The sequence below is a fragment of the Falco punctatus genome (assembly GCF_963210335.1).
Source record: "Falco punctatus genome assembly, contig: scaffold_111, whole genome shotgun sequence".
Classification (NCBI taxonomy): domain Eukaryota; kingdom Metazoa; phylum Chordata; class Aves; order Falconiformes; family Falconidae; genus Falco; species Falco punctatus.
In genome coordinates, this window is record NW_027660182.1 from 748 (window position 1) to 72,836 (window position 72,089).

General features: G+C 46.8%; 1 protein-coding gene across 1 annotated transcript; it reads right to left on the reverse strand.

The window, feature by feature from the left end:
* Window positions 1–1,273: 1,273 nt before the first annotated feature.
* LOC308057684 (hydrocephalus-inducing protein homolog) lies at window positions 1,274–35,683 on the reverse strand. Its single transcript, XM_080411741.1, has 7 exons — window positions 34,935–35,683; window positions 33,783–33,935; window positions 15,138–15,269; window positions 13,857–13,982; window positions 12,104–12,223; window positions 8,562–8,696; window positions 1,274–1,916 (listed from the first exon to the last, which is right to left on the reverse strand). The coding sequence occupies exons 3-7, from the start codon at window positions 15,255–15,257 to the stop codon at window positions 1,713–1,715; spliced, it is 705 nt and encodes a 234-aa protein (XP_080267867.1). The 5' UTR covers window positions 15,258–15,269; window positions 33,783–33,935; window positions 34,935–35,683; the 3' UTR covers window positions 1,274–1,712.
* Window positions 35,684–72,089: the final 36,406 nt, after the last annotated feature.

Sequence of the window (72,089 nt, forward strand, 5' to 3'; positions counted from 1 at the left end):
AAACACTGCTTATACTCAAAGATTTAAATCATCAGTTTGAAATTTCAAACTGGCTTTCAAAAATTTGTAATGAAATGGAAGAGATGACTGATGCCTTCAGCTGACATGGGAAATCTTACCAGCTTTTGATCTCTGCAGACACACACAATCCAGTTATTCAGAATTCTACTTTTTTGTGTGTCATATGAAACTTTTGTAACGCTTCCCATCTCTCTGTTGCAAATCAGGACTGAAAAATTTAATTGTTGAAGTTCAGCATAAAATCCCTATCAAGCAGGATTCAACACACGCTGGATCACTCAACGAACAGTTGGCAAGGACGTTGCCAAGAGATGCCAGACACGACTGGGTATCTGTTTTGGTGGTGACGACTAGATCTGGAAATCCCAGAGGGAAGCTGTACAGGGATTTACAAGGTCCTGACTACGTATTTCCACAGTGACAAGCAGCAGCCTGCTTGAATAGCATCCTGGAAGCCTGTTTCAACAACCTTGCCAGGCTTTGGTAGGAGCCTCTTGGACCCTCACGCTTCCCAGGAGAAAGAGCAAAGAGCTCTTGACCCCTGTTTTCCTGGGGAAGAAACTGAAGCAACTCAGGTGCACTAAGGCAGACGGCACGTCTTTGCTGCATTCTGGACCTCAGCTCCTGCACCAAGACCTCTGAGACCAAGCAACTCGGAGCTAACTACCAGCCAGCTGAACTGGTTTCCTTGCAGGTGCAGTGTCAAAAAGGCACTACCCTCTTCAGTTCAGCAAACTGGAAAACCAGTGACTGTCTTCTGAGACCAACAGGAACAGTACAGGCTGTCCACAATGCCGCACATGTCAGGCACCTGACCAGGAGACTGCCCAAATACCACGTGCTTGTGGCCTCCCAAGGAACGTGTATATTTGGCCAACAGGGCCACATACCCATTTCAGAAGGCACTGAAGATCAAGGAGCTTGCCGGTAGCTACTGCAAAGTGCTAGAGCACTTTCCAGGAGATCTGAGAGAGACAAAGCTCTACAAGAGGCTCCCAACCCACACACCAGGTATTTGCTGCACCTTTGGCCTGTGCCCCCGCTGTAAGGCATTCCTCTTTGGGGCTGTAGTGCAGCTTTGAAGCCACTGCCAGCTCATCTCCGCTTAAGAGCTCATTCTAATGAAGAATATTGGATCCCAGGGACCGGATCAAACCTACTGGAAAACCAGGTTCTGGACCCCACAGGGTTTTTGTCAGGGTCTCAATACCAATTGCTTTGATCTATCATCTCTGATTGCACTCGCTACTCTAGACAAACTGCTGATAAAGCTGCTGATAAATTCTTAAATGTCTCTTCCACCAGCTCAGAGCTTGCCCATTTCTTAACACTGCCCTTGGTCTGCAGGAACTGAGCTCCTAGAGCTGTCGTCTGCCCCGCAGGATCTTCCACAGCCCAAGGGCAGTCCAGCTGCCTTCTTACAATTGCTCTTTCAGTCTAACAGAATCAGCCTTGCACGACTGTGCACTGAAGACACCGTTGCACTATAAAACTCCACTCTGCAGCTTGCAGAGTTTAAGCAGAGGTTGCGCCATGCTTCAAACACTATAATCAACAGCAAACCCCACGTGCCCTGCCCATCTCCAGCCACGGCAGCAGCACAGCAGCTCACATGCTCTGGTTCCTTTTTGTCGCTGTTTCCCAACTATATTATCACACCACAGTGTTTTGCACAAAAAGAGATGAGCTCCCTACCTCTGCGTGCTGATGCAGTAGCGGGCCACCCGGTTACCAATGTTGCAAACCAGCAGCGTTTTCTGGGTGCTGTACTTGACGGGACAGGCTGAGAAGTTCACCTGGTCAGGGAAGTCCAGGATAGCTCGGGCACCTATAGCTCGGATAGGCACAACAAACTTCTCCCTTTCTGTGATGCAGATGAGCTCGTGGAAATAATCCTGCAGGGAAAGAAACAATCTCAGCACAATGCTTTTAGCACCATTCCCACGGCAGAAGGAAAACTGCTGTTTTCTAGGACTGTAGCAGTATCATTCAGTAACGCAACAGTAGCTTTTACCTTCATGACCTTTCATTCCAGTAGCATGACTTGCACAGGGTTGTTAACTTGCAAAGAAGAAACAAGCCCACTGATTCACCCGCTTTCGCAGCAAGCTGGCAGCACCACAATTACCTGATGCTTTGATTCCGAGGCACCAAAACAGAGTCGCTTCACGCAAGGGATCACAGCACTAATGGAACCTGCTTCGATCGCCACCGCAGACTACTGGAAGCACCACTGAGAACCCAGCTGTGCCACAGCACTAACTCCAGTGCCAGCAACGCGGCGACCTCGTTGAAGCTCGGCAGGCGATGCTCAGGTACACTTTCAAAAGGACTTCACCACATACGTGAGCAACAGTCAGTCGCTGGGGAAATGCTTCACAAGCTGGACACGGTAATTGCTGCGATGCCAGGCGAGTGTAGGGTACAGCTGTATTTCTCACCCCCTCCCACAGCCTTACAGGGCCAAGGCTGGGGACACGCACCCTTCAAAAGCCATCTGACCCATCTCCCCACACCAGAACCGGCTCAGCTCTGCACCCAAAGTGTCCCTCCAGATGTTTCACAGGTACTTCAAAGCACTAACAACTCCACCCCTGCCCCCAGCAGCCTACACCAGCTCTGCACTGCAATTCAAGAGAGTTCTTCTCTGCCTAATCTCAGTTTCCCTTTACATCTCACCCCAGCCCCAGGGGACACAGAGACAGCTCTGGCTGATGCCTTAATCACACCCCTCTGTAAGGTCTGTTCTAGAGGAGTAAGTGACGGGGTGCCTGGTTAGCACACCCACCCCAGGCAGGCGGCATCGGGAGCTGCACACGGGGGACACTCAGACACCCCGCCAGAGCAAAGCCGGCTGTGCAGTCCCAGCCACTGCCTTCTGCAGAACAGAGCCAGGCAATCCCCCCCCACCCCGGCTGCCTGGCGTTTAGCAGCAGGAAGGCAAATCAAATTACCAAAAGCATTTTACTGTAGGGATGAGCAGATCAGACCCCAGATGGATGGCAGGCACCGCTGGCTGCGCTGCAAGTACCACCTTGCCCCCATTGAAATCAGTGAGGAAACTGTTGCCCCAGGGCCAGGAGCCATTGCCCCCAGCAGGCTCTTATCGATGAGCTGATCAAAGCTCTGCTTCTCATCAGTCACTGGCTGCCCTGATTTTTGCCCCGGTGCTTTTAACTCATTTGATATTCTTGTAATTGTTGAAGCAGGAAGCGCTTTGATTTAGGAACCGCACACAGCGGCAAACTCCCTTCAGCAGAACTGATCCGGATTCCTCCACGGCTGGGATTTCCTGCTCCCATCCCCTCCTGGAAGGGCCCTAAGGCAGCCAGCCCAGGCACAGACACGTACCCAGTGCTCCAACACAACAGCTGACACCCAGCGCCTCACCCACCACCCAGCGCCTCGCCCACCGCTAAGGTTGCCAAAACAGATGCTGCCCCATCCAAGGCACAAAGAATAAAGAAGGATCTCTTTTTCTAGACATCTCAAACAGTCACCCTACAAACTGCACAAGGGCTTTTGCTTCTCCTATTTGGAAGGTAAAATACTAGCAAGGGAACTGCAGCAAGCAACCTGCAGGATTTAACATCATATTGCAGGCAAGGGTTTCATCTTCAGCAAGTCTTTGTGAATTAGCAAATTTGTACTCAATCTTGCAGCCCAAGCCCTCTAAAATAAAAGCTATGGGCAGCCCATATGACTTTAAAGCACCCATTATCTCCCGGGTACTTCACCTCCCAGACTGCTCAGATGCTCAGAAACTGCATTAGCAAATGGAGAGTGCCATTTGCTTTTGCTGTTGTTGTTATTTCGGCCACACTACTGTAACAAAGGCAAGTCCAATTGAAAGCTACCTGCCTTAGTCAGTCTTGGCATGCCATATTTACTTACCTCTCTCTTCCAGATGCCAGGTAGACAGAAGAGGATGCAAGTACAGATCAGCAGGGAGATAAAAAAAAAAAAAGGAACTTCAACAATTGGAGGTATTTGAGGGAAGTAAAAGGAAGTAATTGTCAAGTCCTTGTCATTGCTAAGGAGCAAATGGATCAACAGCAATGCAATTAAGAGCCCAAGAAATAAATACCCCCCAAAAGCAAGCACTGGCAGCCTTCCCAGCTCCCTTGCTGGTGAGGGGCACTGGGACCACCTGCACAGCAACGCACAAGGAAAGGGAATTCTTTCTCCAGGGACCTGAGGGCAAGGCTAAAGCAGCAAGGGTTTGGTTTCACAGAGACAACCACGAGCTTGGGAGAGAAAGCTGCCTCTCGCCATTCCTGCAGATGCACATTATGCTCCAAGCCCCCTCTCCAGGGACACCGTGGGACATGGCATCCCGTGCAAGGCTTGACTCAGCACTTCAGAGCGGGCTGACCCTTCAGCCACGCTCTACCACCCCACCAAAGTGGGACCTTGCACCAGGCTGAATGCAGCGTCAGCCCAAACAGGGGGAAAGCCAAGGCAGAGGGGTGCTAGGCAGAAGCTGGCTGCTTGTGTCGCTGTGGACCCATGGTCCCTTAAGCTTTTGAAAGCTGAATTGCCCCCCTGGGGGGGGAACGGGTTGCAGTCTCCCCTGCAGCACTGCCTCGTGCTACCGGGACACTACCTCTGCTACACGCTTGCTTACAGCCTGGGCAACTGTTGAGACCAGTTCAAAATCTCGTTCTGCTTCGCAACTGCAAACCCTTAGCAGACTGTTTAAGACCAGGTTTCTAAATAGACATGCCTGGATGACAGAGGGGCTGCAACCCATCTATGCTCTAAAGTCTGTTGTGTTTAGACACAGCTTCAGGCTACAGATTTTCATGAAAACATGACTTCATCCTTCATACAACTCCCCTCTCCATTGCAAGGATGACAGACAGTTGTATGATGGTTCCCCTTCTCTCACACCCCTGTGACAAGCAGGAAGTTACAAGCTCTGGCCTTCCAGGTATCACCACTGGCATCTGAACTGGCACCCGCTGGAACTGAAGCAGCTGCTCATCTCTGATGTTGTTTCAGGCTCTCTGCAAACTCAGGGGCTAACGGTAATACTGCCACAGCGATATCAACCTTAGCTGCCCACAACACCACACTCGGATGTCAGATTTCCTGCATAACCCATCCTAAATCCTGCACTGAATTCCTTGCAGCAGACGACTTGCACAGAAAAGATCCTTGTAGCATGAGGTCACACGGCAAGCCAAGCAGGGAAAGCTCCCGCTGAAACCCTGATATCAAAGGCTGGAAAATAAGGGCCATGACAAGAGAGGAGGGACTGGAGGATGAAGATCCAGTCGCAGGAGAAGGGGGTGCCCCTGCGCCTGCCCCCCTCAGCTGCCGGTTCGCAGCACTCTGAAATGAGTCGCTTAGCTCCAGGTTCGTTTGGCACCGGGCCATTTGCCTTGGTCTTCTGCCCCTTTCCTCCCCACACGAGCCATCTGGAAAGTATACTTGGAATAGCTTCTGGGCGCTACAAAGCATCTAACAGGGCTGCGCTGAATTGTAAAGGACTTCATTTCACCAATGCAGTAACTCGCTGTCCTGTCGTATTTCATATTAATCAATGTGCATTAATTCAGTCTCCACCGAGCACCAGTAATGAATTTCACAAACCTCACAGACTGAGCTGGCATTGCCGGAAAATAATGTATGGCTACAGTGAAAAGAGCAAGAGGGCAAAACAGAATAAGCTGTGCTGGTTTTATATGCTTCTTCCTTCCTTCTTCCTTTACAATAAACTATTAATAAGCCTGAAGGACACACAAATGGAAGTGTTTCTCTCTGTTGTTAATCTGCCAGTCAGTGCCACAATGGTTCCCAGTTCAGCAGAGACTGTCAGACCATAATGCAAGGACACGCAGGAATGTGGGCTGGCACGAGAACACCCACGCTGTACAACTGGAGCCACAAAACAGAAACGTGCAAATCAGAAGCAGCAAGAGTAACTAAGTGGAAACGCTGCCCAGCAGAAAAATTAGCAGTTCATTTATAACACAAGTGCCAATAAACCAACAGACACGTCAGCTGTTTATTTATTTTCTGACAGTCCGAGCACGTGGCACATTCCCAAATGACTGCGAGACAGTAGGAAACTGCTCATTTTCCAAGAAAGGGCTACGTGGCATTTCAGCCACTAACAACTCACATGGCCCGATTACTTAGGGCTTAGCCACAATTTTACTCCTTTCAATCAGGAGTGACTTCACTGAAGTCAGACTTACTCCAGGGAAGAACAGTTTCAAAGCAAGAGAATTATATAAACCAACTCCCAATCAGGAAGACCCGCATCCCAGTTCACTGGGTTACCCACAGTCCCTGTGGATCGTGCAGCATCAGGGATGTAGGGGTTGTTCAAAGGCAGCACTCCTGAGCCTTCCACAACTAGCACAGATACTCTGCAGGCAAGCAACTGCAAGCCCAGCGCAGGTGGCTTTACAGAACCATTTCCCAAAGCCTGCCTCTTGGCCAAGGGCTTTGCAAGGTGCTCTGCACATCCTGACCACGCTGTGGATGCATTTCTAGCTCAGCTACAGCACTCTGGCACTTTGCTGATTCACACTCCATCACGTATGAGCCAAAACATTCCGTTTGTACAAAATTCTGGTTCTGCTGTACAATCCCCATGTGCTCCTCACTGAGCAGCACGCATCCCTCTCCCAATGCCCTGCAAGGAGCACAAAACCCAGTTCGGCAGAAACCGCCGTGGTGTTGCTGAAGCTGTGCAGAGGACCTTGCTGGCACAGCTCCCTAATGCCACACACTCACCAGTTCAAGGGCAAGACAAGGGACAAAGTACTGGACATGAGTGCTCCTGGGGGTTCTCTCACCCTACTTCTATTTGGGGTGATGTTCATCTGTTGCTCTGCTGCTTCTCTCTAGTTGAAGAGCAGCAATTTGCCCTTCATGGGAACCAATTTACTTCCACACCCAAAATGAATGCTAATTCATACTAATAAATCGCATTTTAAAGGAAACAGCGTCCTCTGCAAAGCCTACCTCGGTGAGATTAAGGTCTTGTGTCACTTGGGCAGTGTGGAGAACTGCCCTAGGCCAACATCATTTTTACCTTCCATACGAATGACGTAAAACCATTTCTCAGTCCCTCCCCAAAGCAACAGATCATTTCACAAGCTCAGGGAGCCAGGGACCGCAGGGCATTTCCTCTTTAGTTTGCTACAGCCACGCTGTTTGAGGATAGGACAGGGCATTAAACTAAATCTAAGCAGCGAACGCAAGATGAGAGAACAGCTGTGCCCAAAGGGATCCTGCGCCTCTGGCCTGGTGCGGAAACGCCAGCTGGCTCAGAGCGACCCCCTAACCTCGCCTCGCCCACACAGTCACACAAAGAACCCTGCCAAGAGGCAGCAGAGTGCTGGTGCAAAGAATCAGCCTGTCTGTGTTCCCCTGCGATGCTTCCTCCCTTCCATGCCATGTGCTAAACCCTTCTGCATTAACAAGCCTCCAGACCACACTGTCACCCCTTCACATCACGGCACAGTGCAAGGCTTGCCAGAGCCACAGCACCGATGCTCCAACCTGCAAGCAAAAGCATGGCACATGGGGCAGGGAATAGGTGCCAGCTGACACAGCAGCCACAGCCACATGCACGCAGGCACAGCCACACCAGCGTGACTGCCCAAAGGCTCCGGGGTAAGTGTCTGCCTGCAGATTCTACCTGCCCCTTCAATGCCTGGGTGTGCTCCAGATGTCTCTGTCATCTGCAGCACACCGACCCCCTGCTGATTAAAGACATCTAGAGCTCAGTGCGGCTGTGCCAGGCTGGCTCCCCGCCACGAGCACAGCGCATCTTCTCCCCTAGAATCACAGCTGGAGCACAGGCAGGCAAGTATCCTCAGGGGCAGCACAGCGGCAAGGCTGGAACACAGAGGCTATGAAAAAGCATCACCTTCGCTCCAGCCCAGGATGAGGAAGGGAACTGGTTGCCAGATGGGAAAGAGGAAAGCTCTCTGCATCTATTCACTCCTCTAGTCTTTTCCGTCATAATTAAGCCCCTAACACTGAGTAGAGAGGTGGGATGGCTAAACATCAACACTCCTCCTGGCCATTTTCCTACTGTCACACGTGCACCTTCCCCTGCAAATGCCCAGGAAAGCACAGGGAGGGAACGCACAGCCCGTCAGTCCCTGCTGCGGTGGCATCGCATGGTGCTGCCAGCCAGGCTGCCTGACCACAGCCTAGAGCAAACCTTGCAGCACGGCACGGGTTATAACCAGTGCGCAAGGGAAGTGCCGGCTTCAGACAGAACGTTCCGCTGTCTCACTGCTGTGTCCAACGTGATACACATTCCAGTGACTCCAGTTTTCAAAGGTGGTGGTCCTCACTCTGATCAGGCTCAACTTCGTGTCCTCCAAACAACAGGTCAATTTTAAATAGGCTTTTGTTATTTATAATTATCAGAACAAACCCATAACCATACAGCAACGGACAGATATTAGCAGTGCCGCAAAACCCACAGCAGACGCCCCGTTCTGAACCCAGCCCCGCAGCTTCGCCTCCCGCTGAAGGCACCTGTCTCTTGGGACCTCCAGTCTCACCTTGTTCTCATTGGGGGTGAAAACGATGTGGAAAGTCACAAGCATGCCAGGCGGTACTTTGCGGCACACGGCATGGTGGCTGATCAACTTGAAATAAGGTGACCTCTCCAAGGTGACCTTCAGCAGCTGAGGAACCTGCAGAAAAGGTAAGAAAGTATGATTTTGCAGCTCGTGGAAACAGGAGGAGAAGAGACCTGCCGACAGCCTTCCTTAACCACCTTTCCAAAGCACTTTTAGCTCTGGAGGTACGTGCACATAATACACAAGAGTCAACATTAATCCCTTCTGCCTGGGCAAAACAGCTCACGGCCAGAGGCAGCAGGGCAATGAAGGAAGGGCCAAGCAGGGAAGACACCAGCAGCACCGAGATATAATATCTGAATCAAGCCACCCGTGTATTCAACAAGCCCAAAGAACCTGCCGGCTTCTGCCCGTACACATCCAGGCAGTCATGCCCCTAGAAGGGGACTGTGTTATCTGAAGGCCAAACAGTACGTGTTAATCCTGGGGGAAGGAAGAAATGCACTTTAACATGCTGCGTTTGAGCGGGGCACTCAAGCTGCGGTGCTACAGTCATGCGGGCAGACCAGCAAGAGGAGGAGACCACACATACTGTGGCCTCACTGGGAATAAAAGCAGGCCTGAAGAGCAAAAGGAGGACCATGGGAAGACAAAGAGACAACCCCACAAACTGAGGATGGCTAGGAAAATTCACAGGGAGCTGTAAAGAAGCAAGGGAGAAGCACAATACGCTACAAGGAAAGGCTGATGCAGAGGATGAGAGCCAGCAACTTGACAAAGTGATGGAAAGCCAGGCGACCCCCCCCCCAGGCTGTGCCTATCAACTATGGGCTCCAAAGGCATCTTCTGCCTCGAGATACATGACCGGCACTGACTGGCGCTGGAGTCTCGGTTTTAAAAGCCAACCTCTGCTCTCTGGAGGCTCCTGCTGCCTGTGACCGTAGCCAGGCAGCTGCCAGCGCAGGCAAGCCAGATCCCTGGGGACCCCTGCCCACCCCCAGCAGTCCCTGCAGGCACCCTGCTGCACGGTTCTGCCCTCTGGGACACCACCAGCACACAGACAGCACACAGGCATTTCTCAAGCACATTGAGAGCGACGCCTGAGCACCAAATCTCAAAGTCTAAAGCAGGTGATTTGGACTGACGGGCAGCTTCACTGACAAACAACAAACCCACAGGAGGCTTGGAAAAAATGGAGGCTCGTTCTGCACCACCCACCCGAGCCTGGTAACCCGTGGCCAAGGCAGTCCTGAACTCTCCAAACGCCCTTGGAACCCAGCAGGGTCCTGGGGCAGCGGGTTCCAGGAGCCAGTTTCACAGTGCACACAAGCAGTTTGGTCACCAAGTCCCTTAGGAGAGGAGCACGTGTGGCTAAGACCTTCAGCAAAAGCCACCCGGAACACCTGAGGGTGCTGAGGAACAGCCTGAAGACAGAAAAGCAATTGTACAACACAGGTAAGAGCAGTAAGTATATAGCGAAGCACTTCTGTAGTTGCACGATTACAGAGCCTCTATTTGGAATATATTTTGCTGTCAGCTGGATTTTTAGGGGGCAAACAACTTCAGGCTGCCGTGCAGTATAAGATTCAGAAGAATCTGGGAAACCAGCGCGAAAACTCTGAGACAGAGCACAACACTGCTCTGCTCTTCTCCAGGACATCGCCAAAAGCCAACAAAATTAGAATAGAACACTCTCTCAGGATTATCATCTCTACCTTTCTGTATTTAGAACATACCAAGGATTTTCCTTAGAGCTGATCTTACTTTTACACCCACGCTCTCCAATGGTTGAGGTCTTACCGGCTTCAAAACTAGTTCGGTTTGGAAAAGAACCCACATTCACACATTGCCTCCCCCTTTACAGGGCACGTAAATCCCAAGGCGCAGCTGGACAAGTTTATTATTCCTTACTGGGAAGGGCAGAAATGTTATGCAGATGTTCTTTTCCACCCGAGGAAGCATGAACAGAGCAAATCAACTGTTTGCCTGTTGGCTGGTACTTGGCAAAGATAACCATTTTGAAGTGCTGCATGGATAATGGAGCAGCTGAAGCCAAAAGACTCAGTGGGAACGAAGCAGAGAGTAGGAAGAGAGAAACTGAGGCACATTTTAATTGGGGAAGAAGATACCTACAGCAAGGGGTGCCCAAAACCCAGTGCAGACCACACCAGTGGCATTCCCTGGGTGCAGGCACCCATGCCACATCTTATCCACGTTCCCAAGTTAAATGCCAGACCAGGAATGGTGCAGTATTCTCCAGGAATAACTGAGGGACCACACACGCATCCTTCCTAGCCAAAGGGTCTTCCCTTTTCGCCCACATCCCTGTCAAAACCTGTTCTCTCAGGAGATTCTTGGACTTCTCCCGCTGTCCTTCCACCCGCAATACACCTTGGCAGCTTTTTTTTGTTGTCCACCTGTTTGTCCCCCCCAGCAGGTAAATCTGGAAATCTGGGGGGAATTCACCGGCTCTTGCGCACACTTCCATCTTCCCATCCCACCCTCCCCTCACGCATACCTCTTATTCTTCATTACAGAAGAGTACCCTTAATTACACCTCTCTTCCTGACCTTTCTCTGCTGCCAGTGCACTTACTGCTACAGATCAAGAGAAACCCTTGCGTGTAGGAAAGCGCGCAGGGAGAGAACACCGAGCTCAGCTCCTTTCCTCCCTCCTGCCTTTTCCCACCAGCTTGCTCTTGGCACATGCCTCATTCCAGCAAATATTTCCCCAACTGAAATTCAAAAGGTCTCAGCTTCCCTCTTTACAGTGGAACAAAACTGCTGACATTTTCCAACTTTTCCATTTGCAGCTTTCTTGGGAAATCTCAAAATGATCAGGTTTTTCAAGCAAAGGTGGAGACCTCCGAGGGCACTTGACTCTGAACGTGCTGTGGCTCTCCAAAGGGAAAACAGAGCATCACGTTGCCTCAGAAAAACCTGAGCAGAACCCAATTAAGCTTAGCAGGAGCCTGAAGCGGCACCTAAAGGCCTCCCACTGCTTCTGCTACATCAGTCTGTTTCCACTGCTGTTTCAAAACGCCTTTCCTGAAGCGCTGTTACCACTAATTATAACTTACTCCAGCATAAAGTGGAGAAGACCCCACCCCGAGCTCTGACAGCCCGTTCAGCTCTCTGTGCAGCTCACCCAGAGGCAGAGGTGCCCTGTGGAAACCAAGATTAACCACGGAGCCACCAGGACGCAGTGCACACTCGAGGGAAAGCACGAGGGCAGGGAAGAACTGTACAGCCCCCAACATTCCCAGCCGTGCAGGGCTTCCACGGGGAAAGGTGCTGACTAGAAAACCTCCTTTCAGCGAGGTACTACCAACACACAGCCAAAACCAGGGCAAGAAACCTCAGCATGGCAAGATTTCCACCATCTCGCAAAATAAAGGTGGCGAGACCTTTTACTCCGGATGCGCTGTGCTGCAGCAGGCGACTGGCTGTGCTGTGCACCGCGCGGACAACACTGCTCTCCAGTTCCAGCACAGGGTTAAACTTCCACATCCCAGCACCTACCTTGTCCTCGTTCCTCAGAATCAGTGGCACTTCATAGACCTCGTAGGGGACGTAGCTCTGGAATACCACCTCTGACGGGAAAGGCTGGAACGAGTGCTGTTTCGGGGAAGGTGCCGAGAACTGCAGATGCAAAACAGAGTTTCAGCCGCTGGGAGAAAGATTCATCAATCAGAGAATACTACATCGGTCCCCAGTGAAGTACAGTCTCCTGGTGAGTACGCCTGCCCAGCTCACGCCAGGGGAACGGCAGCTCACCCACCTGTGCTCTGAGCAGATCAAAAGTTTCTGGGCCACACCGAGCAGGCTCAAGCGAGCAGCTCTTTTGCTGGCCGTTTCTCCAGGTTTCCTGCTCCAAAAGGCAAGGCAGCACTTACCTCCGGCAGAGCCCTGGGCTAACAGTCACACAGCTCCAGAGCACTTACTGCGAGAGCCGTAAGCACTCGTGCAGCAAGTGAAAGCCAAGAATTTACAGGAGACTCCATGGGAAACAGTCTGGGGATTATCTTTACCCTGAGACAGTGACCAAGTCCAACCCATCCTCAAATCTCTTTTTTGATACACAGCCTAGAAACCATGAGGAAGAGAAGACAGGCCAAAAAGGAACACCGCCGTTAAGAAAGCAACAGATGAGGTGATAAGGTTCAGCTCCTTCCCCAGCACTACTGCTCAACTTGAGTAAGGCTGGACTTGGCATCTCCTTTTCCCATGAGCTTTCAACGGATGCTTCATTGCAGTCCATTATTGCCATGTCAGTTAGTACCACCACCGAAGCGTGCCTGACGACACACAGAAACAGCAAACGCTTACAGCGCAGAGGCATTACTTGGAGAAAATCCCTCCCTGCTTTGTCTCCCCCCTTCCAGCTGAACTCTTCGCACTCACAAGACACAGGCACATCTCCTGCTTCTGCACAGGAGTCAGGGTCGTGCTGAAGCCAGGAGCCACAGCACCCGGCCAGTTCTGTGCGTGCTCGTCCGAGGCGTTCCCAACCTCACGCGCTGTCTAGGGCAATCCCCAACCAATTTGTTACAGGTCTCTTGCTGGCACTTTTCCACTCAACAGCCTACCTCAGTCATCTACCCCTTTGGAACGTGCGTTATACTAAGCAGATGTGTAAGAAGAGCAGCTTTCAACATACGTGTAAACAAACACTGATCCAGATAAAGCACACCCGCTCCCCTCTGCCCAGCGCCATTCCCCTGTGTACCTGGCAGCCTGCAAAATCTAACACCCCGTAAGGGTCCCACTCGTTGTTCCAACCCAAAGCATTCATGCAATTGCTTGAGCTACACCTTGAGTAGTTACCGTAGGCCCTCAGCCCCCAAAGGCCAACGCAGCCACCACTGAGGGCATCCGATGACCCCAAGCGTTTGACAGAGACTACACCAAACCAAGGGCTGCCTATTTCAGCAGGAGGGTGGGAAATTGCAAGCTTGCATCCTTGTGTCCCACCCCAGCCTTCCTCCAGTATCATGCTTTAGCCACAGAAGCTCGTCTCCAGCAAAAGCCACCAACTTCAGCAGAGGTGCTTTATATGGGCTTAGTGCAGGCCAGGACTTCAACAGCTCACTGGGGGAAAACGTTTCACCTTTCCCCCAGCAGAAGGAACTCCACCACCACCAGCAGCAGTTTGAAACGACAACAGGACTTAGTCACCAAAGTATTTAGATAAGCTGGAGGCAAGCCTGTCACAAGCATAGGCCCACTTCAAATGTCACGTCAAACAGCAAGGAAAAGGGCAAGAAAAGGCTACCTTTTGACGGGAGGCTTCACTCACGTCGAGAAGCTGGGTAATCTGGGGCCGCCGCATGTCCCGAGTGCTGGCCAGCCTCTGCTTGGTGCTAAGAGTCATCTCCTTCAGGAAGGCAGAGGGAGTCAGCTGAAATGCAAAACACCAGCAAGAGCTACAGAACTGCCTTCATTCAGAAAGGCTTTTCTTGTTCAAGAGCCACTGATGAATAATTTGTGATCACAGCCACTAGGATAGTCCTGGAAGTCCCATAATTACCCGCTGAAATATTTAACATCAGTAAATTAATGATAGAGAGCGGAATACACATGCTCCAACCAAGTGGCTCTGTCCCATTAGCTTCTCCTTTGTGATTTGATGTGACATGTTGGGGGATTTGGCTCTTCGGGCATTTGTTTCCTCTTCAGATTTGCTGGATTGAGCCAGTGACCTTTGAAGAAGGTCGGGAGGAGTTACCAGCAACCCCCTAACTCCATCCTTGCACAACGCTTACAACCACCACACGCATGGAGACGTCACTGCTGGGTGAGTCAGAGGAAAGCAGAGAAGCAGTGTTGTGCCAAGACCGAGGTGGAGAGGAATGGCTCCAAGTTTTAGTTATCTCTTTTGAATTAGCACTTGTTTTCTCTGTTCTGGCCTCCGAGACCCCTCCACAGAAGTATGCAGAGAGATCTCCTCGACAGAGCCTCAGCGCCAGGTCGCCTTCAGTCAGGTGAGCTCTGGTCAGCAAAGGACGTCTGAGGATGGGAAGGAGGAATTGCCCTGGCTCCGCTGCTGCCTGCAGCGCTGGGTCTGTGCTCCACACGGGATACAGGACAGAACAACTGTTCTGGAACCTGTTCCATCTGGGACCAGCCATGCCTCTCAAAGCCTTTGGGCAGAGTTCGAGCAGCCCACCACATGCCCAGCTGCCTGGAGGGCAGGTATGGTCAGAGCAGCGCTGGCAAGCATCCCGACGTGACAAAACATTGCTGCCCACACAACGGGGACAGAACGAAGCACACGCTCACGCTTCAGCTATTCCGGTGCAATGCCCGGTACGTCCATTTAAATTGGCTCCGGTGGCACATCCAGACAGACTCTGGGCTTACCCTGAAGCAGCACACAGTCCATCCCCTACTGCACCATGGTCGCCACCTCCGACAGAAGCATGGCAGCAGAGAGACGGGGAGGTGGTGTCCAGCTTCACAGCGCGGCCAGACAACAGGAGGGGCAGGTAGAGGAAGGACGCGGGGGCAGTTTCCAGCCTTACACAGCTCCTACCTGGCCGCAGCAGGTACTTACAGTTGCAGGCTTCTCTGTCCCTCTGGCTAGCTTCGGATTACGAGGCACTACCACTTGGCTCGGGAATCTAGTGGCCATCCTGGAGGACCCCGTGAACCAGCGGGGCTTTCCGGTGGCCATGCCTCAGTTGACCTGCAAGGAACAGCAACGGGACTTGGAAAATCCAGCATCCCCTTCCATGGCAGACCCAAAGGAGACAGCTGTGTCTCCAGGCTGTAGCATCCTTCATAACTGGACAGCAGGCGGCCTCCCCACCCTGTCTCATCATTAGACCATGTTGAAGCAGAATAGTGAAGATTGATAGAAGTAAAACCCCACAACAAACATTCCCTGAGCCAAAACAGCCTTTCACAAGCCACACGCACACATCAGAGCCTGCTGGCATTTCTCACCTTCTCCCCCCAACTTCCACCTGTTTTGGAACTATTTACTGGAATTTTTATCCAAATCTCGATTAATACCCAAACTGTCCTTTATTACTCTTCAAAAGTTTTTCGGTGGGAACAAAAGGGAAATGTCACTTCACTGCTTCATTTTGCAAAAGCAGCTGACCCAATGCGACTCTGCGCCTGACCCTACTAAGCGCTCAGATTATTAGGAACAACCTTAAAGCCGGGGATCGCTGCTGCCCCGAGCATGAAAATCAGACGGCTCTCCTACTTTGCAAACCAAATGCCCACCCTTTGTGCAAGGAGGTTGGTGATGGTTTTAACTAATGGAGCACAGAGCTCAGTACTCTGATTATCAACTATGGTTTCTCAAAGCTAATTTGGTTAAGTTGCAAAAATGATCCAGCAAATAGGACTCCCTCCAGGCATGAAATTGCCACAGTGACCAAGAACCTTTCTCCATGGAGAACGAGGGCCCCTTTTTTCACTTATTAACACCCAAACTCAAGGCTCCCTACAGGCGTTTGAAGCTGTAACAGCAGAAAAAGCATGAAACCATTCAAGCTGCATGAGCAATTAGCTCAAATAGAAACGCAACGTATGTGAAAGCAGGGCCACTTATAGGCTATCCTCATGGCAGCTCTTCTCCAGCATCCTCATCCTGCAGGCTGCATGGGTCAACAGGTCCATGGGCCGTTCTTTTTCTACCACCAGCCTGCTGACGACCTCTCCATCTGCATCTCAAAAAGTGTGGGAGCAAGAAAGGGAAAGAGGAGAAAACACCCCCAGAAAGCGGGTCTCAAGGTCTGTACAGCACTTACTAAGCACTACTTTGGACTAGAAATCATTTCCCCTCCCTTCCTGGCTAACTGGACCAAGGGACGGATGGATTTGCCCACTTCTTATTTTATGGGACTTGAAAGACCCGGCACTACCCTAACACTTTTTGACATCCCGAAATTAAGCAAAAACTCACAGATCCCAGCTTCAGGTAAATTCATCCAGACACTGCAGACAAGCTACTCATTTCTTTAAGGAGTACAGAAAAACCTCCACGCTGACTTACAAAGCAAGAACTTAATTCCTATTTTGCTTGCCTGGGGAGGACCCCAAGCATATCAACGCAAAAGAGAACAGGCAAATCACCGTCTTGCCACAGCTCCAACAATGCCTTTGGGGTGTCCTCTGTTGTTGCACCTGGTGAGTAGCCACCTATGAGCTTGTTCCAATTAACCGTGCACACATCTACACACACGCCAGCCGAGGACATCCAACTTACAAGGCCATCTCGGCTGCCAGGGAGCTTCACGCATTTTCAGCGCAGCATACGGCATAAACAAACGCTTCCCATGAGACTCACGGCCACAAGCAAACCAAATCAGCACATCTGCTCGGCAGGGAACCAGGAACCCTCCGCTGGAAAACCAGCATACATTATCTGGAGCTTTACAGTCCGGACAGGGAAGATAAAAGCTGGCTCTCCAGCCAGCTAGCTTGTGGCAGCTCACTGCAACACGTGTCCCACATGTTGTCCAGACACAAACCTGAGCAGGAACTGCAGAGCTCAGATATGACACCCCGGTGCGCTCCAGGCTCCAAGACAGACGCGCTCTAAAGAAAGGGAACCGGACGCTGGGTGATGCTTCCTGCCTCAGAAGGCAGAACTCCAAGACAGACGTCAAGGTGAGACCCATCAGGGCTCTCATGCTTGGCCTCAGATGCACTCACAGGGCTGCCACCACGTGCTCCTGCCCACCGCTCCCCCACCTCAGAAGCAATGCCAGAGCCTCCCCGGCTCGGCACAGAAGTGACTCCTGCCTGCTGCAGGCAAGCAGCACAGCTGGAGCCAGGCTTCACACTCAGAGTGTTACCGAAATCCCGGAATGAAGAACTTATCGACACCAATGTGATGTAGATAAGCAGACACTTCTTTATTAACGCCCGGGTGCGTGAGCGAGTCCTCTCACGATCAACGCACACCAGGTCCCAAAATCAGATTCCATATAGAGAACTTATTCATACATATTCATTAAATATTCATGCATAATCCTAACATTTCCCGTAGATCATTAACATACTCTCCTCCTATATCCGCTTCTGCGCAGTAAAGCTTAGAAAGGTCTAGAAATGGGTCTGGGGTACGATTTGGGTAGGTGGCATGTGAGTCGGTGGTCGCGATCTCCCCCTGCCGGAATTACCTTTTACTAAAGTTCACGGTTTCTTGGCAGGCACCTACAAGCTGTTCCAGTCGACTCTCCCCAGTTCCCATTCATCTCATATTCTGACGTTTCAATACACCTCTGCGTACAGAAGACTGGTTAAATACAAAGGAACCTTTCAACCCTAGAGTTATTACCCAAGTTTTAACAATGGTTCCAGCCCCTTCTTCTAGCCTTGGTACAGGACGTACAGAAGATCTCATAACAACTTTTACTGTGCAGCTATAAGTTTCATTAAAAATATTTCTTATCCTTCTATTTTTCAATTTTATAAAATGATTTTATAAAATCAATTAATCAATCAAATAAAGTCAATCAATCTTAACTTATTAACAAATTGATAACAAGAGGACTTGACAAAGCAGCCGCAGGTGCTTAGCAAGGGAAACCGCTAGCTGCAAAGTGCCTTCATGGAGCTGCATGGCAGAAGCCACATGGAACCTGTGCAAAGCCTGCAAGCACCTCAGCATCCAATGCTGGCATCTCAGCCTGCTCTCAAACCCCACCACCCTGCTCCCACACTCAGCTGCGTCCCTGCCATTGAACTCCTCTGGTTTTCCAGCCCAAACCTTTCCGCCCTCCCAGGGAGATGGAGAGGGCCAAATCCATTCCTCAGCCCTGCTCGTCAGCCCAGACAAGATTTTTATCGATTTGTTAATAAGTTAAGATTGATTGATTTTATTTGATTGATTAATTTTTTATAAAATCATTTCATAAAATTAAAATATAGAAGGATAAGAAAAAAAATCTTATAAGAAACTTATAGCTGCACAGTAAAAGTTGTTATGAGATCTTCTGTACGTCCTGTACCAAGGCTAGAAGAAGGGGCTGGAAACATTGTTAAAACTTAGGTAATAACTCTAGGGTTGAAAGGTTCCTTTGTACTTAACCAGTCTTCTGTACGCAGAGGTGTATTGAAACGTCAGAATATGAGATGAATGGGAACTGGGGAGAGTCGAACAGCTTGTAGGTGCCTGCCAAGAAACCGTGAACTTTAGTAAAAGGTAATTCCGGCAGGGGGAGATCGCGACCACCGACTCACATACCACCTACCCAAATCGTACCCCAGACCCATTTCTAGACCTTTCTAAGCTTTACTGCGCAGAAGCGGATATAGGAGGAGAGTATGTTAATGATCTACGGGAAATGTTAGGATTATGCATGAATATTTAATGAATATGTATGAATAAGTTCTCTATATGGAATCTGATTTTGGGACCTGGCGTGCGTTGATCGTGAGAGGACTCGCTCACGCACCCGGCCATTAACAAAGAAGTGTCTGCTTATCTACATCACATTGGTGTCGATAAGTTCTTCATTCCGAGATTGCGGTAACAGTTTTGGCGACCCAGATGGGACCTCCCTGAAGGAGACCGGAGGAGTCGGGGACCTGATCGGTTCCAGCCGGCACCGAGGATTTCTCGGGGACACCCATCGATCCCCGATCCGTAAGGCTCTTCACGACGTTCCCTGGATTTTTGGGTAAGACACTTCTTTTTTTAATTGTAGTAAGTAAGTGCACTAGAGGAAGTGGGTAGGAGTCCCACTATAATAAGTGTATGGTAAGGAGTGGGATGGAGTCCCACCAGTGGGTTGGAGTCCCACTGAGTAAGTCTGCCTGTCAGACGCGGTGAAAGAGCTGCGCAGGGTAGGACTAGGAGTCTGCCCGTAAGACATAACGAAAGCTATTGCAGGGTTGGACAAAAGTGTAGACAAGAGAAACTATATGCTATAGTGTTCTCTAAGGCTGTGCCTCTAACAAGAAGTTAGAAGAAGTTTTTGGGTTTTTTTGTTGTTTTGTGAGTTTGTGTATTAAGAAGAAAATTAAGAGGTATAATATTGTGTTGTATGTTTGTTTAAAGTAACTGTGGGAAAGTGTGAGTGTGGCTGTAAGTGTGAGACGTATAATTGAGCACGAAAGCGAGCGGGAGTGTGGATCCGCGGATCGGAGTGACAGAGTTGAATAATTGTGTATTGTATTGTGAGTAACTACACCATGGCAACTAAGTTAACTCAGTTGTTTAAAAGTAAAAGCATGGGTAATCTTGCTGTAAATGACAAAATCCCAAAAAATTCTTTGTTGGGATGTTTATTGGCACGTTGGGGAAATTTACAGGATGATCTGCAAAAGAGCCAGATGATTGAGTATTGTAATAATTTGAGTATTGTAATAATTGGTGGCCTTTGTATATATTGGATGATCAGGAAAAGTGGCCCACGAATGGCACACTGAATTATAACACTATTTTGCAGTTAATGCTGTATTGTAAAAGAGAAGGGAAATGGAATAAAATGCCAGGTGTGGATTTGTTTTTTTACTTAAGACAAAGAAAGGATTGGCAGGATGAATGTAAGCTAACTATTAGAGATAATTTGGTAATGGCTATAACTTCTGATAATAAGAAAGTGGAAAAAAATGTTGTTTAAATTGTGAGGTTGGGAGTGGATACAGGAGCGACATTTTTCTATTAAATACCTGTAAAGGAAAAACTGGAACAAAAACAGGCCATTCCTGCAACCCCTGGATTTGAAATTTGGAAATAAGACAATTACACATGAATTTTTGTATGTACCAGAATGTCCGATACCCTTCTTAGGAAGAGATTTGCTATCCAAATTAAATGCACAGATTGTTTTTGACAAAGGAGAACTTTTCTTGAAAATACCTGAGTCAAAAACGGGAGAAATCTTGATGATACAAGAAAAGGTAAAGGAACAAGAAATTCCACCAGAGGTGGATTTGGCAGTGATCCCTACTGTATGGGAAACAAATACTCCTGGTAAATTGAAACTAGCAGAACCTGTTAAAATAGATTTGAAGGAAGGGGCAGGAACAGTGAGAATTAAACAATATCCAATCAAACCGGAAGTGAGACAGGAATTGAAGAAATTGATTGATAAATTTTTGGAGTATAAAATTTTGGAAGAATGTGAATCTGAGTATAATACTCCTAATTTACCAGTCAGAAAACCTTCGGGTGAATATAGACTGGTACAAGACTTGAGAGCAGTAAATCAAATGGTTAAGGATATTTATCCTGTAGTAGCAAACCCTTATACACTGTTAATAGCATTGAGGGAGAATTATCAGTGGTTTACAGTGCTTGATTTAAAAGATGCTTTCTTTTGTATACCTTTGGAAAAGGGAAGCAGAAAACTGTTTGCTTTTGAATGGGAAAATCCTCAAACCGGGCGAAAGATGCAGCTGACATGGACTAGATTACCCCAAGGATTTAAAAACAGTCCAACTATTTTTGGAAATCATTTAGCAAAGGAATTTGAAATCTGGAAACAGGACAAACCAAGACCTGGGCATTTACTTTTATAATATGTGGATGACATATTGATTGCTACAGAAGAAAGATTTACTTGTATACAGGTGACTATTGACCTCTTGAATTTCCTGGGACTAAATGGGTATAAGGTATCCAGGAAGAAAGCCCAAAAAGCCTGCCAGACTGTGATATATCTGGGCTTTGAGATTTCAAAAGGACAACGACAATTAGGAAGAAATCGCACAGAAGCTATTTGTGGTATACCTGAGCCGAGAAATATTCATGAACTCAGAGCATTTTGGGGAATGACTGGGTGGTGTCGCCTTGGATCATGAACTATGGGCTAATAGCTAAACCGCTGTACGAGGCCCAGAAGAACTCTCCCTTTGTATGGGGCCCACAACAACAAAAGGCTTTTGTAGAGTTGAAACGTGCCCTAATGTCTGCACCTGCCTTGGGACTGCCGGATCTAACCCAAGATTTCCAGCTGTTTGTACATGAAAGACAACACCTGGCACTGGGCGTGTTAACCCAGAGGATAGGAAGCTGGAAACGACCAGTCAGATATTTCTCTAAACAACTGGACACAGTGAGTAAAGGGTGGCCAAACTGCCTTCGAGCAGTGGCCGCAACAGTGATGCTCATACAAGAAGCTCGGAAATTGACTTTGGGAAGAACAATAACAGTCTATGTTCCACACATGGTGATAACTGTCCTAGAACAGAAGGGGGGACGTTGGCTGTCCCCCAGCCGAATGATGAAATACCAGGTGGTATTGACTGAACAGGATGATGTGATTCTAAAGACAACTAACCTGGTAAATCCTGCAGTGTTTTTAAGTTCCATACAGGAAGAAGGACGACTGGAACATGATTGCTTGGCTACCATCAAGTATGTTTATTCTAGTTGTGAAGATCTGAAGGATGTGCCGTTGGAGAGACCAGACTGGGAACTGTGTACTGATGGAAGCAGCTTTATGGAACAAGGAGTCCGATATGCCGGATATGCGGTAACAACAGAGACTACAGCTATAGAAGCAGGAGCATCGGCGAGTACCACATCAGCCCAAAAGGCAGAACTCATCGCTTTAATTCGAGCCTTAGAGATAAGCAAAGACAAGAGAGTAAATATCTGGACTGACTCAAAATATGCCTTTGGGGTAGTGCATGTCCATGGAGCTTTGTGGAAAGAGAGGGGGTTATTGTCCTCTCAAGGATCAAACATTAAGCATCAAACAGAAATTTTACGATGATTGCAAGCAGTTCAAAAGCCAGATCAAGTAGCAATCATGCACTGTAAGGCACATCACATTGGGAATACAAAAATAATAGCTGGGAATAATTTAGCTGATAGAACAGCGCAAAAAAAAAAAAAAAAAAAGGAGCAAAGAAACAAGCATTGCAAATGGCAATAATTCCTTCTAAAACAGTAACCCTTCCTAGGGAAAAACCGAGATATTCAGAGGAAGATGACAAATTGGGTCGGTTATTAAATGCGAAGAAAAACTTAGCTGGATGGTGGATAACTCCTAATGGACAGGTAGTAATTCCACCTCTTGTGATGAGAGAGATAATTCAAACGAGACATCAAGAATGTCACTGGGGGGCAGAAGCCTTAGTAACATCTTTACGAAAGCAAGTAATATCAGTTAAGATGTTAGGAATAGCTAAAATGATAACTGCAAAATGTGAGGTATGTTTGAAAAATAATCCAGTGATTAAGCAAAAGGTTCCAATGGGTAGACTGAAATCTGCTGTAGAACCTGGAGATTATTGGCAAGTAGGTTTTTCAGAGTTACCTAGACAAAATGGGTACCGGTACATCCTGGTAAGGGTTGATACTTGTACAGGATGGCCAGAAGCCCTTCCCTGTCGCACCACACAAGCACAAAGAGGTTGTGAAGTGGTTATTACAAGAAATAATTCCGAGATTTGGAGTTCCTATTGGAATTTCCTCTGACAGAGGTCCACACTTTGTGGCTGAAGTAGTCCAAAGTGTTAGCAAAGTATTGGGTATTAATTGGGATTTGCATGCGTCTTGGAGACCACAATCTAGTGGGAAAGTGGAGAGGATGAATCAAACTTTGAAACGACAAATAAGCAAGATTTGTCAAGAAACCAGTCTAAAGTGGCCTCAGGCACTTTCATTGGCATTATTATGAATCAGGGTACAGCCAAAGAGTGGAACCTCAGTCAGTCCTTAAGAATTATTATATGGAAAACCATATGAGTCTCCAGAACCAAATCTAAACATACATGTAAAAGGAAAACAAGATGTGTATAACTATTTGCTTTTTCTAAGGAAAACTTTGGCTGTGATTTGGAGTGTAGTAATTTGGAATAGACCTTTATCCGTGGAAAATTCCGTGCATTATTTCCAACCAGGAGACTATGTCTATGTGAAGACCTGGGCCTCCGAACCTTTGCAGGAGCGCTGGAGAGGACCTTTCCAGATACTGTTAACCACTTTTATAGCTATCAAGATAGCTGAATCAGATGCTTGGATACATTATACTCGAGTGAAGAAAGCACCTACTCCATGGAAGATTGTCAATCGTGACCCAGAGACTTTAAAATTGACACTGAAACATGTCTAATTTTTATATTGGATTTTATTTTGGTCGGTAGTGTTGGTAGGATCATGGGCCAGCTTGGTGGACAGGAACAAAAGACAAGTAGAAACAGAACAAGTGATTGAAATTCCCAAACAAATGGCTGAGGAAAATTTGATGGTAGGATTGATTAAAGAATTTGCCAATTTACAAAATGTCACGCAGATCACTGCTTGTTTGCCAATACCGAGGGCAGTAGGTGAATCTATTCCATGGGGAATTTTAACTATGAATTTGACTAACCTGGAACATAAAAATGAAACCAACTATTGTGAACAAAGGCCAGTGACTCAATGGTACGAGCAAGTGAAAGTCATTAGAAAACAGTGGAAAACTCCAGGTAGTCTGGCGGATTGTGAAAAATTGTTAAATCATGTTTTTACCAAAATAGGGAGATTTAAGACTGTGGGATGGTGTTCTCATGATGAACAATTTAAAATCAATGTGAGCAAAAGTGTCATGGAATGGAAGTGTAACAAAACTGGCCAAAGCACCCAATTAGTAGACCAGTGGGACTCTATATGGTCTATGTCCATATTTTCCCATTTTCAGTATATGGCAAGAACTTCTTGGTGTTTTACCTGGGATGGAAAGGTTTTTTCAGTATTACCCTGGGCTGACGATAGGTCAACTACATTGGGAGAGAAGGAAAATAAAATAGTGCCATGGTGGAAATGTGAAAAAGTGTATGATTGTAGTAATGCAGACTTAGTAATCCAAAGAATTCCTCCGTTGGCCGCTGCTTTGAAATATGGTTGGTTTTGTCGAGGTCTTAAGAATACTCTCAATTTAACCAGCACTCTTACAGTCAGAAGAGGAACTTTGTTTAGTTGTAGAAAATCTACTATTGGAAGTCCAGGACATTTAGTTTGGGCATTAAGTGATGGAACCTGGACAACACACTTACCATTAGATGGTAAGGTGAAACAAATCACTTTAGGCACGCCAACATTGTGTCCAATTTGGAAGAAATCACCATTTAAAGGATCTCTAGAGAATTTAGAATTGAAACGAATAAAGAGATCTGGGATAAATGATGATACTTGGAATGAACCATCTACAGGAGTGAAAATTGGCTGGGCACTGGAATCACTTTTAAATCCTATAGCTTCATATAGAAACAGAGTATGGCTCTATCATTTAACTGGTCAAGTGGAAAAATTAGCAAACGTTACCAAAAAAGGGTTTAAGGAATTGAATATACAATTACAGGCAACTTCCAGAATGACTTTACAAAATAGAATGGCACTAGATATGCTCCTACTTAAAGAACATGGAGTGTGTGGGTATCTCAAGGATAAATTGGACCACTGTTGTATCCACATTCCAAATGTCACTCAGGATGTGGAACATGATCTAGACCTATTGGGAAAAATTGAAGAAGAAACTGAAACAATTCAAAAGGATATGTCAGAAGATTGGCTTGGGAAAATTTTTAACAAACTGGGATGGAATTTGAGCTCTTGGATACAATCTATAATTAAGACTTTGTTTCTGTTACTAGTTGTCTTTTTGATGAGCATGCTAGTATATGCATGTTTCAAGAAAGAGTTTACCAATAGAATTGCAGTGAATCGTATGATTATGAGAGAAGTACCAACTATTTCACCAAGACATGATCCATTACCAAAATATGTTGAAACAAAAGATATATGAATAATGTGAAAGTATTGAAATAATGATTTTCAACACTTTCAAAGGGGGGAAATGTTATTGATTTGTTAATAAGTTAAGATTGATTGATTTTATTTGATTGATTAATTGATTTTATAAAATCATTTCATAAAATTAAAATATAGAAGGATAAGAAAAAAATCTTATAAGAAACTTATAGCTGCACAGTAAAAGTTGTTATGAGATCTTCTTACGTCCTGTACCAAGGCTAGAAGAAGGGGCTGGAACCATTGTTAAAACTTAGGTAATAACTCTAGGGTTGAAAGGTTCCTTTGTACTTAACCAGTCTTCTGTACGCAGAGGTGTATTGAAATGTCAGAATATGAGATGAATGGGAACTGGGGAGAGTCGAACAGCTTGTAGGTGCCTGCCAAGAAACCGTGAACTTTAGTAAAAGGTAATTCCGGCAGGGGAGATCGCGACCACTGACTCACATACCACCTACCCAAATCGTACCCCAGACCCATTTCTAGACCTTTCTAAGCTTTACTGTGCAGAATCGGATATAGGAGGAGAGTATGTAAATGATTTACGGGAAATGTTATGATTATGCATGAATATTTAATGAATATGTATGAATAAGTTCTCTATATGGAATCTGATTTTGGGACCTGGTGTGCGTTGATCGTGAGAGGACTCGCTCACGCACCCGGCCGTTAATAAAAAAGTGTCTGCTTATCTACATCACATTGGTGTCGATAAGTTCTTCATTCCGGGATTTCGGTAACAAGATCACTTCCACGTCTCCTAGCAATGCTGCCTCCAGAAAGCAAGTGAGAAAAAGCTTGATCTGCAGGCTAGCAGCTAGGATGCTTGAGAGCTAAGGAAAACCCTTGGCTGTGGGGGCTCTGCTCCCTGGGTTACAAAGTCTTTTAGCTAATGACTCATGTGCGGCACATAAGGAGCCTCTGGAGAAAAAAATTAAAAAGATCAGGACAATCTTCAAGGTGACAGAAAAGGATCTGTTTCATGATGTGGGCTCACAGCTACTACAGAGACTCCTTGAGTCAGGTTAGGCAGAAAAGAAGGGTCTGCACAGGATCATCCTGCTCCCAGGTGAGTGTTTTGGCCATGAGCTACATTAAGGATAAATAAAAGCACGTCTTCTCCTTAGGGCAGCAGTATTAACCTCTGAACGCTGCCTGGCTCACGATACGGGCTAGGGCCGTACAGCCAAAGTATCTGCAGGCACAAGGCAGGGCTTCATGTCTTGAAAAGTCAGAAAGCTCAACCAATGCAGGCACAGAGTGGCCCTTCAGCACCCGTGAGCTTGGCAAAAGCTGTGCTGAGGAACACTTTGATATGGCCCTAAAGCATCCAAATCCCTTTGTGTGCATGTCCAACAGCTTCCCTCTATAAATGAAACTGAACCGCTCTCTGATGATACTGTGCTCAAACAAGACAGGAAATTAAGAACAAACAGCAAAATCCTTAATGCCCACTAGGAGAAAAAGGGCAGTTTGACGGAAAGGCACAGCTCTGTCCATACAGATCCTGCAGCTGTCACCATGCCACGTGCCAGTGCTCCTGTTCCGAAGGACCCCACGTCACTCGTGCTGCAGCAGCAGCACCAGCCTCTGAGCCGGTCTGACACCAGCCGATTGCTCTCCAGGCAGAGGCTGAGGATGGACCCGCACACTGCGCTACAACACACTACACCCGGCTTTTCTGGTAGGAGCACAGACTGGTGGCTCAGTCTTGCTTTGGCATACACAATAAATCCTCTTCTTGCTTCCGCAAAGATAAACCATCTCTCTCTGGAGCAACTGCTTAATTTGCTTTTCTATTACACTTTGCTGGAAGAGCAAGACAAGGAGATCTGTTAAAAGTGAGAATCAGGATGCTATTGAACAATTTTGTTCAGTTAAACCATCTTGCCCTGGTCAGGCTTCAGTAGCATCATCACATTTCTTGCTTAGAAATCACCTGCTTACCTATAATTACCATATCAACAGCATCTCAAGGAAGCCAGGAAAGGAGAAGCAGATTTTCCAAGACTACTCTTTTGCCCCTCCAGCCCGCTGCTAAGTGGTTGAGTGCTTTCTAAATCAAGCCTTGCTATGCAGGAAGCCTCACCTGTCACCTTTATATTCCAGTCCACCTCTAATTTATCACTTTGATTCTGCCATCCTGCAATTTATTACAAAAGCTCTGCCATAGCCGAGATAATTAATAGGAGCCTCATGTTATACCTTCCTGTTATTTCTTTCAATAAACTTCAGCTGCCAGCTGACAGTGAGAGCAACCAAGCTCACTTCCAAGGGTCTGCTGGAGATCCCTAGCCTCACGTACTATCATTTACAGTAACTCTGGTTCCTGCCTGAAGTATTTACAGTACTATTGTCCCTTTCCAGGCTGCCTCACCCAGCATTTGATCTCGGCTACCCTAGCTTTGCAGATTTGCAACTCCCTCTTTATTTACTCTTTTTCTGGCACCCGGACCGCATTTCATAGAATCATTTAGGTTGGAAAAGACCCTTCGGATTGAGCCCAACCATAAACCTAACATTGCCAAGTCCACCACTAAACCATGTCCCTAAGCACCACGTCTATGTGCCTTTTCAATACTTCCAGGAACAGGGACTCTTCCCTGGGCAGCGTGAAAAAGCATAAGACCAGTAACCTCCATTCTGCTGATCTGCAAGAATTTGTTAATCCACCCTTTAAGTGCACACCAAGATGGAACAAGCGACACTGCCAGCAGCCCTAAACACCACTCACTCCCCTTGTTTCTGCACCATCTCTTAGTTTCTGCACCATCGACTCGCAGCGCACAGCACAGGCTGCACGGTGTTCACGTACCCACCAGCTGCCTTCACCTGCCAGGGCCCTCAGAGCTCGGGCATCAGCCGACTTGTCCAAAATGCTCCTACGAGCCTTAATCCAACCCAAAGTGTTAGAATCTCAGTCTTCAAAACTTCCTCAGTGAAAAGTTACGTATATTCATGCCCAGTTGTCACACAGGAGCTTCTACCTCTGGCAGAGCATAAACGTTAACCCAGTTTGAAGACACCAGAGTGGAGGCAGGGAAACAACCAAAAGCAGAAACACAACCCCCCAAGCCGGCCTGGGCTGGCTCCAGCCTTCTGCCTGCTTCTCCAGCACACACACACACATTACTGGCTGCCAGAAGAGTAAATATTCTGCATTTCCTGGGTTGCTGCTGTAATACTACAGCACTGGCTGCAACCCCAAGGTGTTACAGAGGAAGCTTTGGCTTCACCACCAAGTTACTGCTCATCCTTCAGTGAAGGGGTGAGGCTGGACAGCCTGTTAAGAATCATCTGCTCCCTCCTGGAGCACTCTAGCCTCTGCATTTTCTCTAGATGTATACACAAATTGCTTTTTCTCAGAAAGTCACCTATGGATTCAAAATGCAAGGAAAGCAGTGAGCTTTGCAGTCACTTCTACCTGGGCCATCTGTCCGATTTTTCATCGCGAGCCTTCACAGCATTTTGTAGACAGAGCAAGAATAACTCATCTCACCCCTCATTTACAGACGGGGCAACACAGGGAGAAAGCAAGATGAGGAGGGCGAGAGCAGCAGCAGCTAAGCAGGCAGCTTCCATCCCCTCCATGGTTAACCCAGTCCGGATGCAGGCACATCGACACCCCGTGGGAACGGGAAGCAAGGAAGAACCAAGTTTTCTTTGGGGGAGCAAAGCTCGCTCCCCGTCCGGCTCGGGAGGGGAGGAGAAGGGGCTCCAACTGCCGGTGCCTGGCAAGGGATGTCTGCAGCCTCCAGGTGCCTCAGGAGCCCCCCCCACACACACACACAGGCAGCCACATCCCCCACACCCTCCCCCCAACAAGCAGCTTCCTTGCAGGGACACAGACCCCGCCGGAAGATGGGCACAACCTCCTGCCGGGAGGCGTTTGGCAGGAGCCGTGTCACCCCGGCCCAGGCACAGCCCTGCCTCTGCGTCCCCCGCTCCGAGCTGCCCCCAGCCCCGCTCCCAAGCCCTCCCACCCGCAGGTGGCCCCGGCACCGAAAGCCACCCGCCACCTCACCGGCGGGGCCGCAGGGACACCCGGCGGGGCCGCAGGGACACCCGCGCACTCCGCACGCTCCGCGCACTGCCGGTCGGTGCTGACAGCCAGCCCCTTGTCCCGGCTGCCACTTCAACGGGGACAGTGGCTAATGCAGGGACAGTGGCCGATACCACCATGGCAACGGCCGGGACAGTGGCCGATGCCACCGCGGCAACGGCCGGGACAGTGGCCGATGCCACCGCGGCAACGGCCGGGACGCGGAGAGGCGCAGCAGAGGGCTGCAGGGATGCTCAGCACCCAGCCGGCTCCCACCCAGCCTCTGCCAGCCCAGGGGGACCCACAAACAGGAGCCCAGCTGTGCCCAGCTACCACACAAGCTCACGGCTTCAGCAGGGAGCTCCCACTTACCCCTGCCCCAGGGCAACTGGAACCAGCTGCGCTTCCCTGCACTTGCTGGGCACAGGCGCTGCAGGTGCCTGGCTAGCACAGCCTGCTCTCCAAGCACCAACAGCAGCTCAGGGAACGCGTGCAACGCCCACAGCAAGCATGCAGCCACACTGCCTCCAACACACCCTCCCAGCTTCAGCACAGCCACAGCCCTGCCCGTCTCAGCCCAAAACACGGCAGCCCTTAGAGAAATTCATGGCAGGACCCACAGGGTTTCCCCCGGGGCTAAGAAAGCAAGCCAGCACTCCAGACTCAAAGAGCCACACGCCACCTGGAAACACCCACTATGACAACAGAGCCTAAAAATCAAGCCACACAACCCACAGAGGTGCCAGCACTGCCCTCAGAAGGGACCAGCTGCTCTTCTGGCCTGCTCACTTTGGGATAACTTGGACCCCAGGTCAAGCAGCTCACCCGCTGCGCTGCCACCGCGCCCCTCGCAGCCTGCCTGCGGCAGGGCTCTCAGCGCAGGCTCACACCCGGGCACAAACCAGCACAACTGACCTGTCCTTCTCGGGGAAGCACCGCAGCCAGCAAACCCTGCTAAGCACAGCATCACACACAGCTCTCAACTCTTGACAGAGCCCATAGGTGCCCTTACGCCCTCGCTGAGGAGCTCGGGCACCAGGCACACCGGTGGTCCGTTCAGACAGATGCACTTCACCTGGGCGCCTCTGCCCTGCCCTTGTGCAGGGCCTGACACAGGGCTCGAGGGAGGTCAGTGCTTGCTGAGTGTTGTTTGAATCCCTCACGTTCCTTTCAAGGACGCAGAGGCTCCTCCAGCTAGGAGGACAGGACTGCTTCTTTGGCTGGTGAGACCACAGTGGAAACATGAAGCTGCATAAGATGGCAAACGAGAGCACTTCCAAATCAGACAGCTGGAGACTTATTCCCACTTCATAGGAAGCATCGCTGGTATTTCATCAAGAAGCCAAGCAGGACACCTCAAAGCCTGAGCCTTGGGCATATGCCATGGGATCGCAGAGTGTGAAATAATAATCCAAAAAGAATTTGTGTTGTATATTAATCTTCCCCATACTTCCTTCTCAAAAAGGCTTCTGCCCAAATAACTGGACCTCAGAAGGCCCACAGCCATTATCGCACTGCACCTGGGAACACGAGCATTGCAATCCTGGGTAACTGCAGCCCTTCGGGCAAGGCTCAGCCTGGTACAGGAAAGGGACACGGGGCCACGTCTGATCCTCAGCACAGTCTTTTCCAAGGACTGAGCAACAAAACACAAAGGCATGCAATAAAAAGGCACCCCGATGTGCAGCACATCACCCTCCGGTGCCTTCAGCACGAGCACAGCCAGGGCTCACCCTCCTCCCTCCGGACTTTGATCTCAGAGTTACATGCTACCCGTGGGCCACTTCACTTTTAGCCTGTGCTCCCTACACTGCCACCGAGATGAGCCAGTCATTACTTGGCAGAGGCAAACGCAGGGCAGGGAAGCAGGGAAGGCAGGACCCACCATTCTTCCCAGCCAGCGCCTGCCTTCGTCAGCCTCTGATCACAGGTCAGCTTGCTCACCCCCATTTTACCACATGGACATTGCAATAGGGTTACTTCACTCTGTTTTCTCATATAGGTTAAGACCCATCGGGATCTTAGAGATTTCTGCACAAAGTTTAGCCAGTTTATTTTTTATCTTAGACAGGTTCAACCTGAAGTAAAACAGAGTTCACAGTACAAGAGAAGCCTGGGACAGGGGAGTTCAAGCATGCTGGACAGAGAGAAACATGCTCAGTTTTGGGGGGCTTTTTGTTTGTTTGTTTTTTTAATGCATACACCTTGACTTCAAAGCCTTTTTCTCCTTCGCTCCTCTTCCCACATCCCAACTCTCACATGTAATGGAGGCAAATCTCTATCTGCTGTTGCCAGACCCTGGGCTGGACATACCCACGCCCATCAACTGGAGGGCAACTACACCAGCGCACACACAGCAGCACAGCTTGTCGCTGTGGAAATCCCAAATTACAGCACTGAAGAGGTCATCGCTCGGCAAGAGCACGCCAAGATGGTCTGCAGGAGCTACTTTCAGCCACCCAGGCTAGAGAAGCACAGCACCCAGAGGGCCCCAGCTCAGACGGGCTCTTCAGCCTCCCTGCAGTGCCTATCACTGGAGGGGGAGCGTGGGTCCCCCTTGCACAACCCTCTCCCACCCCACGGGAGGCAAACTCCCTTTGCCAGGGCCTTTAAACACCCAGACAAAAACCCTGGCAGGCAGCAGGAAAGAGCTGATGCAGCCCTGTGCAAGGGGAGCTGCAGAGACCCTGGTGATCCAGCAGAAGGGGACCCATGCTCTCTGCAAAAAGCAGCTTGATTTGATTCGCTCGCGTTTTGCACGCAAAGCCCTTGGGGTGCTCCAGCATTTTGCAAAACACGCACGTTCTGCCAAAGCTGCTTCATTTCTGATGGCAGGGAAGGTGAACAGTGCAGACTGTTCTTTTTTTCTAGCTCACAGGGACTTTGAGGGATAGGAATACACTGCATTCCCAGAGAGCAGGCTGGGGAGATGGCACGGCTGGTGTGTGCTGTCAGCCAGCCTGCTGGCAGACGACAAGAGGGAGGCCACAGCCAGCTTGTCTTGCAGCTTTTTCACCAGAGCCATGGCTCCTGATGGCTACAGACAGCCGACAGCCCTGCCAAGCTGCCATTTTCAAGCAGCCACAGACCTGAAGTTACAGTCGGTATGGGTGCCCACACTTGGCAAGCCTACACACATGGTTCAGGATGCCCTGCAGGATGTAGCAGACTGCAGCCACCGCTTTCTGACCCAGTTCTGGGCTTCGCCATGCTGGAGATGGAAATGTAAGGCAGACCACCCCTGTCACAGAGCTGGATGCCCAGACACACAGGCGGAGCTGAGACAGGGAAGGGGAAGGACAACCAAGTCTCTTCCAGGCTTCTTCCCCGGGACAGGGCTTAGCCACCTCCCCTGGGGGAGACGCACACTTTCAGAAAGAGCCCAGAGGCTGAAAATCACAGCACCATCCATGCTCTCGACCATGGACTTGGGGGTACAGGGTTTGTATCACTGCCCCCTCTCCGTTCTGTTCCTGGGGTCCTACACGGCCAGCTCTGCTCCCGCAGGGACCAAGCCCCTCCTCCCCTGCCAACACCCCCCCTGCCCCAGCAGCTCACCTCTGCTCTCCTTCACAGCATCCAGCTGCCACCACTCAGTTCAGCTGGGAGCCATCCCTCCCGATTCACACTTGGCTCCCAGCTGGCTGCCTGCGCTCCTGACTCAGACACATGCCCAGCAGCACAGGCTGCAGCTGGTCCCAAGGAAGCAGACAGGGGATCACACTCGTGCACAGCGCAGCACACAAGCGAGCCACCCTGCTCCCTCCTAGCAGGGTCTGACCAAACCAGGCTGGTGGCCCTGCTCTCTTTTAGAGGCACAGAGAACTTCGTTCATGCAGGGAGCTGCTCCACCCAGGCTGAAAATCCTTCCCCCCAGCCCCGGGGAAACACTGTTTACATAGCTCTTCTCCTCCTGCAGAAACAAAGGAGCCTACAGCCAGGGGCAAGAGCAGGCACCTTGCATTATTAACCTCTCCTTTGCTGCAGCGTTAGAAGGACACAGAGCACCGTCAGCCAGCACCCCCCAGAAGCCCTGCTGCGGGCTCCGAGGTCAACCCTGACAGCACAGGCACTCTCCAGCTTCTGAACACCAAAACCAAAACCCCTGCGCAGGGTCTGAAACAGGCACATCAGAAGCACCTTTCCCGTCATCATTGCTGCACCCATGCCATCAAACCCACAGAATAACTGGACACGCCTGGTGTCTTGCAGAGAACACAGAGCTGCAGCAAAGGCAAAGAGCTGCAGTGAGGATCCAGGGAGAGGGGGGAAGTGCTGCCACAGGCAGCTTATACGAGGGGGTGCAGAAGGAGCCTTCACTACCCCCATTTTAACCCATGGAGGAAGAACTCCAGCGCTCGGTTCAAGAAAGGACTGACTGCAACACTCAATCATTTTAGATGCTATCAAAACATCCTCTAACAAATAACTGCAGTCAGGTCACTTACCCACTGACACCTGATGAAGTCCCAAATAGGCAGCTCAGTCTTCTTGAGCCAGAACAGGCTTCGTATTTGTTTCCTGATGAGAAAGAAGGAAAATCAAGGTGGCTCCTTTTGTCCGTGTTTCCCCTGCCACCTTCTGAGCAATGCAGTCCCACACTGTAGGGGAGAACAACGATTTCATTTTGGTTTTGGTAGCACAGACCTGAACGCACAACCCTGGCTTTGCTGTCCCCCTTTTTATACCCATGCTGGGAACCCATTTCGTTTTCTCACTTTGTTGAGTTTACATCTCACTTCCAAACTCTGAACTGCTTCTCTACTTCTTCTCTGAATCAAGACAGCATTTCAAATGCCTGCGGTTTTGAGACATTAACTGTGCAGTTACTTGAAGAGTAAGTTGTTCTCCTCCCATTGCTTTTTAAAACAAAACAAAATCTTTGGCCCTAACAAGTGTGATGCCTCCTAGCTTTTCTTTTTCCTTAATACTATGACACCCTTTAATTCAGACAGCTGTCTTTGTGTACATGCAGAAGAAAATCTACAAGCCTCGAGAAGTTAATCACAGTTCAAGGGGAATCTCTGACGTGGAAGTCAACAAGGCAGTATCCAAGGCTGCGACTGCCAGAAGACAGTGCCACAGAAGGATGGATAGATTCCAGATAGAGGTTCAGACCTGACTCTGCAAGGTATCGGCACAACATCTCAACCTAGACAAGAAAGGGTACAGCTGTCAAGGACACCCATATCTATGCAGTTACAGGATTGGCCAAGTAGTTGTTCCTGGGGCTGACGCTGCCTTAACCCCAGCTCTCTTGGCCTCCTGTTGCCTCTGGCAGCTAAGAGCCATCTAAGCCCCCACGACACCGAGGACAGAACCATGCTGCAGTACCACCACGCTGTAGAGGCAGGGTTTAGTGGTCTGTCACAGATGCAGAGCAGGGGCAAGTCCCTCCTCCCTCACACCCAGCTCTTCTCCTCAGCTAGCAGGGTCCTGCCAGGGCATCTCCCATCCCGCCCCATACTGCGGGGCACCACAGGCTGGGGACCACCAGCCTCTCCTCTCCTCCACCCGACATACCCGACCTCCTTCAGAGCCTAAGCACATGGCAGCTCTCTACTGCTTGGCATCACGTGCATTTAAAACCATGGCAATACCCAAGCACCCACGGCCCAGCAAGATCCTCCCATGGTCGGCTCCAGAGACCACGTTAAACGCCACAGACTGTCCTTCCTCCAGCTTCTCCAGGCCAAGAAAAAACCCACACGGCCTTAACCCAGTCCACAACAGCTGGGTTGGCATTTGCAGCTTCTGGCACCACTTGGCAGTTCCATTTGCAGTAGGACTGCTCTCCTCGGCTTCACAGCAAGCTGGTCATCCACAGCCCCAGCCGATCCTAACCTCTCCTGCAAGGCGCTTTCAAACACCAGCATCTGCTTCTGTGATCTGAAGCAAGCGAGAGGGAAAAGCCAGACAACACAGTGGGACACAGGGAAGGGACAATCCCAGCCCATGACACATGTTTCAGCCTGAGCCCACAGGAGCACCTGGCACCATCACAGCAGCTACAAAGCACCATCGGGTGCTCAGAAGCAGTGCTGTGAAAGGAGTAGCTTCTTTTATTTGTCACTTGTGAAGCGCTGAAGGGACAAGCTCATCTCCTGGCTGCTGCCGGGCCAGCTGGCGCAGCTCCCTGCCGCACACAGGGCTGCGCTAAGAGGTGCTGGGGCACTCGGCAGGCGCCACCGCTGCTGTGCAAGGAAGTTAACCTGAAGCAGGCACCAAGGAAATAACAGCAAAGCTGGATGTGGCCTCACCTGCTCTGGGCAGTTGCCTTCACAGGCCCAACACAACCAGAAAGGCACACTTTGAACTCAAGCAAAATCCCAAAAGAATTGCCGGTTTGCTCAGGAAGGGACTGCTGGGTTACCTTTTGCTTAGACAAACATCTGACTGCATTTGTAGCAGAAAGTCTTTTGCCAAAAAGACACAGAGTTTTGTTAACGAGCAGCCACGCAGAGGCTGCCCTGCGCTGGAACCCGGGCCAGGGCTTTCTCATTTTTAAACAGGGCACCTAGTGCATCCCTTAAAAGAGCCTCTGGTCTCTGCCACGGAGGCGCTGTCAGACTCTACAGCTTTCAGGGGATCAAGGTCTCCGTGCTGACTCCCAGCACACCACATTTTGGCAGTGGCAGCACAAGGGCAGGTTTTCATTTTCCACATAGAGACTGTTGAAGCTGAACTGCTGAAATGAGCTCCCCGGGTTCTTCCTTTGAACCTCTTCCCACCCTTCACACGTCCCAAGAGCTCTCATGAATCAAAGAGCCAGCAGCAAAAGCAGCCCCTGCAGATCCTCCTCGAGAAGAGCCTTCCTACTCAGAGACCAGCTCTGTAATAAACATATGGCCCCAAAAGCAGAGGGGAAGCCCCTCCAAAACACAAAGGAGTGGAGCCACTCATTAGAGGGGGCGATCAGAAAAGCTGACAGGTCTGTGTAGGGAGCACCGGGGGCCTGAAAAAATGCACCTGTCAAGCCACTACTATCATCTGAAACAGCTGGCATTTTAGAAGACAAGGCAGTAGCCACATCACAAAAAAAGAGAAGGACAACACAATCAAGAGACAGGCGCCCCAGTGGGTCCAGGAACAGGCAGGTTTGCACCTCTGCAGCCATCAGCACAAGCAGCTCCAAGTTTCAATCGAGGCTCAGAGTTGCAGGACAGACCCCCTCAAGCCGGAGCTGTCAGGCTCACTGCAGAGCGTGTTCCCCGTCACCACGTGCGTTATAGGAGCAGCTCGAGATGGTGCAGGCTGGATGCGAGCAGCCTCTCTGCCAAGGACAAAAGCAAAGACCCCAGTACGCCCTGTGTGCCTTCCTCTCACACTGGAAAGTCTTCCCAGTGCACTCTGGCACCTGATCTCATTAAAAGGGAAGAGAAAGAACAGATGGAAATGCAAAAAGAAGCAGCTGTTCAGCTGCCAACCGCTGACCCCATCCTGACTCCATCCCTCTCCTCACCGCAGCAGGAACACAACTGGCTGCTCTTGGAAGGACAGCAAGGACAGCAGGAGAGGAGGAGGATTTCAGGGGGCAATAAACAGCAGGAGCAGATGAAATTTTGGTAAATAAGGGCTCCTTCGGTCAGGAAGGAATTAACCTGCAATCGGGAAATACAACACACAAGGACTGTGCCGTGCCTGGGAACCCTCCAGTTCCTGCAAGCAGCGAGGAGTGGGGTGCTGGCTGAAACAGCCGCGATGCCCAAAGCCTTTCCAGCACGTCTCTGCCTCCAGGCACCAGCCAATGCAGGAGCAAGGTCCCAGCACACAAGCTGGGGGCCCCAGCACAGCCTGCAGGAATCTCACAGCCTGCAGTTCAGGTATTCAAGTGTTCTAGGAAGCTTCAGCACACCCAGGTGACGTTCTATAACCAGGAGCGTAAGAGAAGGTGTGTGTATCCACCATCCTGCCTTTCAAGGTGGAAGACATCCTTGCAACCTTCCCTTACAAAGCAGCATGTGGACTCCCAGGGCAACCAGGCCACAAAGAAGAAACCTTCCCAGCTGCCTTAACCAAGCCACCACCCCTTCCTCTGTCCTATAGACAGAAAAAAATAATTCCCCCCCTGCCCCACCCACCCCCCCCATGCCAGAAGCAGCACATAAGACAGACCAAGGATGACACTGAAGGTGACAAATTTGCACTCACCTAATTACAGCTCTGCCAGGGTCCAGGCAAGCTGTTTGATCTCACAGGGACTCAGCTTTTCTACCCACCAGGCAAGTCCAGCAACACTTCCTCGGGAAAAGACAAAGTCACAAGGGCCAGCAAACAGCTCCCATTCAACAGTGCTGCGAATACTATGGAGAGGCTTCTCCCTCCTCTCTCTAATGCCTGAGCAGCCCAGTATTTTGAGCAGCACACAGAATAAGCTTTCTTAGTAGAAAATGATACCAAGTTAGTCTGGTCAAAGATAGGAACAAGAAGCATTACTGACAAACCTTGTTACCCGCACCCTTACAGCATGCTGGCTAGACCAACAGATCTTGAAAACACGCACCTGTAGCAGCCCTGAAAGGCAGCGAAAACAGCATCTCAGCTCTGCGGATAGAACCCAGATGCAGATGACATTGCACAGGACAATTAAGGTAGAAGTTGATTATGCACCAGCTTTTCTCCAGCAACTGCTTACAAGCAGGGTCTTGTCCCATAGGAGGCACAAGGTGTCAGACTCCACATTTGCTGCGGGCTGACGTGCCCAGCACATCTGCAGCCGGGTCACAGCTGCCTGCCTCTCTCACCCACCCAAAACCCTTGCAGAGGGAAATGGAAGGGCACTGAGCATCCAGCCGGTACCTTCAGCCCTCGGCACCCTCTGTCACTAAAGAAAAAAAAGAACAGGGCAAGGACAATTATGCCCTGGCACCAGAACCTTCTTCCTAGAGGCAGCCCTCAGCTGAACTGCTGAGAAACAAGTACCTACAGTTTCCCTTTAGCACAGCCTCAAGGCAGATGCCTGCTTGTAACCCTCCTCCCTGGCTGCCGCTCCCACCTTTTTAACTAGGTGCTAATTTCTCCCAGACAGGCTCACAGGAACTTGCTGGGCTGCACACCAGAAGATGGCTTCAGTTTCATTTCCCTAGGACTAGAAGACAGAGATTTCCAGCCCTCTTTGGAAACTTTTTCTTTCCTGGCTGCTCTCCCCAGCACTGAGAACTCCTTTTACAAATGATAGCTCATGAAAGATACATCTGGGCTTAACCAAGCTAGCTACACCGAGCCTTCACAAGGAACGGCTGGGCGGCAAGGAGAACTGATGCATCTCCACAAGGAGCAGGTCTGGGTAACCAGCCCAGCAACGAGACTGGTCAGGCAGCCACCTCGTGAGGAACACTTCTGCATCAGCAAGGGCAGTGGCAGCTTTGCAGGCGGACTCTGAAAGGCTCCAGCTGCTGACAGAACGCAGCTCCCTGCTTCGCTGCTTTGCAAGCCCTCCCTGCCCGAGCACAGGCAGCAGCTCAGACAGCAACCTTCCCTTCAGGCAGGGCACTGGAGTCTGTAACGGCAGCTTCGGTCCCTGGGCTCAGCTTTGCTCCTCTCCACAGCTCAGAAGCTTTTCTGCCTCGGTGGGTGCACTGGTCCCTCCCTGCCCTGAACTCGAGAGGGGGCCCTGGGGAGGTCAGACCAGCACCTCCGCACTGTCAAGCTTGCTGGGCTGCATCTCTGTGCTACCCACAGTCCCTGCACAGAAGGGCAGCCCTTGTTCTAGCCTTGCTGGCAAAGTCAGCTGAAAAGCAGCTGGGGAGGAGCATTCACTTGGGAGAGCAGGATTTCTCCTTCCCAGGGAGCAGCAGTTGCAGGGCAGCAGGCAAACTGGCTGACATTTGCCAAGAGCTCTGAAGGTGCAAACCCCTCCAGAAATGCCCATCATTAGTCCTGCTAGTCTCGGCCCACAAAGCTGGTTTGTGTTTTGAGAGAGCCCAACTCTTACTACACACCCCTGTCCCTGGGAGCTAATCCCTCCTTGCCTTAACTGTCCATCTGAGCCCACAGCAGCCTTAACTGTCCATCTGAGCCCGCAGCAGCATTTCAAGGCCCAGAAACACCCGGCATGAAAGGAAAACAAAGGTCAGATCTCAAGTGCAGCCTCTCATGGGGATGCAGGCCCCACAAGAAACCTCCTCTCATTAAGGTCATCATCCAGGTAACCCTGCCACAGCTGCTCCTGCAGAGAAGCGATACAAGGGACTCCCCAGCACCCCCTCCCAAAGCCCTGCTCGGTCCCCTGGCAGGGCAAGTGCTGCTACCAGCAGGGACTCCCTGCCCTCCCAAACGCCCCCCTCAACATTCCCACTTGCCCCAAGTCTATGTACAGCTCCATCTGGCAACGCCACAGCAACAGCAGTTGTCTTTGCAGTAAAATAAAATAGGCAAGGGGTATATTTTTAGAGGAACATAAACCTGATTTTCAGTGATACTGGATAACTGCAGCTCTTACTGGCTTCAAATGGTATTTTGGGCACTACCACCTCAGAAAACTCAAGCTTTCCATATAAACAATGGAATTCACCCCCAAAACTAGTTTCCACACAGAGAAAAAAGTATTCTGGTCAGATTTAAAGAAAACCTTGTGTTGCACTTACACCAGAAATGGATGACAAGTTTCAAAGCTGTTTTTAGGAGGGCTTTGACCTGAGGAAAGGAAATAAGCAATCAGTGAGGTAACTCACTGCCGCACATGGAACCAGCTAATGTATGAAGATAACAGAGGCAAAAGATGTTGTCAGTCTCTCAAGTGGTATATCAAGTCTGGATAACATTTGGTCTGGATAAGAGAGAGTTTTAAATTCCACCTCATCCCAGGTTTGACAACACTGATTAAACCCCCCCAAATCCTACAAATTACTGATCATCAGCTCCAGCGGTGACAAAAGGAACTAGTTGTTAGACCATGTCCAGATATTTTCAGCACCATATTGTCTTCTGAATGTGGTGCCGTTTGCTCTATACCTGTCACTATGGCTATCACCAAGCGTTATTAGAAGTGAGTCAGGGACTGCACATGTGCTAGTGCAGATCCACCTTCACCGTTCCAAAGGAAACAATTCCATAATGACAGATTAGTGAGAAAGCAGGAATAAAGGCATTTTTATTTTGTATAGATATATCTGTTTTCAGAAAGGAATTCAGTTTATTAATAAAACTATTTTTGTTGAAGTTTAGCAGCAGATTGATAAAATTAGCTGGAGGGTTACTTACTTTCAAGTAGATCCGGTGTTCCACTCCCCTCCTGGCAGAAAAGAAAAGTACCTTCAGGTTTTCAAGGCACAGATTGTGTATTTCTTGTGGTATGAACTAATTTCTTTTAACATTCAGCTGCGCAACTCACCAGTTCCAAGAACTGCATGTTATAGTTTGCATTCTGAACAAAGCTAAGTACCTTCCCTTCCAGGGCTCTTTTGTCTTCTAAATGCATCCTCCTTGGTTGTATTTCATCTTACTGTGTTCTCACTGCTTCTCTATAAATGGACATATTAATCCTTAATTTTCTAGGTTTCTTGCTCCATTTGCCAAAGCAGCATTTTCCTTCTCTCAGCAGCTGCAGATGCAGATTACCACTGTGCCAGCTTCTTCCTGTCTGGAGTGGTTTGGCAAAAGGAATTAGTTCAGGAAAGTTCATAAATGTCTATTTTCTTTTCACTTCTACTACACTTCACAGCTGTCTCACTGTGCTCTTGTCACTTTTCTTTCGAGTATACTTATGAAAACCCATCACAGCAGCTAAGGTCTGCAGGGTTGGAAAGCTGACCTTCCAACACAAGGGGCAGAAATACGGGAGGCAATCTTTCTCCCATCAAATAACAGTTCCTCCACAACTCTTTTACTGTTTGGGATATCCCTGAGAAAATGCAAAACCTCAATTTTGGCTTGTTGCAGCATTCACAATGATGGAGAAAAAGCTGTCAGGATTCACTTGTCAGCAGCTTAGGCAGCTGTGGAACTTGAGGTCCATTTGAAAATGCTTCAGTTATTTGTATGCAGTAGACCTAGATGCAAGGGCATTAAAATCTGGCATGAAAGCCTGTATGAGCAGGATATGCTCTAGTCTGAAAGAAGACAGGTTTGGATTGAGATAAAATGAAACACAGACAACTAGAAAGAAGTACAAGTGCAATACTGCTGGTTGACTTCATGTTTAAAAACATGGCCCATCAGTGCAGAGAAAAACTAGTCTGTAGCATCCAATTAGAGCTGCTGCATTTTTCTAAGCTGTCCGGCTTACTCTGCATCCAGGCAAAACTGTTCACAGAAATAGTATATTCCCTTTTTTTTATGTATCACTTCAGGAGAAAAGGAAAAAAAAACCCAAACAACAAAACACGCAAAACCCCAAAACTGTTGCTATAGAGGTATCATCTATAGAGATAAAGAAGGCCTAAAATGAAGCAAGAATTCATAGAATCACCTTTCTAAATCTTCAGCTGCTCAGTCTTGAAAATATGGGGGAAGAAAACTGAAATGCATGTGAGTTAGCATGCGGTTGCATAAAGCTATCCATGAGATCAACTAGGACTCTAGGAATTTCCAAAGAAGTTGATCCCACCACATCTGCTTTCTCCCTACCTGTGAGAAAGGACATCGTGAAAATCAACCTTCAGACAGATAAGATTCCTTCCCCCTTTGAGTACTGCATCGTCACAGAGAGCCCAGCACCCCCAGAACAGCAAGAGAGATGAAGGAACCGGCACTTACTGCCACAGAGCATTTCCAGTCGGTTTGATTCTGCAGGTCAGCTACAAGCAACAGGATCCAACTCATGTTCAAAGAGCTCCAGCTCTACGTCTTATTGAACAATGGAAGTGGTGCACTCTGGAAACTCTAATTTAGATGTCCCACTATATATGCTGGTAAAAGCATATAGATAGATAGATAGATAGATAGATAGATAGATACACACACACACTGATTATTCAGACATAATCTGGGGTTTGCCTCACACCTCCTGCAATGAAGCCACTGATACTTACCTATCGTCACACATACAGGGCATTGCAAACCATCCTTGAAACAACTCATCAGCAACTAGTAGACTCTGTATTAAAACTGTAGCAGTATTAATATTTGATGTCTTCACAGCAGTAAAGATTTATTTATTTTTTAAAAAGCAGAAAAGTCTAAGAAAGCCATTATTTGTCACGGGATGATCCAAAGGCTGTTAATCTCCTGTCTATACCTTAAAGAAAGAAAAGAGGAGAAAAATCTAATTTAAACAAGTGTTATTAGGGAAAAAAAATGCAGACTGATGTTACATTAAATTATTTGGGAGGCTGAGGTATCCAGCCATGGTCTTCAGTATAAAAGAAAATTATAGGGTCTATCAACTAGAGAAGCGGTGCTCTGAGCCTATGTGCTGGCATGCTTACAGTTTTTTTAATGTCTGGCAGGATGTTTTACAAACTAAACTCAGCAAGGTGACGATTCCACCACAAGGTGCTTCAGATGGTTTTGCTAATAATTTTGATCAGCTGAAATGGAGAAAAACATAACTTCATTTATTTGGCTTTTCCAGAACCTGTCAAGTCTGAGCAGAACCATTCATTTCTCCCTTCTGCATCTCCCCCACCTTCTTCCAGAAAAGACGCACTTCAATTTTACTTTTTTTCTACAAGTATTCTGCATAATCAGCCTTTGTTCCCAAAACAAATTTCAGTCATTCTTTGTTCTCTTCCTTTGCTAGAAGGAAGTGCCATTTCTTGAGAATGTTCACTGGAGGCTGGTACTGCTACTGCTGCAAACATGGAAGTGCTAACCACCATCTATTGGCTTTTCTTTTAAGAGCCTTTTAACCAACTTTGTTAATGGACTGAATGCAATTTAGGTATGGAACTTGGCTAAAATGTAGCTTCAATTGGCTATTAAAATTTAAGAGCCAACTAAGATAGCTAATTACAAAAAAAGCTCCAGTGATAATCTTAGGAAGAATTAGTAATAGCAAATGACAGGCTGTCTAGTCTTATTCCCAAAGGGAAAGAAACTCTTAACTAAGAAGTCAACCAGACAACGTGCAGAAAACCTAATTGCATTACTCTTATTATGGCATCCCAAATCTGGCAGCTCACTAGGATAAAACAGTGAGTAAAGTCTGTCAAACTACTCAGGAAAGCAACTGACCCTTCTTAATGCTAGCTGTAACAGACATCGGGAATTACGTTAATATTTTGTATTAACTTATTCCTGTAAAAATTAGCAAAGCAGCACCATCTAAAAAATATCTTATACCCATCCTGAATTTGATTCTCTCGCCAGATATTTTAGATTAAGGAAAAAAAAATAGAAACAATGTCTGCAAAGCGTTCAAGCACTAAAAGAAGCATTCTGTGCTTCGTTATCAATAGCCTCATGACACCATCAGCTGAAGTGCCGACTAGTTCTCCTGTGAAGATTTATCATGTATAGTGGCCACTTTGAAACATAGGTAGCGGAGTCTTTAACATTCCCTACTCAAGAGTCTCCCTGCTGTGCTGTAAATGTCAGTCCGTTTTTTTCACGGCTGTGCGCACAGGTTGGAAACAGCAGGAGAGCTTGGGAGTATGACTGCAATACCAGTAAGGACACTTGTCTTCACGGCACTGCTCAAGTGGCTCTGGGAATGCAAGACCCTGCTGTTCTCTAATATTTACACACACCTGCAGTCACCAAGAGCTGTAAATGCAGTCTAAAGGCAGCTTGCTTCTTTTGTGTTGGGGGCTTTACTTTCAAACAGGGATGGCAACAAAATCCTACCGTTTCCCTATCCCTGTTCTGCAAAACAACACACACGTGTGCAAGCACATACAGTATGCGGTATGTACAGTAGTACTGCAGGGATTGTCACAGCCTTCCACTTCGCTTATCCTGACCATCCCACGCTTTAAAACATCATTGCAGGTCACAGTGAGCCAAAGGCGTTCTTGCTTGCCACGACTGTAGCTTTGCAGTCTCTTGTGAGCAAAGGCAAGCCCTGAAACAACATTCACCTAGGATGGAAAGCACCCTTTTTCTTCGCAGAACACTTGTCAGTACAAACTTTTTCCAGGACTTTTTTGGGGTGGGAAGAGGCAGGGGTGGCTTACGAAATCTGCACCTCAGAACATTCTTTTCAAATATATGGAAATGTCTGTGTTTCCTGCATTTGGCTTTGGCAGTCTCAAAAGAAAACACACTCCTTGTAAACTTCAAAATAAAGACAGAAAGTTTACTGGTAAATAAGTTACTAAAACAACTGAAATGTCAAACAACTAAAGTACAAAAGAATGACATTAACTTTGAGTATGCAAGACAGCAAGAGAATACAATATGCTTTCCTGACAACAGTTCTTCGGAATAGTGTAACATACTTTTTGAACAAAATAATTAAATGAAGTCATTAAAATGATAGTTTGGTTTGAGGAGTTTTAAATATGAGAGAGGCTTTAGCAGTCCTGTTTTGCATCTGAAAAGAAAAGCATGCTATGCTTAAAGTCACCAGCCACACTTTGCTGATTGAGTCTGTATAGCAGTCAGAGTAGAAATGAACTTTTAAATATGTTATTCCAGTTTTATTTCAAAACAATGGATTCCCTTGTTTTCAAAACATTACCTCAGCATTCATTCAACATTTTATGCTACAACATATTTATTTCAGTAGCGATTCAGACATAAAATCAAGCAAGCATAGCACTGGGCATCCACACAAATACACCACCCACTGGCTCATATGCATTCGTTTTGGTTTGCCGCACTTCATAAAGCAGTCTCCCTGATAAGAATAATGTTCATGCCCTAACTTTTTTTTTTTTTTTTTTTTTTTGCAGTATCTAAATGTAAAGTAGTGGTATTTCACACCAAAATTAAACACTGCATTTTTTTACTTACAACTCTGAAAACAAGACTCAAAGCCAGGCAAGGAAGTACTTTTAAGAAAGGTTTTGGAAGGTTACATGCTTCTCAACTATGCAAAAAAGGTAAACCATTATTTTGTTATGAGAAGCACATGCAAGTCAAGCTTTCACTGGAACTAGACACTTTACAAAATTATTAATGATTACAACTTTTCACTAACATAAAAAGAAAACCTGAGGGGGCAGTTGAGAATGGACCTTGGATTTTGGTTTGTTCTTTTCTTTTCCCTGGGCTCTATGTCTGAAATGCTGGTCTCCTCCTTTCCAGAGAAAATCTGAATAATTAGAAAAGTGACACAAACACAAATACTATGAAAAAAATAACTAACATTCACTACTGAGAGAGAGGGGGGTTAAGAGATAGGGTAAAGTTTAACGATTACGATAGTCTGCTTAGCTGTTTAGGGTAATAATAGTCTGCTTAGCTGTTTGCCAGATCTTACATGGTTTGCTTGGGTGTTGTGATAAGGTATACGGGAGTAAAGAGCCTTATGACCATGTAAGTCCAGCTTTATGACCATATAAGTCAAAAGAACAATTACAACCTTGCAAGAACAAGCCAAAGCTGGTTCTGCGGTTTGGACAAAAACCAGGACGCTACTGAGCCTGCGCCAGATGTGGGGGTAACTAGCAAGACTCACCTGCCTTCATCCTCAGGACCCCTGACGACCACCACCAGGGGACACTGCGCAAACTCAGTCGAGAAAAAAATACGGAAATGGCTCGCAGAACTAATTTTAATACGAAGCGGGGATAGGTAATGCATATGTATAGGCGTATTGCATCATATTATGAATATGTAATGAGATGCCTTATAAAAACAGAGCAAGTTTTCGTGTCAGGCGCGCACGGTTTTGGCGGGACTACCCCCCGTGCTGCGCAGCGCTGAATAAACATACCTACTTCACAATCTTACTGATTGTGGAGTCTGCTTTCCACACATCAATACCATCCTATTTTTGAAGCATCCCTTTGTTGGTATTGTACTAAAACAAGTTCCGGTGAAGAAACTGCTAGCATGAACATCAGTGAAGGAGGAAAAGGTGTCTCAAAGAAAGATGTCTGATGGGATTTTGCACTCATCATAAAGTTAGCTGTTTTAAAAAAGGTCATCCACAGAATGGCTTGGGTTGGAAGGGACCTTAAAGATCATCCAGTTCCAACCCCCCTGCCATGGGCAAGGACACCTTCCACTAGACCGGGTTGCTCCAAGCCCCACCCAGCCTGGCCTTGAGCACTGCCAGGGATGGGGCATCCGCATTAAATTTTACTGAAGAGCTTATTTGGGAGCTTCCTATGCCACAGTATTCTTCATCACAGTTTCTCTTGCAAAAGAGAACTTGCAAAAAAAAACCTGTTACGCAATTCATCATTTAGAACTCAGTATTTTTTGGTCTTTGAGCACTTCTGGAAATTTGTATAACCCTGATGACCAAAAGTCTTCGTTTTTACTACCTAGTTGTGTACTGTTTTGATGAGCAATTTGGTTTAGCATATTAGAGCATTTGGTTTGGAACTAGAAATGGATTCTAACTTTAGACTGAAAAGCACAACCTTGCTTACAGATACTCTTCAACACTAGTTGAGAACAGTATTTAAAAACGCTTACCTTAGCCACATAGGCTTCAACTCTGTTTCTTGATGGTAACGTATTCACGGGTGGGGTTAGGAAGCTTCCTCCTAGATTTAGACTTCTATTCAGTGCCAGATTGTTGCTAATATGTCCCAGTTCAGTTGAATACAGAACTGGACCACTGACAGCGCTGCTTGCAATTAAAGGTTTGCTTCTATGGCACTCCCGAAGGAGCTTAGCGTTGGCTTCTGCTCGTCTCTCATTAGCTCTGAAACATTCAGAAGCATACAAAGAATTATCTTTGGTAATAACACTTCCGCAAAGCTACCCTCCAGGTCTTTGACTATTATTTGACTTCTGAAAGTGGAAGGGATTAAGAGAGTCCAAAAAAACCGTCCATAATTTGATCTGAGGTTTTTTGAAGAGCCTAGTTCTAGGTAGCCACACTACCTGCAAGAAGCAGCAAGAGTTAACCAATACTTTGGACTTCTCAGCATTAAGGCCTCAAAGCAGTCTGTGCACACCGTGTGTTTACATAGCTCTTCCTGAAAGGTACATCACCTGCATAAGAACTCTGGGCTACCCTTCCTTTCCCAAAGAAAGCTGAAACCTATGACATGCGGCTAAAATGGAAGCCAAAAGATTTTTGTTGCTGCTTCGCAGCATCAAATGCCACTCTCTGAAGGGCCTATCCTTATTCAAGCAGTAAAGGACACGACATTATCTTTTCTGCCATACTTAGAGTAAGAAGAGGAGATTAGAGACTGGCAAAAAGGCTGCCTGTTAAAACAAACTCAACTTCAAAAATATCCTATTAATGCCCATGATCGGTGGTGTTACTGCTGGAACACTGAAGAGAAATGAAGATAGTTCCAATGAACAGGGGGGAGCCTTAAGGTACTTTCATCACAAATATGCTATCTTACGCATAATGCTGACCAGATGTAGAAAAGGTATTTAACGAAGAAAACTGCTTGAGGAAGAAGTAGTATCTTATTATCACCCCAAAAATGCATGGACTTACCCTTCTAGTTTATTTCCTAGGCATCTTCCATTTTTAACTTCCTCCAGGTACAGGTCTTTGTACTTTTCCGCTTCTGCCTGTGCGGATTCTTTTTGAAAAATACTGTCTCGTTGGGTATTTTTTATCCTGTCCAATTCACGTTCGAGGTCTCCAATTCTGTGTTCTAGCTGGTTTGTCAGCAAAGCATGACGACTGGCTCTGATTTGTTCTAATCTGTCCTGGGAGGCTGCCTGCATCTGAAGTAGATACACACTTTCAACCACCGCAAAGAAAAAGAGAACTCTCCTCGCCAGTCAATTGCGTGTACCCAATTTCAAGGGCCCAGCTCTATTCAGCGAGGCAACTGTGCCTCCTCACTGCCATCAGCGACCAGGGCAGAACCCTGGAACTACCACACTAAATGATTCTTTTCATTCAGAAAGAACCCCCATCTTAGCACTATTACTCATCAAAGCTACTGATGAAGGAACACTATCTCTGTAGGACAGGGCATAGCATTCCTCAAAGAAATCATGGAGATGCCGCACCCCCAGCCCCCACCCTGCAGCTTTGGTGACTTCTTTTCTGAGCGTTGCCCCTTGTGCAATGACTAAGGAAGATGTGTATGCCTGGCTGTGACAACTCTAAGTTGCAATACCCATTCAAGGATAAACAATGAGAACAGACCAGTGGACAGTGATACCCCTCCAAGAACTGCAAAATGAAAATCTACCTTGGCAAGTTTTTGATTCAGGGCCTGCAGGCACACTGCACGCACATGAAAGCATCTTGCCCAACCATATTCCCTTCTCCCACTGCCCTTCAGGAAAAACAGAAGTACAGCGTAACACATGGAATCAGGCACCACCCCCCGCCCCTAAAAATGACAACCAAAACAGAAGTCTGTAACAGACACACATAAGAAATTAACTTACCTGCAAAATCAGATTGACTTCTTGCAGTTTTTGTCTTATTTCTTGTTCAGCTCACTCTTCCACCTCTTTTGTATTGTTCTATTTGGCTGCGATCCACCGTGTTAGTCTCCATATGGTGTTTGAGATTAGCCACCTCTTCTTTCAGCTGGCTTTTGCTCTTTTCCAGTTTTTCATGGCTCCCACGCATGGTGGACAACTCTCGCAAATCATGATTTTGTGCTTCTAGCTGCATGCCTTTTTTAGACTATCTCCAGCTGCTGTGAAAGTTCATCAACCTGTAGACAGGAAAGGGGAAAAAAACAGGGAACTCACAGAGATCTAAAATTAGTCAAATCTGTGAAAATTGGTACAGGAGTTGGCCATCAAGACTATTTATTTACCATCTGCTGATTCAGTGTTAAAACAAAAGCGAAACCAGGCTCTTCTTTTAAAACAAGAACAGCTTTCACATCATTTCTGACAGCATTCCTCAGGTTCCCATCCTTCCTCAGTTCTGCAGTGGGTCACAGACCAAGAGGTACCAAACCAGCGGCATTACACCCGCAGGGCTAGGCTGAAAAGCACTAGGGCTATTCTTCTGCGAGATGTTCATACGATCATAGGAAATCAAACACACCCATACCCAGTTACATCACAGCCACATTCTGGTTTCATCAGAAAAAAACCCCATGTATCATGCTTCAGAGGAACTGTCACATGCTGTCACACGGTCAAAGCTTCGTCACAGAACTGACAAGACAAGAAACGGATACCCTTTCCTTCCATTACGCTAACAGATCTGGAAGTAGTAGTTCAGAACACCGCTTTTACAGCAGTGGTGGCAGAAGACAGTCTCTTTAGGTCAAAGCTACAGTTTGTTTTCAAAAGATTTCCAGGAAATATCAGAGTTCCCATAGGTCCCAATGGTCAACTACAGCTCTATCCCCTTCTTTCCCCCTCCAGAAACATCCATCGTCTATACCTATTAACCATAAAACATGATATCCCATCATCTTTTATTTTTAAAAAGAGGGGGAAACCACCAGAGTCAACACTTGAAAGTCTCTAAAATACGTAGAAACTTTACACTTATTTAAAATTGCCCAAACGTAATTCCATTCCCTGTCATTCAAAATAACTCTTCCAACAGGAACACAAATATGCTGCTAACCTGTGAACTACAAGTGAGCCACTGTCAAGGCAGTTGACTCGTTCTACAATAATATCTTCTAAAAAGGAGCATAACTTTGAAACACAGCTATCTCAGTAATGAGCGGAGAAGCAGCTAAAAGGTTCCATGCTACCGAACAGCCAGAGCAACCTCAAAAGCATTTGTGGGTCTCCATGACAAGGGAAAGACGGACCGAGTCAGCTACTAGTAAGCAACAAGTTACAGGGTTTTTTCCGCATCACCTCACACTGCATCGTTCCCTGGGAAGCAAAGACACCATTCCGAAAAGCAAACCCCCACCTGCCTCCTGCTCAACTCGTGCCCGAGACAGGCTTCAGGGGGTGACCTTGGGCAAGGCCAACTGCACAGAGTTGTTCCGAGTGATGGTGGCGTTACTCCCCTCTCTTCCGAGAGGGAATGCATCCGTCGGAGCCCGACGATGCTGCCACGGCCTCAAGCTGCAGCCAGGCCTGTGCTGGGCCTTCACTGCTCTCAGCCCTGGCCCTCACCCATGGACGTGACGTCCCAGTAGGACTGCAGACCTGCCCATCCCTATGGACCGGCCTGGTGATCTGCACTCTTGGAGGACTCTGCTTACTGTCCCCAGAACTGTCCCCAGAACTCTTCTGCTCTTCTTGGTGAGGGCCTGTGGGGCTGATCCCTGGCCTGTGTGGTCACAGACCCTGCCAGCCTTGCTGTGGCTCTTGCTTTGCCCTTCCTCTGCAGGACAGCCTACCCCTGATGTGCCCTCGCAGATACTGCTGTGTACGTAACACTTCCATCTTTACCCCTAAGAGCTACATCGGTATTACAGTCGCCTACTACTGTGACCATAGAAGGAACATCAAAAACCAGCCAAATAATTTCAGAAATACAGCCAAGAAAAAAGTAGTCAAAATCAACAACATGAAAAGAAGTATAAAGAAAGAACAAAGGTTACAAAAGAAAAACCACCACAATAACCCAAACAAAATAAAGCTCACCTTTGTTCTTAATCTGCCAATTTCATTGACCATTTCAGAATACCTGTTCTTCGCTTCTCCCTGCAAATTCAGCTGGGACAGTCCCCCTCTCGCCTCATACACCCTTAGCTCCTTCGTAGCTCTGCTCAGCAGCCTCTTCAACCTGCACAGCAAAATAGTCATGAAAACAATGAAGCAAAGGAACAGAACTGGACTTTTTCACATACTCTCATGTAAACAGCACAGACACAGCTTGCTTTATCTTTAATGTACTTGACACACCAGGAATTACCAGGAAAAAACAGTATTCCTGTGCCACATACACTTGGAGAGTCCAGATTTCACCTGAAAAGAGGAATGAAAGACTCCCTTTTTCCCAGGAGAACTGCAGGGCAACCTGCATCTGCAGTTGTTTTGGCAGCTATTGAAAACCAGGGGCTGGTGTACAGAAGTACCTTCCAAGAACTAACGCGAGGCTGGCATCTGCTCACAGTTAGGTACACCTATTTTTACACTAAAGTTTAATAAAACATGACTCCTACGCAGGGATACCTCTTCACCACGCTAAAAAGCCGTACCTCTTACACCTTTCTGCAGATCGAGGTTTCTTTTCATTTCTTGGGCCAGACGTAGTTCAACTGGGCGTTTCAACTCTACCAGCTTCTTCACTTCCTTTCTTTCACTCTCGCACTTTCAAAAGAGAAAAGAAAGATGTATCACACACACAGAGCACAGGAAAAATACCTACGTACAGTCTGTGCATCTAGCGCTCTCCACAGAGAAGCTGCTGGACATCTATATCTGTTAGCCACGTTCCACAGAATGCCATGGGACGGAATTCCTGAGGCTATTCCATCCATCCCTTCAGGTTTCACATCAAACAGACCAATATGTAACTACAGAAACAGATGCCCTCGCCTGAAGCAAAGGCCATCCTCTTCTAGACATAACAGGTGGAAAAGATGCTGGAGAACACTTTTGGCAGTGCCTCTGCTCATAGTAGGGATTACGTAGGTATGCACTTCATGGGAGAACATCGATCCATCCAAAGCTTTCATGGGATCTTCCACCAACCAGCAGGCAGGGGCTTGTGGAGGAACCTGATCTTTTGGAGTTCTTCAACATTTTATTCCCCTCGGCCATTACCTCCACCTCTTCTGTGTGGGCATTTACTTAGCCACATGCTGGTTTTCCTCCTCTTGGTGTTTTCTCAGCCACACCAGAGGAGAGCTGGCAGCTGTTTTGACTTTGTTCTTCCATTTTCCCTCTACAGAAAAGGAGAAAAGGGGAAGGCTGCCCCTTGGCAACTGGCAGGCGCTGCTTGTTTCCCAAGCACTCGTTCATTTACCCAGCATTCCTTCAGTATGTTTTTCTGCAAGGCTTTTAAGCTCCCGCTACACTGAAAACATACAGCAGCTCCTCCATACACGCACTGGAAACATAAACCTGCCTAGAAACCAAGGGGTCAGAAGATGACCACACAAAATCCAAGGAAGAACTGGGAACTGTGGCCTTGCTCGATGTGCTCAACTGATAGCAAACCACACTGGGAACTCTTCCCAACAGAGCCACTCCAGAACTTACACAAAGATACCCATCTAGCTTTTATTTGCTTCCTCCGTGACCCCCAAATGATAAGGTACTCGCAGCCTGAATGGCAGGGATAACAGAAAGCAATGATATGTAAGAACCTGACCAGAAGGTGCATGTGGTTCTCCTGGGTATTGGCCCAGTGCCTGGAGAATTTTCTGGGCTCACCTGTTGCAACAGTTCAGCCTTCTCCTCATCCGGCTGAGCAATGCACTCTTCAAGGTGGGATCTTGACTTCAAGTGCTCCTCCCACCTGCTGTGCAAGTCCTTGGATGTCAGAGCCAGCATGTTCTGCTTCTGCGTCTGTGAAAGCAACAGTGGCAGAAGAAAAAGTAAGGTGGCCGGAAAAGACAAGAGCGCAGGAGAATGCAGTAACTTACACAGAAACAGGCCTAAGCTCTCCTCCACCCATCCAAGACCTATGGCCAAGGTTGATGTGGAGTGTAAAACACACCTTAGGAACCATAACCAAGAACAGCAGCTGGAGCTGGTGGGAAGAAGGAATACTCTAGAAGCGACAGGATGAGGTTACAACTTTGGGGGATAAGATGACATGCACACACACACACAAAATCACCCTACAGCTTTCCTGCAAAGCTCCTCTGGTTCCCTCTATACTTCAGTTTTCGTAAGAACACTGCAAAAGGTGGTGCAAAAGGACAACATTCGCTCCTACTTTCAACAGCTACACTCAGATTTATTCATATAGTTACAGACATTAAGTACCTTAGTTTTCAACTTTCTTTCCAACTCCTTTTGCAAGCGCAGCTTGTCTCTCTCCAGGTCACTGTGGTAGCGTGTAGTAACTTCAAGTGAAGCTTCTGGCATAGATTGCTTTTTAGGTACATCAGCAAGCTCCTGCTGCAGTTGTCCAAGCATGCCCTAACGAAACAGTAAAATGAGCATGAAGAAAGTTCTAAGAACATGAAATACGCCTTTAACTTATTTTATTATACAATTAGACCTGTCTAGATTGAACCCAAAAGTATGAAATTTTGCCTGCCAGCAGCAGGCATCTGCGCAGATGATGACCTCTCGTCATCTTTCTCAGCTGAGAACCTTTGACTATCAGCAGCTGTTCATGAGGATTTCTGTTTCCTAACACATAAAAAAGGCTCAGGTATTGTTCTTCCTTGAACAATACACAGGAACACACTGCCATCAGGTATTTTTTTCCTAACAAAACCCAAAGAAATCTGTTGTGATCTAAGAGCCACAGTCTGACTGCAAATATTACTCTGGTGACTGAAGGCAGGACTTTGTGTTAGATTGTTCTTTCTTCTGTTTCTTCACTATACAAATACAATTAAATGAATACAAATATCTGAAAGCTCCTTTGAGATACACTTTAAGGGTATGCTGAATCACATCCTCTTGTAGTCTTCTTACTCAGCTCGTTTTAGAAGTACTGATAGATTAGGTTTACAAAAATCTGCACAGCTCATATATATGTATAGCTATATACATATACACACACACACTCTCTCACATGATCTTCAAAAGGAACCCATTATTTTGGTAGTAAGAATACAAAGCAAGTCACAGTTTACAATGATTGACAGTACTGCTGGAGTGTGGCTACACATCATAAAAGAGAAAGCTTAAGGTCACTGTCTGACATGAACTTTGAGGAACAGGCAGGCCCCTCAGAACCCTCAAAACACACACAGAAATCAACAGCTGGACATTACTAATACTCTTCAATCTTGATAGCAGCTTACAGAGAACCTATTTTTTCCCCTCTATAGAAGCTTCATATAAATCTATCCCCAACCACTTCACTTCTCTGTACCTTCATTTCTCAGCCCTCGTGTATTGGATGGTTCCTCCTTTTATACCACTCTCATTCATGTCATCAGTGCAATACTTACATCAAAACCATCAAATACTTAAGACTATTCTATAGGGCATAACATGGACTAAGGAAAATAGATGAAAAAAAGTTCTAGAGAAGAATCACCTTTCTTGATCAAAGCTTAGACTTGGATACCTTTTTTCTGTTCTCTGCTTAGATCTGAGGACTAATATCCCCATTGCCAAAACTTTCCGCAATTCCGAGAGAAACATAACAAACCAGAACAAATCAGTATTCTTTGGTCCCATGCATATAACTTACACCGGATATATTGTAGGAACAAACTAATTTCAAGAATGGACAAACTTTAAATTGTTCTTTCTACGCATATACTTTACCTGTCTTTCTACTACGTCAGTCTCATATTTAAAGACTTGTTCCCTTAAATCAGTGCACTTGGCATTTAAATCCTTGTTTCGCTCTTCTATTAGATAAACTTGCTTTTCCCTATCAGCTCTAAGTTTGCTGAAAATGTCATTAAAACAGTGCTGCACATAATCCACCATTTTTTCTTTCATGATCCTCTTGTTCTGCATCTCTTCCCATTGCTGATGGAGTAAAAAGGTTTTCACCCTGGAGCTGGGCCAATCGCTCCTGCAAGGACTCCTGTTTTATTACAAGTTTGCTTACTGGATCTTTCTCAAGTTGTCGAGCATGATCACATTCCTTTGCCCGACCCTGGCCTTGACTTAATTCTTTTTTGCCATTTCTAAAAGCAAAGCTTTTTCTCTGAGCATTTGCTTCAACTGGTGAAGCTCATTTTCTAGCCTATTAGCTTTGCTTTTAGCTTTACACAGCTGCAGAGACAAGCTCTTGTTGGTTTCTTGCACGTCAGAGAGGTCACGATGGAGCTCGACTTGCAAGCAAAGGCATTCATCACGTTCTCTGTGAAATCTTCGTTCAGTGCAGGAGCGGGCTGCAAACTAGGACCATGATGGCAATCAGTTAGCTGAGGGGGATGAGCTCGAGCTTGTCTAGACAACAATTAACATGATGAGGCATGTTTACAGAGCACAGGGGGGTGGGAGACGGATGGCGCCAAGGATGGCGCCAAGGAAAGGTAACACCTTGCAGTTAATTGATGGTAGTTAACCACCAATCGGGGATTGCCTAGTATGCAAGGCTTAGCTTCAAGAACCAATCTGTTTAAAACGCGCAGCTTCTGAAAGTCTATAAAACCTCGTGCTTCTGTACAATAAATTGACATTTGCTTGCATCAAGCTGCGTCCCGTCTCTTCATTCGCCGCAAATTGGTGACCCCGACGTGATGCGTTTAAGGATCTGACGTGAAGGGCTCTCGAATCGCCTATCTGAGCGACATGCAGCGAATCCCGCAGAACTTTGACTGATCTGCTGAAAGGAAGCAGGAGCCAGCCTGAAATCCCTCCGGAGTTGAGAGGTGAGCTGTGGGAAATCCGTAATGGGGAATCAGGCTTCGTCCCCAGAAAGAGACGTATATGGAGTCATGAAGGGTCTTCTAGTCAGATCCGGGAGTCCGTGCCTCAGTTTCCTCTAATGGTGACCCCTATGGTGGTGTTCCAAAGCCTTGGAAGAATACGGACGGAAAAAAGACAGCTCGTGGAAGAGGGCTGCGTTCCGGAGGAGACGGCTTGGCTGAACGATCGTCTTGCTGTCTGGACCAGGCGGACAACCTAAACCCCGAGGATAACACCTGTACTCATCGAGACAGGTGAGCAGCCAAGAAACTTTAGAGACTTTGAAAGAATGAAAGTGTGCACATACAGCAGCCAATTGTATGATGCTGCCGCGGAGGGGAACTCCGTGTCGGGAATGCATTTAGCATCTTGGTGGCAAATTCTGACTACTCTTTGCCAAGTGTGGACTAATTCTACTAACGGTGCTAAACCAGAGGAAGCTGTAAATTCCACCGACAGCACGACTCTTCTCAAGACACAGTCAGCGATGGCGATTCCGTCCACACCTCCTCTGCCCCCAAAGCTTCTGTCACTGATTGCAGCGACCCTTACAACACAGGACCAAGCACGGGAACAGGGCAACTCGGACAATGATTCCATTGACACTGATAAACCTTTTGATCCAGGTCCTATAGATCTGGAAAAGGAGCCAGACCTTTCCCCCACCCCCTTGTCTCTCCTGATGCATTGATTGTATTTTTGGGGAGGGTGAAAGGGAGTCTGAGGGACTGGTGGCAGGAATGCAAGTGGGAAACACTTAAGTGATGGGATTTGGGAGTCGCTATGGCATGTTTAGTATTTTGTCAGACAAATCAACCTGCAGAGTGGCAGCCTGTGCAATACAAGGCTGTTAAAGAGTTAAGCAAAGCAGTGCGGGAAGGGAGGATTCATAATACATTTGCTATGTTCCTTCTTGAAGTGATGGCAGAACCTTATACACTCACACTGCATGATTGGAAGTTATTGCTTTGTATGGTACTAACTGATACAGTATATGATGTGGTTATTTGATTTTTGTGAGCTATGTGTAGTGGCCTTGATTGAAAACCTTAATCGGGGAATTGCTGTTAACTATGAGCAGTTGGCTGGAGCAATTAGTTGTGCCGATTCTGTGACTCAGGCAAGGTATCCCAGGGACAACTGTTTGCAAATGAATGAGACGGCTATTAAGGCAGTCCGGATGCGGGAGTCTTGCCACAGTGTTGCGGGGTCCTAGAGAGTCACTAACTGTAATACTAACTTTTGGCTTCAGAATATTTTGCAACAAGTCGAACATCAGGAAGCTCAAGGGTTGCTTTTAAAACAACTAGCTGTGATAATGCCAATGAAAATTGTAAATGGGCAACTTTCACAATCGCAACCCCAACATGTGTCAAATGATTGTAACGCGGAACTCACAGCAGACTGTAATTCTGAGGCCGAGTTCTGGAATGCAGCATAACAGATTTTTGCTTCTCTAATCTCTTCTGTAAGAATAGTACACGCTCTTAACTTGCTTAGTAAATTAGGCTGCTAGCTTGCTAAACAAAGTAATACTACAAATACTGTTCTTTTTTTTCTGGCTTATTAACAGATGTTGATCCTGTCCATCATATGTTGCTACAGAACCGAGGTGCTATTGATTTTTATTATTAGCACAGGGACACAAGTGTGAAGACTTTGATAGGATGTGTTACGTGAATCTGAGTGACCACTGTGAATTAATTTACAAAAGTATACAAAACTCAAAAGCCTTAAAACAAAGATCTGCAACAGAGCCAGGGGCGGGATGCCTTTGGTCTCTTCTCACGGCTGGGAAACTTTGGGCCATGACTCAAAAGTATTACAGGATTTATTATAATTACCTTTAACCACCTTATTGATGTTTGCCTTATGTCTCCCATGCTTTTTTTTTCTGTATTCAGTGTTTAGTTGATTGTAACATAAATCAGGTCATGGTCACCCAGCTACACACCCCCTTTGCCTCCTCGCAATTAAGCAAAAAAGAGGATAGAGAATGTCTGAAGAGAGAGATAGGAGAGGAAACTGGAGAATATTTGACCTAACAAGAGATGAGAGAACAGCTAGGTATTGTGAAGGAGAATAGGAAAGATAAACATGGTTATCTAGTGTTTAATAGGTGTCTGCATGCTTGTAGAGATATATAGCTATGTAACTGCATGAATGATTCCTGCCCTGAGCCTGGTGGAGCATACAGCTGCGGGTTTGTGTCCGGGCTCAGAGATGTAAATAGGGGCTTCTCTGTTATGGTAAAAGTGTTTCTCTTTGCATAAAAAAGAGAGGGAATGAAGGGAATGACCCCAGACGTATGTTCAGAGAAGGCATGCTATGTTTCGAACTTTTTGACTGAACCAGTTCTTGTTTGGTGTGCCCTTCCACCTATGTATAATGTTAATCCAAAAGAAGATGATACTGTTTACACTTTGAATGTCGATCATTGTCTTTCTGTAGATGCTATATGTAGTAGGAGGCTGTGATGGGAACGTGTCGCAGCGGTTCTTCTCTTATCCGGAGTAACAGCAGGGAAAGCATTAAAGAGTTAAATCACCTTGTTTGGTAGGCAGTTCAGAATGTGAGTCAAAATTGCCACTGCTTTTTGTTGTTGGTTCAAGGACATGGCTGTGAGGATTTTGATGGTATGTGCTGCGTGGATTTTAGGTGCCCCATTGCAGCAACATGTTATCAAAATCTGAGAAAATTTCAGCCTTTTTGGCATCCATTCACTCAATTGGCAGTATTGTTTGCTATTACCTTGGTTGCTGTCATGTTTGCAAGGGCCCTGCAGAACATGGCAAACCTGGTACTAGCTGTTCAAAAACAAAAAGGGGAAATTGTAAAATTGCACGGAACAGAGACAATGGGTTATTTTGACATTGATAATATGTCTTAGTTGCTTTTTTATTTGTTCTATTACTTGTACCTTGTTTTTACTCGTTCGGTTTCAAAGGTTCTTTTTGTGCAACAGGAAGGGGGAGATGCAGGAGCAGTCTGCAAACTAGGACCATGCGTGGCAATCAGTTAGCTGAGGGGAATGTGCTCGAGCTTGTCTAGACAACAATTAACATGATGAGGCATGTTTGCAGAGCACAGGGGAGTGGGAGACGGGTGGCGCCAAGGAAAGGTAACACCTTGCTGTTAATTGCTGGCAGTTAACCACCAATCAGGGATTGCCTAGTATGCAAGGCTTAGCTTCAAGAACCAATCTGTTTAAAACGCGCAGCTTCTGAAAGTCTATAAAACCTCGTGCTTCTGTACAATAAATTGACATTTGCTTGCATCAAGCTGCGTCCCGTCTCTTCATTTGCCGCAGTTCAGCATTGCTTTCTGATGACAAATGAAGTTCAAGTTCTTGAACTGCAGCATTCAGGGAGGAACGAAATGATTCAATTTCTGTCTCTAGTCTGTCTTTGCTTTTGTTTGTCTGCTCAAGTTTGGAAGTCAGCACTGCAGATTCTGTCTTTAGTAAGTCCAGCTCCGTGTTGAACTGAAAAAACATTTGTCTTAATGCTTCCTTGTTCAGTTTACGTTCCTTTTTGAGAGCTTCATTTTTTTCTTTCAAGGTCTCATTTTCCTTTAAATATTTTCCTTCTTCCTCCTGGTGCCTAAGTCTTACTTGAGTGAGTTCTAGCCTTAGCATAGCAATCTCATCTTGTAGTAACTGATTCTTGTACAACAGATCCTGTTCTCTGTCAGTGCTGGATTCCTGAAGGACAGGGAACATGAATAAAGAGCCAATTGGGAAATGAATCTACAAAAAACCTGCAGCAATAAACTGCATTTTAACATTTCTAGTACTAAAGCATGACTTCAAAGATGAAGTTTCAGGCAATAAGCTACTCTGTGAACCCATGCACATGTACAATGTACGTACACAACGGAAGTGCAACATATCCTTAAAACCTAAATGAACATCCCAAATATACAGTTACGTTTTTTTCCCCCCTTAAACCAGCAACCAAAGCTTTTAAAATGACAGCGCTTTCTTGTATGTGCATGCCTTTATAATACTGCCTTTAAGGTTGAATTAGGTGTGCTACAGATCTGGTAAACACAAGGCTAGAAAGGGTATTTTCCTTCTCAAATGTCTTCTGAACACTTATCCTTTTGTGTTACTGGAAGTTCGCTATAAAACTCAATCACCCCCGGAATGCAATAGTCCTGTATATTTCCTCTTTATTGTATGTATAACTTTTTTCCACTTAAAACACATTCACCCTACATTTATTGGGCAGCACAGCCAAGAACAAAAAGGCTTCCAGGCACTGCACATTCTTTAGGAAATTCAGTAAATTCTTTCCAAGATCTTTTTTAATACAGTGCTTATGATTGCTTTTTCTCCTCCAGTTACTCTAACTCTTACAGAGAGTTGAATTCATTGCTGATATTCGATCATAAAATTTTAGTTATGTGGAGGTGGAAAAGAAAGGCATACTTGAAGTAAGTTCAATAAGGGAATAACTAATTTAAAAAAAAAAAAAAAAAAGCAATGGAAACACAAACACTGTCAAACAACTTTCTTCCTGGTCAACCTTGACATAGGTAGCTAGGTGTTTCACTGCTAGAAAGCCTAAAAAGTGATGACAAAATGTCTATGAAATGGAAAATAACAGATAGGTTAAGAAACGGTGTAAACAGTGTCTTCTATTAGTTTCCTACTTGCACAAGTAATTCAGGTACATATAGGAGTGATGCTGCTTTCCAGAACTTTTAGACATAAGAGAAAACAAGAAAGGTATTTACCCAGATAAGTTACACTGGTAAACAGTAAATAAACCATCAAGAAACAGAAAAAGTTATGTAAGATTTATTATGACTTTAAAACAAACATGGTGAAATTTAATTTATTATTAGAAAAAAAAATCTGCTTACCTCTGATTTTTTTCCTATAGATCTTCTTGTCTCTTCTTCTAGTTCCATTTGTCTCCCAAGGTGGTTGTTCAAAATTCCTTCTTGAAGGGCTCTGGCCCTCTTTTCCTGAGAGAGCTGTCTCTGTGTTTCATCACATTCCTCTTCAACCTACAGTAATACAATAAAACTGCTTGCATCTGAAGAAAAAACAGAGCTAGCAATACATCTTCCCATTCTCCCTTGCATACTTGAAAACATTTTTGATTCCCCACCGTTATGATAATCCACCTATAAATAAATAAATTTAAATTTTCTTATGAAAATTTAAGAAGGCGAAATACAGGATGTTTTGTAGTAATTCAAAAAAAGGTAAGGCTTTGCCTGAAATACAAATGAAACCTCAATTTTGAAAAAGGAAAAAAGGAATAATAAACTGCAAAGCAAAAAAAAAAAAAAAAAAGAACAGCCCAATTGTGAACCAACTGTACTCTACTGTTCTCAAAAAATGACAATTGTTATCCAACGCCTCTTCCATGAACAAAGCGCCTCCTTCTCTAGGCATACTGGAATACAATTGAAAAGAAGCAGAAAATAAGACACCTGTTTCAAGAGCTTTCTCAGTGTTCTTAACTCCATTTCTAAATTCCTAGAGTGTAACTCAAGTTTCTGTTTCTCCTCCATCTCTTTACAATATTGATCTTCTTTCCTTCGGAGGTCTTCTCTCATTTTCTCACACAGCACTTCTACTCTGAGCCTCTTTTCTTCTTGTTGTTTCAAAGAACATCTGGGATTTAACGGAGGATTTGAGAAACAAAAGCACTGATATAAAAGTAGATATTCCACATGATGAACTTGCAGAGACAACTCAAACCATAAAAAATGTTAAATGTTTTCAGAGTTCATATTTTTACTGTACTTTTCAACTTTTTAAAGAATTCTAACTTCATTCCGTTGTGCATGGTATCAGTTGTACAAGATAGAGAAAAAAAACTTTGAGTGATTTATCCGTTATTTGTAAGTTTGTATAGGGAAACACACACCAGTGTGCACACTATAATAATAAAATTAAAAAAAACCATCTTCATATTACAGCCATTTTGTTGAAAAAGGAGTTTGTTGTCTCATCAGATCAAAGTATCGTAAACTTTTACTATGGTTAGTATACATTTTCTTAGTATATGAGCATTGCCTACATATTACGGATTCAGTGACCAGAAGTAATACTGGTGAATCAGCACGCCACTTACCTATGGCAGACCCGACAATTTTTCAGCAGCCTTCTGTAAGTCTAAAACAACTGCTGACCACAGGCAGAACAAGCAGCTTCTGTTTACTCAAGAAGGATGTCAGTGTTCAAAACCAGATTCAGAAATGCATGGGGTTTAAGCTGAATACGATTAAAAACAGGTTTAAAACCTCAGTGGATCTACCTCTGGGAGAAACTACAGCAATTTCATTTTGAAGCTGACTTACAAGGAAAGCCTTATGGAAGGTCAGCTTCTTTACCAACTGAAACAATCAGCAATGAGCACTGACATGGTAAAAAACAGTCCACGGTGTGCCCACGGTACCCAAACAAGAAAGCAGCTTTGTATTTGGTCATTATTTTGACTATTTTTTCCCATACATTCACAACAGTGAACAAGAAAAAAAAAAATCAAGTGTCAACGTAAGGAAAGAACTGCCAATTGAAAGCCTGCTTTAGAAATTCTGCAAGACAAGAATCAACCACCACTAAAATTACTTGAAAGACTGACAGAAACATTTGTATTTGAATGGCGTATATTGCAAGGAGAAAGCTTTACATGTAGTTTCTAGTGTAATTTCGCAAAAAGTGTAACTTTTGAAAGTATAAATTTAACGCTGCTTGGAGAATTCACTTAGAATGAAAATACTACTTCTTTATACTTGACAGATGTTTGAGGATTTTGAACACCTGCTGAAGTCAAACCCAGGCCAAGCTGGGACCGGCCTCTCTTCCTCGTACCCCCCTCCCCCGCGCTGGGAGGCCCAACTCCCCCAGGCCCAGCTCCCTCAGCCTCCCCTCACAGGGCTGGTGCTCCTGCCCCCGGGCCAGCCCGGCATCTCCCTGCCGACCTCACACGGACTGGGCAAGATCTCCTGGGCTGGGCGGCCAAACACCGGGCCCCGGGCTCGAGACACAGCTCAGCAAGCCCTGCGGAGGGGTGGGCACTCACTGCCCCCAGGGCCCTGGCACTGCTGCCCTCCATACAGCCCAGGCCGCTGCGGGCCGCCCCAGCTGCCAGCTCACGGTGGCTCCTGCTGAGCTCGCTCTCTGCCTGGGCCGCTCCCCAGCCACGCCGTCCCACCGGGGATCACCACAAGGAGATCTCCCCTCCCAGGCCAGGGCTCTGCAGTTGTCCTTGCTGAACTGCCTACGGTGCCTGCTGGCCACCCCTGTCTGACGTGATGTCAACAGCGACGAGAAACCTCACACCTCCGGGTCTAGCTCAGGAGTGTGGGGAAAGGGGCAATCCCAAACTTGACCTTTCCAACAAACAAACAGGTAAGCAAACAAATGCTCTAAGCTCTGGTTTGACTTGCACTGGGTGGAGTTACCAGAAATCCTAGTATTATAGGCCAACAGAAGCCGCAAGGACAAAATGAAAAAAAAAAACCACCACCCAACCATCTCTCAAATCTCTCTTATAAATCTGATTTCCCCATACACACTCTCTTGTTCTCTTTTCTTGCTAGAAAACAAAGTTAGAACAACATCCAGAAGACTGTACATGGAGCTGGTATCCGGACGTTTTTCCCCTCTCCCATTATCTACTTCATAGCATAACTGGCCCACGGGATTCAAAAAGCCCAAACCCAAAGACTGGAAACTTCTCATCCTGTTGCCTGCACCATCAGTGTCTTTCGGAACAAAACCACTGACAAGATAATACATTATCAGACCACAATTTACATACTTAAGGCTTTGGATATCACTTTTCCATTCTGCTGCTTGGTGAGCCAATACGGATTTCAAATCTTGAGTCTTCTCCGCTCTGAACTGTGACTCCTCCCTTTCACCTCCCAATTCCCTTACTTCGAGTGAGAGCGCTGTATACCGATTTGTCCCACGTTCTAGTCTCTGTTCATATTCAAGAAGTATGTTTTGCATTTTCAACAAAGTAGCAGAACCTGTTTTGAGACAGAAAAGACACAAAGCTGCACAAATACTGCCCAATGTATAAGCTGTTCAATGCTTTGCTGCATTAGGTGCAGGTGGCAGGTCTCGGTAGCGGGAAGGTCCCTGTGAGAAGGAGCCAGGGGTCGTCCCGTGCTGGACATGGACGGTTTCGATGGACCCACCGCAGGGCACAGCTGAGCCTCTCAGCCGTGCTGGCAGCTCCTCAGGAAAAACAAACGTAGGAAAGGGCGAAACCACCACACGGGCAGGGAAGGGGAAAAGCATGTGAAAACCAGCCCCGCAAACGAACACCCAGGTCAGCGAAGGAGGAGGGAGAGGTGCTGCTCCAGGTGCCAGAGCAGAGATTCCCCTGCAGCCCCTGAGAGAACCATGCTGGAGCAGATACCCACAGCGCAGTGCTGCGCAGGACCCCGTGCCAGAGCAGGCGGATCCTTCCCGAAGGACCTGCGACCCATGGAGGGCCCAGGCTGGAGGAGATTTTCCCCAAAGGACTGCAGCCTGGGGGAGGACTCACACTGGAGCAGGGACAAGGGACGAGGAAGGAGCAGCAGAGAGAAACTGCTACGTCCCGACTGCAGACCGCAGCCTCCCCGTGCTGCCTGGGGAGGTGGCAGGGAAGGAGCGCAGCAGAGCTTGAGCAGGGGGGGTGCCGACGTGTCCTTCTCAGGTTTTGGGTCTTTGTTTCTCACTATCCAAATGTATTTTAATCGGTGGAGTCTGTTTGGCCAGTGACAGTCACTGGGAAGTGACAGCCCTGCCTTCACACTGACCCACAAGCTTTTTCACCCCGTTTCGTCAAGGAGGGGCAGTGGCAGCACTGGGCGGGGAGTTTGGCCTTCGGCCAAGGTTAACACTTGCCTGATGAAATTTTAGCATAGTTTAAGAGCCCTAGTAAGTGATGCTTATGTTTATATAATGCCGTGTGCATATATGCAAGCATCTTATGACAGTTGAAATTTGTTATATATATGTACTTATTATTTTTAAGCAAAGCCATTATTTTGCTGTACTCTTTGTCATTAGCTGTTGAGGGGTATGCTGGTTGTGGCTGGGATAGTGTTAATTTTCTTCACAGTCGCTGGTACGGGGCCATGTTTTACAGCTGTGCCGCAAACAGGGTTGGTAGCACGGGGATGTGTTCCTTACGGCCCAGCAGCGCTCACACAGAGCCAAGGCCTTTTCTGCTCCTCACCCCACCCCCCAGCCAGCAGGCTGGGGGTACGCAAGGACCCGGGCCGGGACACAGCTGGGACAGCTGACCCCAGCTGACCCAAGGGACGAGCCATGCCACGCGGCATCATGCTCAGCATATAAAGCTGGGGGAGGACGAAGGAAGGGAGGGACATCCAGAGTGATGGCACTTTGTCTTCCCAAGTATTTGTTATGCGTGACGGAGCCCTGCTGTCCTGGAGATGGCTGAACACCCGCCTGCCCATGGGACGTGCTGGATGAATTCCTTGCTTTGCTTTGCTTGCGTGCGTGGCTTTTGCTATTGAACTGTTTTCATGCCGACCCGTGAGTTTTCTCACTTTTCCCTTTCCGATGCTCTCCCCCACCCCACTAGGGTGGAACAAGTGAGTGGCTGTGTGGTGCTTAGGTGTTTAGGTGTGGCTGGGCTTAAACCACATCAAGGGGATATAAAGAAGAAAAATGATAACGTAAGGCACATCGGCTGGCAATGCAGGCAACATCTCAGGTTAGGTGACAGTTTCACAGCTTTTGAGGGGGATCTCTAGTCACAAAGAGATACTATCTCAAAATATGAAATTAACATACTTAGGAGTGCATACAAAGAAATCATGTTTTAAGGGGAACTTGTAACAGCTGAAGACAGAGACTTGAAAACATACCCATATGAACCACACTAAGCTCTTCCAACAGCAGCATAGTCTCCTTGTAGGTTGAAGCTTGTAGGTTGAAGTAGGATGAAGACATCCTCTGAAGTTGGGTCAGATGAGTGACTTAAACCAGGGTCATCAGTTACTTCCACTGGTATGCTGACCTACAAAAAATACAGTACTTTCTGTAATTCCACTGTCTAGTATTACAGACCATTACAAATGCAGGAATGATCCATTCTCTCCTTCACAGCCCACAGATTTGTCTCAAATACAATCAAGCTGCATACCAGCAGCAATTTGTACATCTGGTTGATCACTACATAAACACTGCTCCCACCTAAGTGATTAAAAGCTGATAGAGACTGCTTATCAAGAAACTAGTTTTACAGTACCTCGCTCCTTTCACTCCTGGTTGTTGCTGCAGGTCTAGAAAACAAGAAATATATTTCAGTACTGAAATGCTTACTTTGCATTATGAATAATACCTACAGTTGCTTTGAAAAATTAATTGCAGAACTGAATTAAACTAAAATCTAGATATAGTTCAAGACTGAAACAATTATTGTGTGCTATTAATGTCTACTGGAAGGCTAATTTTTCTGCAAGATATTAAGCAAATAGTTGAAATAACTGTTCCCTAAACTTCACGCAAAGTGACAGAAATCTTACAGCTACAGACATGTAGCTATACGCTTACGTGCATTCCCTGTTTAATACCAGGGGTTTAGCTCTCTTCAGTACCGAGAATCCTTCTCCTACAGGTCAAAGAACTGTAATTTTGGATTCTCTGGTGTCCTGGGTCTGGCTGGGATGCAGTTTATTTTCTTCACAGCAGCCCACACAGGGCTGTGTGTTAGATTTCTGACCAAAACAGTGTTGGTAACACACCAGATTTTTAGCTAGGGCTGAACAGTGTCAACAACTTCTCTTTCTCACTTTGCCACAACCCACACAAGTAAGTTCAGGGGGGGCAAGAAGTCAGGAGGGTACACAGCTGCAAGAGAAAAGATGGAGCGGGGAGCAGGGCAAAAAATCCTGAGATACCTGCAGTGAAAAAACTGAGATACCTCGCCCTTTTTAAACACATGAAATACTTCTATGCCTGTGCACACACTCATGTAATTAATCAGAATTTGTGCACGTGACCTTATTGTTGACTTGGCCAGCATGTTCAAAAGCACTCTAAACAAAAGTGAAGTGTTTGTCAACACAAAGCGCATCAGGTAGTCACAGGAAAGAACAAGAAAGAACAAGAAAGAACATCAGGTGGTCACACGAAAGAACAAGAATCTTCATATGCATCAGGTTTACAAAAAACCTTAAACACACAACAAAAACCCAAACTTGCCTCTAGCTCTCAGGCCAATTTTTATCATTAAGTGAGTTTTATTTTCAACATTCCTTATATGCATACCTTCCTTCATCCTCAGATGTTTCACTGGAAGTGCTATCATCCGGTACTTGACCATGATTGCCACTGGAAGAGCTCATCTGCTGATGAGCCTTCTGCTTTGAAGGCTGTCTTTTACTTTCCTTTGCACCTTTGGCATTCAGGGCAATTTTACTGCATTACACAGAAAGAAAGAAAAAAAAACACCAAGTGAGTACGTTTATAAAAAAATATTTCTGTGAAACAGACATACTTAAGATGATGTCCAGAAACAACCGAGACAAAAAATAGCTATGATAAAATCACAGACTTGACTGTAAAGATCGTGGAATATGCCCAAGTATTTAAAACCCTTCCCCTAGAGTGAGGGGGACACGTGGAATCTGAGCTGGATCCAGGTTAAGCTGGACTATATCCAATAGCCACGTTACAGAAAGCATCTAGAGCAGAGATTCCTTTGAAGGACAGACAGAAAAAGCTCCTGCTTAGGTCTGCATAAAAATACGTGTGCCTTCTTTAGACTTTTGAGATTGGTTTGGTAATATCATCTTTTCCCCTCTCCTGACGAAGGGCACATTAACTTAATGAAAAGGAAAACACCAACTGCACGGAGATCACTAAAATCACCTAGAAAAGGGAGTAGTAGCAAACCCCAAGTTCCTACTTTTCTTTTCTAGGTGGCCATTTCCTACAAAAATAACTGCTTTTTCCAGTCTTCAGTTCTGGTTTTGAAGATGCATTTTACCTCAGTGTTGACATGGAAATCACAGGAATTTAGGTGGGCGTTTTCTTTTGTTTTCCCCTTTTCTTTTTTTAGAGCAGGCAATAAATTTGAACCTCCATCGTGCGCTTCATTTTGTCTAAAAAGAATTTTTCTTCATTTTTTGAGAAGCAGTGGACTACTCACTATGGCTTTCACCACTAAGGAAACTACTTCAACTACCACAGTATCAGAAAACCTAAAACACTTACATAGTACTACAAACAAGAATTAGAGATCATTTCCTCAGCTTACCCTTTCATTGGCATTTTAATCAATTTTGAGCTCTCCCCAGATGAAAAACTCTTTTTGTCTTTTTCTTCTATCGTGTTTTCATTCTCCATTTTCAAACAGTCATTCTTCCTTACAGTAATCTTTTGTTTCATTTGCCGATTAGTGATGTTATTTAATTTATCCACACATTCCTGTTTTGCCACGGCCTGCACTTTTGAACATCTTTGTTTGCTTTTTTCCTTCTTAACCTATAAAAAGAAAGTTAAGCTTCACGTATTTCTAGAAGACAGAAACACCACATCCAAGATTGATTAATTCAGGGTTTACCCATGAAATAATATAAAATGATCTTTTTTTTAATTCATAGAAAAGCATTTTCACAAAATTACACTACAAAGTGTATTATGCCATTGAAAGTACTTTGAATTCACTCATGATTAAAGATAACAAGAATACAGCCCTTAGAAAGAAAACAATAGTGTCTCTTAAAACATGAACAAGAAAAAAGTGAAAACAGTACTGATGGACAAAGCGTTAGGAGGACTGCACAATGTTCGTTGTAACACCACCAGAAAAAAATCAAGTGGAACTGCGAACAAGGGGAGGAAAGAAAAAAAGATCCCAAACCCACAAACACAACTGGTTTCACAGGAAAGAGGAATTTTAGTGAAAGGCAACGAAGACACACCATGCAGATACCACAGCACATGAATTATTAGTCAAGACCCTGTTTAGAAGCTATTTTCAGTCTTTGATTCAGAATCAAAACTGATAAAATTGTATGGATTTCTTTTTATGGCAATGAAGAGATAACTACTTGCACTGGAACCAAGTGCCACCTACTGTTAAACTGGAACAATAATGCATTCTGTTTTCCAAAAATGGGGAAAAAAGACAACTCTGCACTGCCCTCTTTATTCACAAGTCACCTATTTCCATTAGAACAAACCCCAGTTTGTAGGAAGCATCTTCCCTTCGTGACCAATAGCTAAAGTGAACAGGAAATACTCTGCCTGGCTCCAGAAGGCTGCGGGTCTCCCTAGGCTCTTTTACACACGCTCCATCGCTGCTATCGTTTCAGCAGCGGTTTTACCTACCAACAGAGACTTCCTTAAAAACATATTCTGACTTTCCTGAACAGTGGATTGTATCTCACAGTTTCATTGATTTGGACAGCAGGATCCTGCAGTTTCCATTGAAGCTAACGAACACTGCGTGCTTTCAAAACCAAGCACATTCAGCACCTCCATCATAACTCTGAATTAGAGCTATTGCCTAAACAACTACATGTTGCACACGCTGCCCGTGCCAACCCTGGCTAGCCCAGCCCTGTTTTACCCATTCATCCAGGCACTTGCATCAGTGCGTCTGACTTGGTCAATTTACACATGAGAAACCAGGCATTTCTGACCAACACCCATGCTCTTTAACTGCACCGGTTATTTTTAAATTAATGACACATTTCTAATTAAAGTGACCAAGACAAGTCAGAACTACAGCTTGGTTGTAGTCAAAATCCCATGCGCCGCAGATTTTCCCTGAATTTCTTCACAGCATCACCTATGATTGCTGTTGTCAAACACATGACTGCTTCTTTCTTTACCTGCAGAAAGCTTGGCACAACACGTACAATATTGTACAACATACAGCTCCATCTGACAGTCAGACCAGAATGACCTTCCTACAGTGCAGGCGGGCTGCGTATCTCCAGTAGCACCCACAGCCCCAGCCTGCACTGCTTTAGAGACAGCAAAGATCCGCGCTGATGAGAAACGCTCTCATGCACATGGCATTTCACCTTGTCCACGGGTTTGAAACACGGGTTGCTTCACGAAATTTAGTTGTATGGTTTCGTTCCAAGGCAAACCAGACTGTCCAACAACTTTTGACTTACACTAAAACCCATAAATATTCACCTTCCATATGAACGGATACATGCCAGGATATGTACTGCTGATGAATTTTTTCGCATGTTGCTGGGGAGCAATACCTGCACGTGTTCATCTTTTTGTCCATCTCTTCTGGGATTCCTTCTAGCTGGGTACGTTGCATCTCAGGGTTGTATGGAGGGGATTACCTCCAAGCAGCAGGACAGACCACCCCTGTCGCTCCTAAACTGCCTCTGCTGAGCATCTCAGTGCCTCCCACAGTGGTGGCTTGCTCAGGAAGAGGTGGCCTGTGATGGCTCCTCTCCAGTGCACACACCCACAGGACCACCGAGCAAAGGACTATCCCACACCATCCTTCCCCTCTTTGAGAAAGAAAGCACGTACCTATCTATGGCTAATCTCCCTTCTGAAGCAGTACAGCTCAGCTGAGACCTCAGACTGCTTTTCTGCAGCACCTGGGACTCTTACCAAAACTGTCTCCATGGACTCTACCCGGACTCAGTTTTGTGCAGAGGAGGTATTTACTGCCGCATGCGCAAGAGCAACGGCAAGGGCAGGCAGTGCAGCGATCTCCTGGTACCGAACGTGCTGCTCTGGGACTCCCAAACAGGCGGTCAGTTATATCCCTGGCAAAGTTCTCCAGCAAAGCCACCCCCGATTTGTATCCACCTCAGCTGTACAAACACGGTGTAAACAGACGCGCAGCGGCTCTTTACCTCCAGCACTGTATGTCCCTTTCCTTCCCATGTCACCACCACCTGCAAAAGCGCCCATGGAAATGAGCAAACCCCACCCGCCAGAAGGAGGCAGGGCTTTCAAAGGAAAGGAGGGTATTCAATGGAAGCTGCAGATGTGCCCTGCCTGAAGAAGGCACCACTGGCAACCCCTCCTCTGTGAGAGCTGGGGAGATGCAGAGGGGGAGGAAGGCAGGTGTCGGGGAGTAACTAGAAGCCCTGGTTTGCTACTGCTGCAGTAGCCCTGGCTGTGGGGACAATAGAGCTCTCCATGAAATGACGATCAACCAAAACATTTCAGAGGGGCACAGCAGGGAGCACAAGCTGCTGGGCGTCAGCAAAGGGCTGTGCTCAGCTTTTCTGTGGCACGTTGTCATAGGCAAGGTGAACGCGAAGCACAGGGAGGATCTGCAGTTCTACCTGCCTGGCAGGGGTTTGGCCTGAGCTCCCCCTTTGCAAACCAACTCACCCTCCCACCACACCGCACAACCTCTGCTTAATGTACGTCCCAGCAACTGGGGTACCACATGCAGAGAAATCTGAGAGGTCCCCCCTGGTCACAGCTCTAGTCATCAGTGGTTCCAACAACTTCTGATGCTCAGGGTGTCCCCTGAGCCAGTGGTCCTCCCTCCAGGCGCCCCTCCTCCTCTCCATTTGCCCTGGAGTAGACAACTCAACATCACACCCATTCTGGGAGATTTAAGCCCCAAAGAGCTCAGAACTGGCTGAAGCCAGCACAAAAGCCGATCTTCTCCCTGAGAGTTGCAGTGTCCTTACACCCTCCCTGTCCTTCCCGTCTAGATCAGGAACCAAACAGGGGAAGCAGTGCACGCAGATACACAGAGAACACTGAATGGGACACACTGGCTCCTCTTCCAACTCCTTTATTGTCTCAAAGGTGATTTCATTCTGTTGGAGGAAAGAGAGAAATATGTAGAGTCCCCAGGTTTATCCCTGGTAAGCATTTTCACATGTATATTTAGTAAAGCAGATTAGATTGATTCCTCAGATATTTTTTTTTTTTTTTGGGGGGGGGAGGGGATTATAATGAACTCATTCAGTTTTTAAATCAGGCTTAGGAGCCACGACTCACTGGCTGCGACGAGCGAGGGGAAGCAAGCAGCCGACTCAGTGTGAGTGATAGAGCAAGCTTCAATTTATTACGGCGCGATTATGTCTTATATACAGTTCCAGTTAATTTTATGCCTACAAATCATCTGCTAATTGGCTAAGCTCTAAAGGGTTACATTTTCATACGTCCTCCTACTTGCGGTTTCTGCGGATAGCTAGCTACATATATTTTTTTCTCTCTTGTCTACGCAAATTCCTCAAAGTTATTTACAACATTAGGCACAAGGTCAGTGTTTTTCTCAGCTTCCTTATCAGCATGCCTCAGCACAGCTGCAAGGCCTGCTTCAGCTAACTTACACTAACTTTGTTTCACAAAGATCTTTAAGGGAGTCATGGCCGTGATCACACAGCCATTCTGCAACAACTGGCGACGAATACATGTACACACATGCGTGTGC

Bases quoted from the DNA above. Each gene is read 5' to 3' on its own strand.
- LOC308057684 (XM_080411741.1), bottom strand. From the start codon at position 15,257: ATGGCCACCGGAAAGCCCCGCTGGTTCACGGGGTCCTCCAGGATGGCC. The intron at 8,697-12,103 runs GTAGGTGCTGGG...CCTTTTCTGCAG, and splicing joins TTCTGAGGAACGAGGACAAG to GTTCCTCAGCTGCTGAAGGT. The intron at 1,917-8,561 runs GTGAGACTGGAG...CTTTCCCTGCAG, and splicing joins TCACCCCCAATGAGAACAAG to GATTATTTCCACGAGCTCAT.